Here is a 68529-nt window from a genome sequence, read left to right as displayed (position 1 = left end):
TGCAGCACATCCCTTGTTCTGCTCGCCACTTCCCTGACTCTTAGGCAAAGCCCATCTCAGCTGGCTTGTAGGCGTGCCTCCGTGCTCAGAAGCAGCCCCGAGGCAGGCAGGACACTGCGAGAAGTACTCTGGGCACGCAGCATGCTGCTTCCCATGCCCGGGACAAACTGCGAGCAGGTGCCTGGGTTGCGCTTCTATGTGCCGAGACTTGGAGCTGGCCAGCGCGCACCTTCCCGCTGTGTGTGCTGCTGTCCGCAAACAGCCTCCAAACAAAGCAGGGCACTAAGGCAAGAGAACTAAGAGACCCAGGAGGGAATCTGCCTAAGAGGGAAGCTGTGCAGCACATCCCTTGTTCCGCTCGCCACTTCCCTGACTCTTAGGCAAAGCCCATCTCAGCTGGCTTGTAGGCGTGCCTCCGTGCTCAGAAGCAGCCCCGTGGCAGGCAGGACAGTGCGAGAAGTAATCTGGGCACGCAGCATGCTGCTTCCCATGCCCGGGACAAAGCGCGAGCAGGCGACTCTCTTGCGCTTCTATGTGCCGAGACTTGGAGCTGGCCAGCGCGCACCTTCCCGCTGTGTGTGCTGCTGCCCGCAAACAGCCTCCAAACAAAGCAGGGCACTAAGGCAAGAGAAGTAAGCGCCCCAGGAGGGAATCTGCCTGCGAGGGAAGCTGTGCAGCACATCCCTTGTTCTGCTCGCCACTTCCCTGACTCTTAGGCAAATCCCATCTCAGCTGGCTTGTAGGCGTGCCTCCGTGCTCAGAAGCAGCCCCGTGGCAGGCAGGACAGTGCGGGATGTCTTCTGGGCACGCAGCATGCTGCTTCCCATGCCCGGGACAAACTGCGAGCAGGTGCCTGGCTTGCGCTTCTATGTGCCGAGACTTGGAGATGGCCAGCGCGCACCTTCCCGCTGTGTGTGCTGCTGTCCGCAAACAGCCTCCAAACAAAGCAGGGCACTAAGGCAAGAGAATAAGAGCCCCAGGAGGGAATCTGCCTAAGAGGGAACCTGTGCAGCACATCCCTTGTTCTGCTCGCCACTTCCCTGACTCTTAGGCAAAGCCCATCTCAGCTGGCTTGTAGGCGTGCCTCCGTGCTCAGAAGCAGCCCCGTGGCAGGCAGGACAGTGCGGGATGTCTTCTGGGCACGCAGCATGCTGCTTCCCATGCCCGGGACAAACCGCGAGCAGGTGCCTGGCTTGCGCTTCTATGTGCCGAGACTTGGAGCTGGCCAGCGCGCACCTTCCCGCTGTGTGTGCTGCTGTCCGCAAACAGCCTCCAAACAAAGCAGGGCACTAAGGCAAGAGAAGTAAGCGCCCCAGGAGGGAATCTGCCTGCGAGGGAACCTGTGCAGCACATCCCTTGTTCCGCTCGCCACTTCCCTGACTCTTAGGCAAAGCCCATCTCAGCTGGCTTGTAGGCGTGCCTCCGTGCTCAGAAGCAGCCCCGTGGCAGGCAGGACAGTGCGAGAAGTAATCTGGGCACGCAGCATGCTGCTTCCCATGCCCGGGACAAAGCGCGAGCAGGTGCCTGGCTTGCGCTTCTATGTGCAGAGACTTGGAGCTGGCCAGCGCGCACCTTCCCGCTGTGTGTGCTGCTGCCTGCAAACAGCCTCCAAACAAAGCAGGGCACTAAGGCAAGAGAACTAAGCACCCCAGGAGGGAATCTGCCTGCGAGGGAACCTGTGCAGCACATCCCTTGTTCCGCTCGCCACTTCCCTGACTCTTAGGCAAAGCCCATCTCAGCTGGCTTGTAGGCGTGCCTCCGTGCTCAGAAGCAGCCCCGTGGCAGGCAGGACAGTGCGAGAAGTACTCTGGGCACGCAGCATGCTGCTTCCCATGCCCGGGTCAAACTGCGAGCAGGTGCCTGGGTTGCCCTTCTATGTGCCGAGACTTGGAGCTGGCCAGCGCGCACCTTCCCGCTGTGTGTGCTGCTGTCCGCAAACAGCCTCCAAACAAAGCAGGGCACTAAGGCAAGAGAACAAAGAGCCCCAGGAGGGAATCTGCCTAAGAGGGAAGCTGTGCAGCACATCCCTTGTTCTGCTCGCCACTTCCCTGACTCTTAGGCAAAGCCCATCTCAGCTGGCTTGTAGGCGTGCCTCCGTGCTCAGAAGCAGCCCCGAGGCAGGCAGGACACTGCGAGAAGTACTCTGGGCACGCAGCATGCTGCTTCCCATGCCCGGGACAAACTGCGAGCAGGTGCCTGGGTTGCGCTTCTATGTGCCGAGACTTGGAGCTGGCCAGCGCGCACCTTCCCGCTGTGTGTGCTGCTGTCCGCAAACAGCCTCCAAACAAAGCAGGGCACTAAGGCAAGAGAACTAAGAGACCCAGGAGGGAATCTGCCTAAGAGGGAAGCTGTGCAGCACATCCCTTGTTCCGCTCGCCACTTCCCTGACTCTTAGGCAAAGCCCATCTCAGCTGGCTTGTAGGCGTGCCTCCGTGCTCAGAAGCAGCCCCGTGGCAGGCAGGACAGTGCGAGAAGTAATCTGGGCACGCAGCATGCTGCTTCCCATGCCCGGGACAAAGCGCGAGCAGGCGACTCTCTTGCGCTTCTATGTGCCGAGACTTGGAGCTGGCCAGTGCGCACCTTCCCGCTGTGTGTGCTGCTGCCCGCAAACAGCCTCCAAACAAAGCAGGGCACTAAGGCAAGAGAAGTAAGCGCCCCAGGAGGGAATCTGCCTGCGAGGGAAGCTGTGCAGCACATCCCTTGTTCCGCTCGCCACTTCCCTGACTCTTAGGCAAAGCCCATCTCAGCTGGCTTGTAGGCGTGCCTCCGTGCTCAGAAGCAGCCCCGAGGCAGGCAGGACAGTGCGAGAAGTAATCTGGGCACGCAGCATGCTGCTTCCCATGCCCGGGACAAAGCGCGAGCAGGTGCATCGCTTCCGCTTCTATGTGCCGAGACTTGGAGCTGGCCAGCGCGCACCTTCCCGCTGTGTGTGCTGCTGCCTGCAAACAGCCTCCAAACAAAGCAGGGCACTAAGGCAAGAGAACTAAGCACCCCAGGAGGGAATCTGCCTGCGAGGGAACCTGTGCAGCACATCCCTTGTTCCGCTCGCCACTTCCCTGACTCTTAGGCAAAGCCCATCTCAGCTGGCTTGTAGGCGTGCCTCCGTGCTCAGAAGCAGCCCCGTGGCAGGCAGGACAGTGCGAGAAGTACTCTGGGCACGCAGCATGCTGCTTCCCATGCCCGGGTCAAACTGCGAGCAGGTGCCTGGGTTGCCCTTCTATGTGCCGAGACTTGGAGCTGGCCAGCGCGCACCTTCCCGCTGTGTGTGCTGCTGTCCGCAAACAGCCTCCAAACAAAGCAGGGCACTAAGGCAAGAGAACAAAGAGCCCCAGGAGGGAATCTGCCTGCGAGGGAAGCTGTGCAGCACATCCCTTGTTCCGCTCGCCACTTCCCTGACTCTTAGGCAAAGCCCATCTCAGCTGGCTTGTAGGCGTGCCTCCGTGCTCAGAAGCAGCCCCGTGGCAGGCAGGACAGTGCGGGATGTCTTCTGGGCACGCAGCATGCTGCTTCCCATGCCCGGGACAAAGCGCGAGCAGGTCCCTGGCTTGCGCTTCTATGTGCCGAGACTTGGAGCTGGCCAGCGCGCACCTTCCCGCTGTGTGTGCTGCTGTCCGCAAACAGCCTCCAAACAAAGCAGGGCACTAAGGCAAGAGAAGTAAGCACCCCAGGAGGGAATCTGCCTGCGAGGGAACCTGTGCAGCACATCCCTTGTTCTGCTCGCCACTTCCCTCACTCTTAGGCAAAGCCCATCTCAGCTGGCTTGTAGGCGTGCCTCCGTGCTCAGAAGCAGCCCCGAGGCAGGCAGGACAGTGCGGGATGTCTTCTGGGCACGCAGCATGCTGCTTCCCATGCCCGGGACAAACTGCGAGCAGGTGCCTCGCTTGCGCTTCTATGTGCCGAGACTTGGAGCTGGCCAGCGCGCACCTTCCCGCTGTGTGTGCTGCTGTCCGCAAACAGCCTCCAAACAAAGCAGGGCACTAAGGCAAGAGAAGTAAGCGCCCCAGGAGGGAATCTGCCTGCGAGGGAAGCTGTGCAGCACATCCCTTGTTCCGCTCGCCACTTCCCTGACTCTTAGGCAAAGCCCATCTCAGCTGGCTTGTAGGCGTGCCTCCGTGCTCAGAAGCAGCCCCGTGGCAGGCAGGACAGTGCGAGAAGTACTCTGGGCACGCAGCATGCTGCTTCCCATGCCCGGGTCAAACTGCGAGCAGGTGCCTGGGTTGCCCTTCTATGTGCCGAGACTTGGAGCTGGCCAGCGCGCACCTTCCCGCTGTGTGTGCTGCTGTCCGCAAACAGCCTCCAAACAAAGCAGGGCACTAAGGCAAGAGAACTAAGAGCCCCAGGAAGGAATCTGCCTAAGAGGGAAGCTGTGCAGCACATCCCTTGTTCCGCTCGCCACTTCCCTGACTCTTAGGCAAAGCCCATCTCAGCTGGCTTGTAGGCGTGCCTCCGTGCTCAGAAGCAGCCCCGAGGCAGGCAGGACAGTGCGAGAAGTAATCTGGGCACGCAGCATGCTGCTTCCCATGCCCGGGACAAAGCGCGAGCAGGTGCATCGCTTCCGCTTCTATGTGCAGAGACTTGGAGCTGGCCAGCGCGCACCTTCCCACTGTGTGTGCTGCTGCCTGCAAACAGCCTCCAAACAAAGCAGGGCACTAAGGCAAGAGAAGTAAGCACCCCAGGAGGGAATCTGCCTGCGAGGGAACCTGTGCAGCACATCCCTTGTTCCGCTCGCCACTTCCCTGACTCTTAGGCAAAGCCCATCTCAGCTGGCTTGTAGGCGTGCCTCCGTGCTCAGAAGCAGCCCCGGGGCAGGCAGGACAGTGCGGGATGTCTTCTGGGCACGCAGCATGCTGCTTCCCATGCCCGGGACAAACCGCGAGCAGGTCCCTGGCTTGCGCTTCTATGTGCCGAGACTTGGAGCTGGCCAGCGCGCACCTTCCCGCTGTGTGTGCTGCTGTCCGCAAACAGCCTCCAAACAAAGCAGGGCACTAAGGCAAGAGAAGTAAGCGCCCCAGGAGGGAATCTGCCTAAGAGGGAACCTGTGCAGCACATCCCTTGTTCCGCTCGCCACTTCCCTGACTCTTAGGCAAAGCCCATCTCAGCTGGCTTGTAGGCGTGCCTCCGTGCTCAGAAGCAGCCCCGAGGCAGGCAGGACAGTGCGAGAAGTACTCTGGGCACGCAGCATGCTGCTTCCCATGCCCGGGACAAACTCAGAGCAGGTGCCTGGGTTGCCCTTCTATTTGCCGAGACTTGGAGCTGGCCAGCGCGCACCTTCCCGCTGTGTGTGCTGCTGTCCGCAAACAGCCTCCAAACAAAGCAGGGCACTAAGGCAAGAGAAGTAAGCGCCCCAGGAGGGAATCTGCCTAAGAGGGAACCTGTGCAGCACATCCCTTGTTCCGCTCGCCACTTCCCTGACTCTTAGGCAAAGCCCATCTCAGCTGGCTTGTAGGCGTGCCTCCGTGCTCAGAAGCAGCCCCGTGGCAGGCAGGACAGTGCGAGAAGTACTCTGGGCACGCAGCATGCTGCTTCCCATGCCCGGGACAAACTGCGAGCAGGTGCCTGGGTTGCCCTTCTATGTGCCGAGACTTGGAGCTGGCCAGCGCGCACCTTCCCGCTGTGTGTGCTGCTGTCCGCAAACAGCCTCCAAACAAAGCAGGGCACTAAGGCAAGAGAACTAAGAGCCCCAGGAAGGAATCTGCCTAAGAGGGAAGCTGTGCAGCACATCCCTTGTTCCGCTCGCCACTTCCCTGACTCTTAGGCAAAGCCCATCTCAGCTGGCTTGTAGGCGTGCCTCCGTGCTCAGAAGCAGCCCCGAGGCAGGCAGGACAGTGCGAGAAGTAATCTGGGCACGCAGCATGCTGCTTCCCATGCCCGGGACAAAGCGCGAGCAGGTGCATCGCTTCCGCTTCTATGTGCAGAGACTTGGAGCTGGCCAGCGCGCACCTTCCCGCTGTGTGTGCTGCTGTCCGCAAACAGCCTCCAAACAAAGCAGGGCACTAAGGCAAGAGAAGTAAGCGCCCCAGGAGGGAATCTGCCTGCGAGGGAAGCTGTGCAGCACATCCCTTGTTCTGCTCGCCACTTCCCTGACTCTTAGGCAAAGCCCATCTCAGCTGGCTTGTAGGCGTGCCTCCGTGCTCAGAAGCAGCCCCGTGGCAGGCAGGACAGTGCGGGATGTCTTCTGGGCACGCAGCATGCTGCTTCCCATGCCCGGGACAAACCGCGAGCAGGTGCCTGGCTTGCGCTTCTATGTGCCGAGACTTGGAGATGGCCAGCGCGCACCTTCCCGCTGTGTGTGCTGCTGTCCGCAAACAGCCTCCAAACAAAGCAGGGCACTAAGGCAAGAGAATAAGAGCCCCAGGAGGGAATCTGCCTAAGAGGGAACCTGTGCAGCACATCCCTTGTTCTGCTCGCCACTTCCCTGACTCTTAGGCAAAGCCCATCTCAGCTGGCTTGTAGGCGTGCCTCCGTGCTCAGAAGCAGACCGGAGGCAGGCAGGACACTGCGAGAAGTACTCTGGGCATGCAGCATGCTGCTTCCCATGCCCGGGACAAAGCGCGAGCAGGTGCCTGGGTTGCCCTTCTATTTGCCGAGACTTGGAGCTGGCCAGCGCGCACCTTCCCGCTGTGTGTGCTGCTGCCTGCAAACAGCCTCCAAACAAAGCAGGGCACTAAGGCAAGAGAAGTAAGCGCCCCAGGAGGGAATCTGCCTGCGAGGGAACCTGTGCAGCACATCCCTTGTTCCGCTCGCCACTTCCCTGACTCTTAGGCAAAGCCCATCTCAGCTGGCTTGTAGGCGTGCCTCCGTGCTCAGAAGCAGCCCCGTGGCAGGCAGGACAGTGCGAGAAGTAATCTGGGCACGCAGCATGCTGCTTCCCATGCCCGGGACAAACCGCGAGCAGGTGCCTGGCTTGCGCTTCTATGTGCCGAGACTTGGAGCTGGCCAGTGCGCACCTTCCCGCTGTGTGTGCTGCTGCCCGCAAACAGCCTCCAAACAAAGCAGGGCACTAAGGCAAGAGAAGTAAGCGCCCCAGGAGGGAATCTGCCTGCGAGGGAAGCTGTGCAGCACATCCCTTGTTCCGCTCGCCACTTCCCTGACTCTTAGGCAAAGCCCATCTCAGCTGGCTTGTAGGCGTGCCTCCGTGTTCAGAAGCAGCCCCGTGGCAGGCAGGACAGTGCGGGATGTCTTCTGGGCACGCAGCATGCTGCTTCCCATGCCCGGGACAAACCGCGAGCAGGTCCCTGGCTTGCGCTTCTATGTGCCGAGACTTGGAGCTGGCCAGCGCGCACCTTCCCGCTGTGTGTGCTGCTGTCCGCAAACAGCCTCCAAACAAAGCAGGGCACTAAGGCAAGAGAAGTAAGCGCCCCAGGAGGGAATCTGCCTAAGAGGGAACCTGTGCAGCACATCCCTTGTTCCGCTCGCCACTTCCCTGACTCTTAGGCAAAGCCCATCTCAGCTGGCTTGTAGGCGTGCCTCCGTGCTCAGAAGCAGCCCCGAGGCAGGCAGGACAGTGCGAGAAGTAATCTGGGCACGCAGCATGCTGCTTCCCATGCCCGGGACAAAGCGCGAGCAGGTGCCTGGCTTGCGCTTCTATGTGCCGAGACTTGGAGCTGGCCAGCGCGCACCTTCCCGCTGTGTGTGCTGCTGTCCGCAAACAGCCTCCAAACAAAGCAGGGCACTAAGGCAAGAGAAGTAAGCGCCCCAGGAGGGAATCTGCCTAAGAGGGAACCTGTGCAGCACATCCCTTGTTCTGCTCGCCACTTCCCTGACTCTTAGGCAAAGCCCATCTCAGCTGGCTTGTAGGCGTGCCTCCGTGCTCAGAAGCAGCCCCGTGGCAGGCAGGACAGTGCGGGATGTCTTCTGGGCACGCAGCATGCTGCTTCCCATGCCCGGGACAAACCGCGAGCAGGTGCCTCGCTTGCGCTTCTATGTGCCGAGACTTGGAGCTGGCCAGCGCGCACCTTCCCGCTGTGTGTGCTGCTGTCCGCAAACAGCCTCCAAACAAAGCAGGGCACTAAGGCAAGAGAATAAGAGCCCCAGGAGGGAATCTGCCTAAGAGGGAAGCTGTGCAGCACATCCCTTGTTCTGCTCGCCACTTCCCTGACTCTTAGGCAAAGCCCATCTCAGCTGGCTTGTAGGCGTGCCTCCGTGCTCAGAAGCAGCCCCGAGGAAGGCAGGACACTGCGAGAAGTACTCTGGGCATGCAGCATGCTGCTTCCCATGCCCGGGACAAAGCGCGAGCAGGTGCCTGGGTTGCCCTTCTATTTGCCGAGACTTGGAGCTGGCCAGCGCGCACCTTCCCGCTGTGTGTGCTGCTGTCCGCAAACAGCCTCCAAACAAAGCAGGGCACTAAGGCAAGAGAAGTAAGCGCCCCAGGAGGGAATCTGCCTAAGAGGGAACCTGTGCAGCACATCCCTTGTTCCGCTCGCCACTTCCCTGACTCTTAGGCAAAGCCCATCTCAGCTGGCTTGTAGGCGTGCCTCCGTGCTCAGAAGCAGCCCCGTGGCAGGCAGGACAGTGCGAGAAGTACTCTGGGCACGCAGCATGCTGCTTCCCATGCCCGGGACAAAGCGCGAGCAGGTGCCTGGGTTGCCCTTCTATGTGCCGAGACTTGGAGCTGGCCAGCGCGCACCTTCCCGCTGTGTGTGCTGCTGCCTGCAAACAGCCTCCAAACAAAGCAGGGCACTAAGGCAAGAGAACTAAGCACCCCAGGAGGGAATCTGCCTGCGAGGGAACCTGTGCAGCACATCCCTTGTTCCGCTCGCCACTTCCCTGACTCTTAGGCAAAGCCCATCTCAGCTGGCTTGTAGGCATGCCTCCGTGCTCAGAAGCAGCCCCGTGGCAGGCAGGACAGTGCGGGATGTCTTCTGGGCACGCAGCATGCTGCTTCCCATGCCCAGGACAAACCGCGAGCAGGTCCCTGGCTTGCGCTTCTATGTGCCGAGACTTGGAGCTGGCCAGCGCGCACCTTCCCGCTGTGTGTGCTGCTGTCCGCAAACAGCCTCCAAACAAAGCAGGGCACTAAGGCAAGAGAACTAAGAGCCCCAGGAGGGAATCTGCCTGCGAGGGAAGCTGTGCAGCACATCCCTTGTTCTGCTCGCCACTTCCCTGACTCTTAGGCAAAGCCCATCTCAGCTGGCTTGTAGGCGTGCCTCCGTGCTCAGAAGCAGCCCCGAGGCAGGCAGGACACAGCGAGAAGTACTCTGGGCACGCAGCATGCTGCTTCCCATGCCCGGGACAAACTGCGAGCAGGTGCCTGGGTTGCCCTTCTATGTGCCGAGACTTGGAGCTGGCCAGCGCGCACCTTCCCGCTGTGTGTGCTGCTGTCCGCAAACAGCCTCCAAACAAAGCAGGGCACTAAGGCAAGAGAACTAAGAGCCCCAGGAGGGAATCTGCCTGCGAGGGAAGCTGTGCAGCACATCCCTTGTTCCGCTCGCCACTTCCCTGACTCTTAGGCAAAGCCCATCTCAGCTGGCTTGTAGGCGTGCCTCCGTGCTCAGAAGCAGCCCCGTGGCAGGCAGGACAGTGCGAGAAGTAATCTGGGCACGCAGCATGCTGCTTCCCATGCCCGGGACAAAGCGCGAGCAGGCGACTCGCTTGCGCTTCTATGTGCCGAGACTTGGAGCTGGCCAGTGCGCACCTTCCCGCTGTGTGTGCTGCTGCCCGCAAACAGCCTCCAAACAAAGCAGGGCACTAAGGCAAGAGAAGTAAGCGCCCCAGGAGGGAATCTGCCTGCGAGGGAACCTGTGCAGCACATCCCTTGTTCCGCTCGCCACTTCCCTCACTCTTAGGCAAAGCCCATCTCAGCTGGCTTGTAGGCGTGCCTCCGTGCTCAGAAGCAGCCCCGAGGCAGGCAGGACAGTGCGAGAAGTAATCTGGGCACGCAGCATGCTGCTTCCCATGCCCGGGACAAAGCGCGAGCAGGTGCATCGCTTCCGCTTCTATGTGCCGAGACTTGGAGCTGGCCAGCGCGCACCTTCCCGCTGTGTGTGCTGCTGCCTGCAAACAGCCTCCAAACAAAGCAGGGCACTAAGGCAAGAGAACTAAGCACCCCAGGTGGGAATCTGCCTGCGAGGGAAGCTGTGCAGCACATCCCTTGTTCCGCTCGCCACTTCCCTGACTCTTAGGCAAAGCCCATCTCAGCTGGCTTGTAGGCGTGCCTCCGTGCTCAGAAGCAGCCCCGGGGCAGGCAGGACAGTGCGGGATGTCTTCTGGGCACGCAGCATGCTGCTTCCCATGCCCGGGACAAACCGCGAGCAGGTGCCTGGCTTGCGCTTCTATGTGCCGAGACTTGGAGCTGGCCAGCGCGCACCTTCCGCTGTGTGTGCTGCTGTCCGCAAACAGCCTCCAAACAAAGCAGGGCACTAAGGCAAGAGAACTAAGCACCCCAGGAGGGAATCTGCCTGCGAGGGAACCTGTGCAGCACATCCCTTGTTCCGCTCGCCACTTCCCTACTCTTAGGCAAAGCCCATCTCAGCTGGCTTGTAGGCGTGCCTCCGTGCTCAGAAGCAGCCCCGAGGCAGGCAGGACAGTGCGAGAAGTAATCTGGGCACACAGCATGCTGCTTCCCATGCCCGGGACAAACTGCGAGCAGGTGCCTCGCTTGCGCTTCTATGTGCCGAGACTTGGAGATGGCCAGCGCGCACCTTCCCGCTGTGTGTGCTGCTGTCCGCAAACAGCCTCCAAACAAAGCAGGGCACTAAGGCAAGAGAAGTAAGCGCCCCAGGAGGGAATCTGCCTAAGAGGGAACCTGTGCAGCACATCCCTTGTTCCGCTCGCCACTTCCCTGACTCTTAGGCAAAGCCCATCTCAGCTGGCTTGTAGGCGTGCCTCCGTGCTCAGAAGCAGCCCCGTGGCAGGCAGGACAGTGCGAGAAGTACTCTGGGCACGCAGCATGCTGCTTCCCATGCCCGGGTCAAACTGCGAGCAGGTGCCTGGGTTGCCCTTCTATGTGCCGAGACTTGGAGCTGGCCAGCGCGCACCTTCCCGCTGTGTGTGCTGCTGTCCGCAAACAGCCTCCAAACAAAGCAGGGCACTAAGGCAAGAGAACTAAGAGCCCCAGGAGGGAATCTGCCTGCGAGGGAAGCTGTGCAGCACATCCCTTGTTCCGCTCGCCACTTCCCTGACTCTTAGGCAAAGCCCATCTCAGCTGGCTTGTAGGCGTGCCTCCGTGCTCAGAAGCAGCCCCGAGGCAGGCAGGACAGTGCGAGAAGTAATCTGGGCACGCAGCATGCTGCTTCCCATGCCCGGGACAAACCGCGAGCAGGTGCCTGGCTTGCGCGTCTATGTGCCGAGACTTGGAGCTGGCCAGCGCGCACCTTCCCGCTGTGTGTGCTGCTGTCCGCAAACAGCCTCCAAACAAAGCAGGGCACTAAGGCAAGAGAATAAGAGCCCCAGGAGGGAATCTGCCTGCGAGGGAAGCTGTGCAGCACATCCCTTGTTCCGCTCGCCACTTCCCTGACTCTTAGGCAAAGCCCATCTCAGCTGGCTTGTAGGCGTGCCTCCGTGCTCAGAAGCAGCCCCGAGGCAGGCAGGACAGTGCGGGATGTCTTCTGGGCACGCAGCATGCTGCTTCCCATGCCCGGGACAAACCGCGAGCAGGCGACTCGCTTACGCTTCTATGTGCCGAGACTTGGAGCTGGCCAGCGCGCACCTTCCCGCTGTGTGTGCTGCTGCCTGCAAACAGCCTCCAAACAAAGCAGGGCACTAAGGCAAGAGAAGTAAGCACCCCAGGAGGGAATCTGCCTGCGAGGGAACCTGTGCAGCACATCCCTTGTTCCGCTCGCCACTTCCCTGACTCTTAGGCAAAGCCCATCTCAGCTGGCTTGTAGGCGTGCCTCCGTGCTCAGAAGCAGCCCCGTGGCAGGCAGGACAGTGCGGGATGTCTTCTGGGCACGCAGCATGCTGCTTCCCATGCCCGGGACAAACTGCGAGCAGGTGCCTGGGTTGCGCTTCTATGTGCCGAGACTTGGAGCTGGCCAGCGCGCACCTTCCCGCTGTGTGTGCTGCTGTCCGCAAACAGCCTCCAAACAAAGCAGGGCACTAAGGCAAGAGAAGTAAGCGCCCCAGGAGGGAATCTGCCTAAGAGGGAAGCTGTGCAGCACATCCCTTGTTCCGCTCGCCACTTCCCTCACTCTTAGGCAAAGCCCATCTCAGCTGGCTTGTAGGCGTGCCTCCGTGCTCAGAAGCAGCCCCGAGGCAGGCAGGACAGTGCGAGAAGTAATCTGGGCACGCAGCATGCTGCTTCCCATGCCCGGGACAAAGCGCGAGCAGGTGCATCGCTTCCGCTTCTATGTGCCGAGACTTGGAGCTGGCCAGCGCGCACCTTCCCGCTGTGTGTGCTGCTGCCTGCAAACAGCCTCCAAACAAAGCAGGGCACTAAGGCAAGAGAACTAAGCACCCCAGGTGGGAATCTGCCTGCGAGGGAACCTGTGCAGCACATCCCTTGTTCCGCTCGCCACTTCCCTACTCTTAGGCAAAGCCCATCTCAGCTGGCTTGTAGGCGTGCCTCCGTGCTCAGAAGCAGCCCCGAGGCAGGCAGGACAGTGCGAGAAGTAATCTGGGCACGCAGCATGCTGCTTCCCATGCCCGGGACAAACTGATAGCAGGTGCCTGGCTTGCGCTTCTATGTGCCGAGACTTGGAGATGGCCAGCGCGCACCTTCCCGCTGTGTGTGCTGCTGTCCGCAAACAGCCTCCAAACAAAGCAGGGCACTAAGGCAAGAGAAGTAAGCGCCCCAGGAGGGAATCTGCCTAAGAGGGAACCTGTGCAGCACATCCCTTGTTCCGCTCGCCACTTCCCTGACTCTTAGGCAAAGCCCATCTCAGCTGGCTTGTAGGCGTGCCTCCGTGCTCAGAAGCAGCCCCGTGGCAGGCAGGACAGTGCGAGAAGTACTCTGGGCACGCAGCATGCTGCTTCCCATGCCCGGGTCAAACTGCGAGCAGGTGCCTGGGTTGCCCTTCTATGTGCCGAGACTTGGAGCTGGCCAGCGCGCACCTTCCCGCTGTGTGTGCTGCTGTCCGCAAACAGCCTCCAAACAAAGCAGGGCACTAAGGCAAGAGAACTAAGAGCCCCAGGAGGGAATCTGCCTGCGAGGGAAGCTGTGCAGCACATCCCTTGTTCCGCTCGCCACTTCCCTGACTCTTAGGCAAAGCCCATCTCAGCTGGCTTGTAGGCGTGCCTCCGTGCTCAGAAGCAGCCCCGAGGCAGGCAGGACAGTGCGAGAAGTAATCTGGGCACGCAGCATGCTGCTTCCCATGCCCGGGACAAACTGCGAGCAGGTGCCTGGCTTGCGCGTCTATGTGCCGAGACTTGGAGCTGGCCAGCGCGCACCTTCCCGCTGTGTGTGCTGCTGCCTGCAAACAGCCTCCAAACAAAGCAGGGCACTAAGGCAAGAGAAGTAAGCACCCCAGGAGGGAATCTGCCTGCGAGGGAACCTGTGCAGCACATCCCTTGTTCCGCTCGCCACTTCCCTGACTCTTAGGCAAAGCCCATCTCAGCTGGCTTGTAGGCGTGCCTCCGTGCTCAGAAGCAGCCCCGTGGCAGGCAGGACAGTGCGGGATGTCTTCTGGGCACGCAGCATGCTGCTTCCCATGCCCGGGACAAACCGCGAGCAGGTGCCTGGCTTGCGCTTCTATGTGCCGAGACTTGGAGCTGGCCAGCGCGCACCTTCCCGCTGTGTGTGCTGCTGTCCGCAAACAGCCTCCAAACAAAGCAGGGCACTAAGGCAAGAGAAGTAAGCGCCCCAGGAGGGAATCTGCCTGCGAGGGAACCTGTGCAGCACATCCCTTGTTCCGCTCGCCACTTCCCTGACTCTTAGGCAAAGCCCATCTCAGCTGGCTTGTAGGCGTGCCTCCGTGCTCAGAAGCAGCCCCGTGGCAGGCAGGACAGTGCGAGAAGTAATCTGGGCACGCAGCATGCTGCTTCCCATGCCCGGGACAAAGCGCGAGCAGGTGCCTGGCTTGCGCTTCTATGTGCAGAGACTTGGACCTGGCCAGCGCGCACCTTCCCGCTGTGTGTGCTGCTGTCCGCAAACAGCCTCCAAACAAAGCAGGGCACTAAGGCAAGAGAACTAAGCACCCCAGGAGGGAATCTGCCTGCGAGGGAACCTGTGCAGCACATCCCTTGTTCCGCTCGCCACTTCCCTGACTCTTAGGCAAAGCCCATCTCAGCTGGCTTGTAGGCGTGCCTCCGTGCTCAGAAGCAGCCCCGTGGCAGGCAGGACAGTGCGGGATGTCTTCTGGGCACGCAGCATGCTGCTTCCCATGCCCGGGACAAACCGCGAGCAGGTGCCTGGCTTGCGCTTCTATGTGCCGAGACTTGGAGCTGGCCAGCGCGCACCTTCCCGCTGTGTGTGCTGCTGTCCGCAAACAGCCTCCAAACAAAGCAGGGCACTAAGGCAAGAGAACTAAGCACCCCAGGAGGGAATCTGCCTGCGAGGGAACCTGTGCAGCACATCCCTTGTTCCGCTCGCCACTTCCCTACTCTTAGGCAAAGCCCATCTCAGCTGGCTTGTAGGCGTGCCTCCGTGCTCAGAAGCAGCCCCGAGGCAGGCAGGACAGTGCGAGAAGTAATCTGGGCACGCAGCATGCTGCTTCCGATGCCCGGGACAAACTGCGAGCAGGTGCCTCGCTTGCGCTTCTATGTGCCGAGACTTGGAGCTGGCCAGCGCGCACCTTCCCGCTGTGTGTGCTGCTGTCCGCAAACAGCCTCCAAACAAAGCAGGGCACTAAGGCAAGAGAAGTAAGCGCCCCAGGAGGGAATCTGCCTAAGAGGGAACCTGTGCAGCACATCCCTTGTTCCGCTCGCCACTTCCCTGACTCTTAGGCAAAGCCCATCTCAGCTGGCTTGTAGGCGTGCCTCCGTGCTCAGAAGCAGCCCCGTGGCAGGCAGGACAGTGCGAGAAGTACTCTGGGCACGCAGCATGCTGCTTCCCATGCCCGGGTCAAACTGCGAGCAGGTGCCTGGGTTGCCCTTCTATGTGCCGAGACTTGGAGCTGGCCAGCGCGCACCTTCCCGCTGTGTGTGCTGCTGTCCGCAAACAGCCTCCAAACAAAGCAGGGCACTAAGGCAAGAGAACTAAGAGCCCCAGGAGGGAATCTGCCTGCGAGGGAAGCTGTGCAGCACATCCCTTGTTCCGCTCGCCACTTCCCTGACTCTTAGGCAAAGCCCATCTCAGCTGGCTTGTAGGCGTGCCTCCGTGCTCAGAAGCAGCCCCGAGGCAGGCAGGACAGTGCGAGAAGTAATCTGGGCACGCAGCATGCTGCTTCCCATGCCCGGGACAAACCGCGAGCAGGTGCCTGGCTTGCGCGTCTATGTGCCGAGACTTGGAGCTGGCCAGCGCGCACCTCCCGCTGTGTGTGCTGCTGTCCGCAAACAGCCTCCAAACAAAGCAGGGCACTAAGGCAAGAGAATAAGAGCCCCAGGAGGGAATCTGCCTGCGAGGGAAGCTGTGCAGCACATCCCTTGTTCCGCTCGCCACTTCCCTGACTCTTAGGCAAAGCCCATCTCAGCTGGCTTGTAGGCGTGCCTCCGTGCTCAGAAGCAGCCCCGAGGCAGGCAGGACAGTGCGGGATGTCTTCTGGGCACGCAGCATGCTGCTTCCCATGCCCGGGACAAACCGCGAGCAGGCGACTCGCTTGCGCTTCTATGTGCCGAGACTTGGAGCTGGCCAGCGCGCACCTTCCCGCTGTGTGTGCTGCTGCCTGCAAACAGCCTCCAAACAAAGCAGGGCACTAAGGCAAGAGAAGTAAGCACCCCAGGAGGGAATCTGCCTGCGAGGGAACCTGTGCAGCACATCCCTTGTTCCGCTCGCCACTTCCCTGACTCTTAGGCAAAGCCCATCTCAGCTGGCTTGTAGGCGTGCCTCCGTGCTCAGAAGCAGCCCCGTGGCAGGCAGGACAGTGCGAGAAGTACTCTGGGCACGCAGCATGCTGCTTCCCATGCCCGGGTCAAACTGCGAGCAGGTGCCTGGGTTGCCCTTCTATGTGCCGAGACTTGGAGCTGGCCAGCGCGCACCTTCCCGCTGTGTGTGCTGCTGTCCGCAAACAGCCTCCAAACAAAGCAGGGCACTAAGGCAAGAGAACTAAGAGCCCCAGGAAGGAATCTGCCTAAGAGGGAAGCTGTGCAGCACATCCCTTGTTCCGCTCGCCACTTCCCTGACTCTTAGGCAAAGCCCATCTCAGCTGGCTTGTAGGCGTGCCTCCGTGCTCAGAAGCAGCCCCGAGGCAGGCAGGACAGTGCGAGAAGTAATCTGGGCACGCAGCATGCTGCTTCCCATGCCCGGGACAAAGCGCGAGCAGGTGCATCGCTTCCGCTTCTATGTGCAGAGACTTGCAGCTGGCCAGCGCGCACCTTCCCGCTGTGTGTGCTGCTGCCTGCAAACAGCCTCCAAACAAAGCAGGGCACTAAGGCAAGAGAAGTAAGCACCCCAGGTGGGAATCTGCCTAAGAGGGAACCTGTGCAGCACATCCCTTGTTCCGCTCGCCACTTCCCTGACTCTTAGGCAAAGCCCATCTCAGCTGGCTTGTAGGCGTGCCTCCGTGCTCAGAAGCAGCCCCGTGGCAGGCAGGACAGTGCGGGATGTCTTCTGGGCACGCAGCATGCTGCTTCCCATGCCCGGGACAAAGCGCGAGCAGGTGCCTGGGTTGCGCTTCTATGTGCCGAGACTTGGAGCTGGCCAGCGTGCACCTTCCCGCTGTGTGTGCTGCTGTCCGCAAACAGCCTCCAAAGCAGGGCACTAAGGCAAGAGAAGTAAGCGCCCCAGGAGGGAATCTGCCTGCGAGGGAAGCTGTGCAGCACATCCCTTGTTCCGCTCGCCACTTCCCTGACTCTTAGGCAAAGCCCATCTCAGCTGGCTTGTAGGCGTGCCTCCGTGCTCAGAAGCAGCCCCGAGGCAGGCAGGACACTGCGAGAAGTACTCTGGGCACGCAGCATGCTGCTTCCCATGCCCGGGACAAACTGCGAGCAGGTGCCTGGGTTGCCCTTCTATGTGCCGAGACTTGGAGCTGGCCAGCGCGCACCTTCCCGCTGTGTGTGCTGCTGTCCGCAAACAGCCTCCAAACAAAGCAGGGCACTAAGGCAAGAAAACTAAGAGCCCCAGGAGGGAATCTGCCTAAGAGGGAACCTGTGCAGCACATCCCTTGTTCCGCTCGCCACTTCCCTGACTCTTAGGCAAAGCCCATCTCAGCTGGCTTGTAGGCGTGCCTCCGTGCTCAGAAGCAGCCCCGTGGCAGGCAGGACAGTGCGAGAAGTAATCTGGGCACGCAGCATGCTGCTTCCCATGCCTGGGACAAAGCGTGAGCAGGCGACTCGCTTGCGCTTCTATGTGCCGAGACTTGGAGCTGGCCAGTGCGCACCTTCCCGCTGTGTGTGGTGCTGCCCGCAAACAGCCTCCAAACAAAGCAGGGCACTAAGGCAAGAGAAGTAAGCGCCCCAGGAGGGAATCTGCCTGCGAGGGAACCTGTGCAGCACATCCCTTGTTCCGCTCGCCACTTCCCTGACTCTTAGGCAAAGCCCATCTCAGCTGGCTTGTAGGCGTGCCTCCGTGCTCAGAAGCAGCCCCGAGGCAGGCAGGACAGTGCGAGAAGTAATCTGGGCACGCAGCATGCTGCTTCCCATGCCCGGGACAAAGCGCGAGCAGGTGCATCGCTTCCGCTTCTATGTGCAGAGACTTGGAGCTGGCCAGCGCGCACCTTCCCGCTGTGTGTGCTGCTGCCTGCAAACAGCCTCCAAACAAAGCAGGGCACTAAGGCAAGAGAAGTAAGCACCCCAGGTGGGAATCTGCCTGCGAGGGAACCTGTGCAGCACATCCCTTGTTCCGCTCGCCACTTCCCTGACTCTTAGGCAAAGCCCATCTCAGCTGGCTTGTAGGCGTGCCTCCGTGCTCAGAAGCAGCCCCGTGGCAGGCAGGACATCTCGGGATGTCTTCTGGGCACGCAGCATGCTGCTTCCCATGCCCGGGACAAACCGCGAGCAGGTCCCTGGCTTGCGCTTCTATGTGCCGAGACTTGGAGCTGGCCAGAGCGCACCTTCCCGCTGTGTGTGCTGCTGTCCGCAAACAGCCTCCAAACAAAGCAAGGCACTAAGGCAAGAGAACTAAGAGCCCCAGGAGGGAATCTGCCTGCGAGGGAACCTGTGCAGCACATCCCTTGTTCTGCTCGCCACTTCCCTGACTCTTAGGCAAAGCCCATCTCAGCTGGCTTGTAGGCGTGCCTCCGTGCTCAGAAGCAGCCCCGAGGCTGGCAGGACACAGCGAGAAGTACTCTGGGCACGCAGCATGCTGCTTCCCATGCCCGGGACAAACTGCGAGCAGGTGCCTGGCTTGCCCTTCTATGTGCCGAGACTTGGAGCTGGCCAGCGCGCACCTTCCCGCTGTGTGTGCTGCTGTCCGCAAACAGCCTCCAAACAAAGCAGGGCACTAAGGCAAGAGAACTAAGAGCCCCAGGAGGGAATCTGCCTAAGAGGGAAGCTGTGCAGCACATCCCTTGTTCCGCTCGCCACTTCCCTGACTCTTAGGCAAAGCCCATCTCAGCTGGCTTGTAGGCGTGCCTCCGTGCTCAGAAGCAGCCCCGTGGCAGGCAGGACAGTGCGAGAAGTAATCTGGGCACGCAGCATGCTGCTTCCCATGCCCGGGACAAAGCGCGAGCAGGTGCATCGCTTCCGCTTCTATGTGCAGAGACTTGGAGCTGGCCAGCGCGCACCTTCCCGCTGTGTGTGCTGCTGCCTGCAAACAGCCTCCAAACAAAGCAGGGCACTAAGGCAAGAGAAGCAAGCGCCCCAGGAGGGAATCTGCCTAAGAGGGAAGCTGTGCAGCACATCCTCTGTTCCGCTCGCCACTTCCCTGACTCTTAGGCAAAGCCCATCTCAGCTGGCTTGTAGGCGTGCCTCCGTGCTCAGAAGCAGCCCCGTGGCAGGCAGGACAGTGCGAGAAGTACTCTGGGCACGCAGCATGCTGCTTCCCATGCCCGGGACAAAGCGCGAGCAGGTGCCTGGGTTGCCCTTCTATGTGCCGAGACTTGGAGCTGGCCAGCGCGCACCTTCCCGCTGTGTGTGCTGCTGCCCGCAAACAGCCTCCAAACAAAGCAGGGCACTAAGGCAAGAGAAGCAAGCGCCCCAGGAGGGAATCTGCCTAAGAGGGAACCTGTGCAGCACATCCTTTGTTCCGCTCGCCACTTCCCTGACTCTTAGGCAAAGCCCATCTCAGCTGGCTTGTAGGCGTGCCTCCGTGCTCAGAAGCAGCCCCGTGGCAGGCAGGACAGTGCGGGATGTCTTCTGGGCACGCAGCATGCTGCTTCCCATGCCCGGGACAAACTGCGAGCAGGTGCCTGGGTTGCGCTTCTATGTGCCGAGACTTGGAGCTGGCCAGCGCGCACCTTCCCGCTGTGTGTGCTGCTGTCCGCAAACAGCCTCCAAACAAAGCAGGGCACTAAGGCAAGAGAACTAAGAGCCCCAGGAGGGAATCTGCCTAAGAGGGAACCTGTGCAGCACATCCCTTGTTCTGCTCGCCACTTCCCTGACTCTTAGGCAAAGCCCATCTCAGCTGGCTTGTAGGCGTGCCTCCGTGCTCAGAAGCAGCCCCGAGGCAGGCAGGACACTGCGAGAAGTACTCTGGGCACGCAGCATGCTGCTTCCCATGCCCGGGACAAACTGCGAGCAGGTGCCTGGGTTGCCCTTCTATGTGCCGAGACTTGGAGCTGGCCAGCGCGCACCTTCCCGCTGTGTGTGCTGCTGTCCGCAAACAGCCTCCAAACAAAGCAGGGCACTAAGGCAAGAAAACTAAGAGCCCCAGGAGGGAATCTGCCTAAGAGGGAAGCTGTGCAGCACATCCCTTGTTCCGCTCGCCACTTCCCTGACTCTTAGGCAAAGCCCATCTCAGCTGGCTTGTAGGCGTGCCTCCGTGCTCAGAAGCAGCCCCGTGGCAGGCAGGACAGTGCGAGAAGTAATCTGGGCACGCAGCATGCTGCTTCCCATGCCTGGGACAAAGCGTGAGCAGGCGACTCGCTTGCGCTTTTATGTGCCGAGACTTGGAGCTGGCCAGTGCGCACCTTCCCGCTGTGTGTGGTGCTGCCCGCAAACAGCCTCCAAACAAAGCAGGGCACTAAGGCAAGAGAAGTAAGCGCCCCAGGAGGGAATCTGCCTAAGAGGGAAGCTGTGCAGCACATCCCTTGTTCCGCTCGCCACTTCCCTGACTCTTAGGCAAAGCCCATCTCAGCTGGCTTGTAGGCGTGCCTCCGTGCTCAGAAGCAGCCCCGAGGCAGGCAGGACAGTGCGAGAAGTAATCTGGGCACGCAGCATGCTGCTTCCCATGCCCGGGACAAAGCGCGAGCAGGTGCATCGCTTCCGCTTCTATGTGCAGAGACTTGGAGCTGGCCAGCGCGCACCTTCCCGCTGTGTGTGCTGCTGCCTGCAAACAGCCTCCAAACAAAGCAGGGCACTAAGGCAAGAGAAGTAAGCACCCCAGGTGGGAATCTGCCTGCGAGGGAACCTGTGCAGCACATCCCTTGTTCCGCTCGCCACTTCCCTGACTCTTAGGCAAAGCCCATCTCAGCTGGCTTGTAGGCGTGCCTCCGTGCTCAGAAGCAGCCCCGTGGCAGGCAGGACATCTCGGGATGTCTTCTGGGCACGCAGCATGCTGCTTCCCATGCCCGGGACAAACCGCGAGCAGGTCCCTGGCTTGCGCTTCTATGTGCCGAGACTTGGAGCTGGCCAGCGCGCACCTTCCCGCTGTGTGTGCTGCTGCCTGCAAACAGCCTCCAAACAAAGCAGGGCACTAAGGCAAGAGAAGCAAGCGCCCCAGGAGGGAATCTGCCTAAGAGGGAAGCTGTGCAGCACATCCTCTGTTCCGCTCGCCACTTCCCTGACTCTTAGGCAAAGCCCATCTCAGCTGGCTTGTAGGCGTGCCTCCGTGCTCAGAAGCAGCCCCGTGGCAGGCAGGACAGTGCGGGATGTCTTCTGGGCACGCAGCATGCTGCTTCCCATGCCCGGGACAAACTGCGAGCAGGTGCCTGGGTTGCCCTTCTATGTGCCGAGACTTGGAGCTGGCCAGCGCGCACCTTCCCGCTGTGTGTGCTGCTGTCCGCAAACAGCCTCCAAACAAAGCAGGGCACTAAGGCAAGAGAACTAAGAGCCCCAGGAGGGAATCTGCCTAAGAGGGAACCTGTGCAGCACATCCCTTGTTCTGCTCGCCACTTCCCTGACTCTTAGGCAAAGCCCATCTCAGCTGGCTTGTAGGCGTGCCTCCGTGCTCAGAAGCAGCCCCGAGGCAGGCAGGACAGTGCGAGAAGTACTCTGGGCACACAGCATGCTGCTTCCCATGCCCGGGACAAAGCGCGAGCAGGTGCCTGGGTTGCCCTTCTATGTGCCAAGACTTGGAGCTGGCCAGTGCGCACCTTCCCGCTGTGTGTGCTGCTGCCCGCAAACAGCCTCCAAACAAAGCAGGGCACTAAGGCAAGAGAAGCAAGCGCCCCAGGAGGGAATCTGCCTGCGAGGGAACCTGTGCAGCACATCCTTTGTTCCGCTCGCCACTTCCCTGACTCTTAGGCAAAGCCCATCTCAGCTGGCTTGTAGGCGTGCCTCCGTGCTCAGAAGCAGCCCCGAGGCAGGCAGGACAGTGCGAGAAGTACTCTGGGCACGCAGCATGCTGCTTCCCATGCCCGGGACAAACTGATAGCAGGTGCCTGGCTTGCGCTTCTATGTGCCGAGACTTGGAGCTGGCCAGCGCGCACCTTCCCGCTGTGTGTGCTGCTGCCTGCAAACAGCCTCCAAACAAAGCAGGACACTAAGGCAAGAGAACTAAGCACCCCAGGAGGGAATCTGCCTAAGAGGGAAGCTGTGCAGCACATCCCTTGTTCCGCTCGCCACTTCCCTGACTCTTAGGCAAAGCCCATCTCAGCTGGCTTGTAGGCGTGCCTCCGTGCTCAGAAGCAGCCCCGTGGCAGGCAGGACAGTGCGAGAAGTAATCTGGGCACGCAGCATGCTGCTTCCCATGCCCGGGACAAAGCGCGAGCAGGCGACTCGCTTGCGCTTCTATGTGCCGAGACTTGGAGCTGGCCAGTGCGCACCTTCCCGCTGTGTGTGCTGCTGCCCGCAAACAGCCTCCAAACAAAGCAGGGCACTAAGGCAAGAGAAGTAAGCGCCCCAGGAGGGAATCTGCCTGCGAGGGAAGCTGTGCAGCACATCCCTTGTTCCGCTCGCCACTTCCCTGACTCTTAGGCAAAGCCCATCTCAGCTGGCTTGTAGGCGTGCCTCCGTGCTCAGAAGCAGCCCCGAGGCAGGCAGGACAGTGCGAGAAGTAATCTGGGCACGCAGCATGCTGCTTCCCATGCCCGGGACAAAGCGCGAGCAGGTGCCTGGGTTGCGCTTCTATGTGCAGAGACTTGGAGCTGGCCAGCGCGCACCTTCCCGCTGTGTGTGCTGCTGCCTGCAAACAGCCTCCAAACAAAGCAGGGCACTAAGGCAAGAGAAGCAAGCGCCCCAGGAGGGAATCTGCCTAAGAGGGAAGCTGTGCAGCACATCCTCTGTTCCGCTCGCCACTTCCCTGACTCTTAGGCAAAGCCCATCTCAGCTGGCTTGTAGGCGTGCCTCCGTGCTCAGAAGCAGCCCCGTGGCAGGCAGGACAGTGCGAGAAGTACTCTGGGCACGCAGCATGCTGCTTCCCATGCCCGGGACAAAGCGCGAGCAGGTGCCTGGATTGCCCTTCTATGTGCCGAGACTTGGAGCTGGCCAGCGCGCACCTTCCCGCTGTGTGTGCTGCTGCCCGCAAACAGCCTCCAAACAAAGCAGGGCACTAAGGCAAGAGAAGCAAGCGCCCCAGGAGGGAATCTGCCTGCGAGGGAACCTGTGCAGCACATCCTTTGTTCCGCTCGCCACTTCCCTGACTCTTAGGCAAAGCCCATCTCAGCTGGCTTGTAGGCGTGCCTCCGTGCTCAGAAGCAGCCCCGTGGCAGGCAGGACAGTGCGAGAAGTAATCTGGGCACGCAGCATGCTGCTTCCCATGCCCGGGACAAAGCCCGAGCAGGTGCATCGCTTCCGCTTCTATGTGCAGAGACTTGGAGCTGGCCAGCGCGCACCTTCCCGCTGTGTGTGCTGCTGCCTGCAAACAGCCTCCAAACAAAGCAGGGCACTAAGGCAAGAGAACTAAGCACCCCAGGTGGGAATCTGCCTGCGAGGGAAGCTGTGCAGCACATCCCTTGTTCCGCTCGCCACTTCCCTCACTCTTAGGCAAAGCCCATCTCAGCTGGCTTGTAGGCGTGCCTCCGTGCTCAGAAGCAGCCCCGTGGCAGGCAGGACAGTGCGGGATGTCTTCTGGGCACGCAGCATGCTGCTTCCCATGCCCGGGACAAACCGCGAGCAGGTGCCTGGCTTGCGCTTCTATGTGCCGAGACTTGGAGCTGGCCAGCGCGCACCTTCCCGCTGTGTGTGCTGCTGTCCGCAAACAGCCTCCAAACAAAGCAGGGCACTAAGGCAAGAGAAGTAAGTGCCCCAGGAGGGAATCTGCCTAAGAGGGAAGCTGTGCAGCACATCCCTTGTTCCGCTCGCCACTTCCCTGACTCTTAGGCAAAGCCCATCTCAGCTGGCTTGTAGGCGTGCCTCCGTGCTCAGAAGCAGCCCCGTGGCAGGCAGGACAGTGCGGGATGTCTTCTGGGCACGCAGCATGCTGCTTCCCATGCCCGGAACAAAGCGCGAGCAGGCGACTCGCTTGCGCTTCTATGTGCCGAGACTTGGAGCTGGCCAGCGCGCACCTTCCCGCTGTGTGTGCTGCTGTCCGCAAACAGCCTCCAAACAAAGCAGGGCACTAAGGCAAGAGAACTAAGCACCCCAGGAGGGAATCTGCCTAAGAGGGAACCTGTGCAGCACATCCCTTGTTCCGCTCGCCACTTCCCTGACTCTTAGGCAAAGCCCATCTCAGCTGGCTTGTAGGCGTGCCTCCGTGCTCAGAAGCAGCCCCGAGGCAGGCAGGACACAGCGAGAAGTAATCTGGGCACGCAGCATGCTGCTTCCCATGCCCGGGACAAACTGCGAGCAGGTGCCTGGGTTGCCCTTCTATGTGCCGAGACTTGGAGCTGGCCAGCGCGCACCTTCCCGCTGTGTGTGCTGCTGTCCGCAAACAGCCTCCAAACAAAGCAGGGCACTAAGGCAAGAGAACTAAGAGCCCCAGGAGGGAATCTGCCTAAGAGGGAAGCTGTGCAGCACATCCCTTGTTCCGCTCGCCACTTCCCTGACTCTTAGGCAAAGCCCATCTCAGCTGGCTTGTAGGCGTGCCTCCGTGCTCAGAAGCAGCCCCGTGGCAGGCAGGACAGTGCGAGAAGTAATCTGGGCACGCAGCATGCTGCTTCCCATGCCCGGGACAAAGCGCGAGCAGGTGCATCGCTTCCGCTTCTATGTGCAGAGACTTGGAGCTGGCCAGCGCGCACCTTCCCGCTGTGTGTGCTGCTGCCTGCAAACAGCCTCCAAACAAAGCAGGGCACTAAGGCAAGAGAAGCAAGCGCCCCAGGAGGGAATCTGCCTAAGAGGGAAGCTGTGCAGCACATCCTCTGTTCCGCTCGCCACTTCCCTGACTCTTAGGCAAAGCCCATCTCAGCTGGCTTGTAGGCGTGCCTCCGTGCTCAGAAGCAGCCCCGTGGCAGGCAGGACAGTGCGAGAAGTACTCTGGGCACGCAGCATGCTGCTTCCCATGCCCGGGACAAAGCGCGAGCAGGTGCCTGGGTTGCCCTTCTATGTGCCGAGACTTGGAGCTGGCCAGCGCGCACCTTCCCGCTGTGTGTGCTGCTGTCCGCAAACAGCCTCCAAACAAAGCAGGGCACTAAGGCAAGAGAACTAAGAGCCCCAGGAGGGAATCTGCCTAAGAGGGAAGCTGTGCAGCACATCCCTTGTTCCGCTCGCCACTTCCCTGACTCTTAGGCAAAGCCCATCTCAGCTGGCTTGTAGGCGTGCCTCCGTGCTCAGAAGCAGCCCCGTGGCAGGCAGGACAGTGCGAGAAGTAATCTGGGCACGCAGCATGCTGCTTCCCATGCCCGGGACAAAGCGCGAGCAGGCGACTCGCTTGCGCTTCTATGTGCCGAGACTTGGAGCTGGCCAGCGCGCACCTTCCCGCTGTGTGTGCTGCTGCCTGCAAACAGCCTCCAAACAAAGCAGGGCACTAAGGCAAGAGAAGCAAGCGCCCCAGGAGGGAATCTGCCTAAGAGGGAACCTGTGCAGCACATCCTTTGTTCCGCTCGCCACTTCCCTGACTCTTAGGCAAAGCCCATCTCAGCTGGCTTGTAGGCGTGCCTCCGTGCTCAGAAGCAGCCCCGTGGCAGGCAGGACAGTGCGGGATGTCTTCTGGGCACGCAGCATGCTGCTTCCCATGCCCGGGACAAACTGCGAGCAGGTGCCTGGGTTGCCCTTCTATGTGCCGAGACTTGGAGCTGGCCAGCGCGCACCTTCCCGCTGTGTGTGCTGCTGTCCGCAAACAGCCTCCAAACAAAGCAGGGCACTAAGGCAAGAGAACTAAGAGCCCCAGGAGGGAATCTGCCTGCGAGGGAACCTGTGCAGCACATCCCTTGTTCTGCTCGCCACTTCCCTCACTCTTAGGCAAAGCCCATCTCAGCTGGCTTGTAGGCGTGCCTCCGTGCTCAGAAGCAGCCCCGAGGCAGGCAGGACACTGCGAGAAGTACTCTGGGCACGCAGCATGCTGCTTCCCATGCCCGGGACAAAGCGCGAGCAGGTGCCTGGGTTGCCCTTCTATGTGCCAAGACTTGGAGCTGGCCAGCGCGCACCTTCCCGCTGTGTGTGCTGCTGCCCGCAAACAGCCTCCAAACAAAGCAGGGCACTAAGGCAAGAGAAGCAAGCGCCCCAGGAGGGAATCTGCCTGCGAGGGAACCTGTGCAGCACATCCTTTGTTCCGCTCGCCACTTCCCTGACTCTTAGGCAAAGCCCATCTCAGCTGGCTTGTAGGCGTGCCTCCGTGCTCAGAAGCAGCCCCGAGGCAGGCAGGACAGTGCGAGAAGTACTCTGGGCACGCAGCATGCTGCTTCCCATGCCCGGGACAAGCTGATAGCAGGTGCCTGGCTTGCGCTTCTATGTGCCGAGACTTGGAGCTGGCCAGCGCGCACCTTCCCGCTGTGTGTGCTGCTGCCTGCAAACAGCCTCCAAACAAAGCAGGACACTAAGGCAAGAGAACTAAGCACCCCAGGAGGGAATCTGCCTAAGAGGGAAGCTGTGCAGCACATCCCTTTTTCCGCTCGCCACTTCCCTGACTCTTAGGCAAAGCCCATCTCAGCTGGCTTGTAGGCGTGCCTCCGTGCTCAGAAGCAGCCCCGTGGCAGGCAGGACAGTGCGAGAAGTAATCTGGGCACGCAGCATGCTGCTTCCCATGCCCGGGACAAAGCGCGAGCAGGCGACTCGCTTGCGCTTCTATGTGCCGAGACTTGGAGCTGGCCAGCGCGCACCTTCCCGCTGTGTGTGCTGCTGCCCGCAAACAGCCTCCAAACAAAGCAGGGCACTAAGGCAAGAGAAGTAAGCGCCCCAGGAGGGAATCTGCCTGCGAGGGAAGCTGTGCAGCACATCCCTTGTTCCGCTCGCCACTTCCCTGACTCTTAGGCAAAGCCCATCTCAGCTGGCTTGTAGGCGTGCCTCCGTGCTCAGAAGCAGCCCCGAGGCAGGCAGGACAGTGCGAGAAGTAATCTGGGCACGCAGCATGCTGCTTCCCATGCCCGGGACAAAGCGCGAGCAGGTGCATCGCTTCCGCTTCTATGTGCCGAGACTTGGAGCTGGCCAGCGCGCTCCTTCCCGCTGTGTGTGCTGCTGCCTGCAAACAGCCTCCAAACAAAGCAGGGCACTAAGGCAAGAGAAGCAAGCGCCCCAGGAGGGAATCTGCCTAAGAGGGAAGCTGTGCAGCACATCCTCTGTTCCGCTCGCCACTTCCCTGACTCTTAGGCAAAGCCCATCTCAGCTGGCTTGTAGGCGTGCCTCCGTGCTCAGAAGCAGCCCCGTGGCAGGCAGGACAGTGCGAGAAGTACTCTGGGCACGCAGCATGCTGCTTCCCATGCCCGGGACAAAGCGCGAGCAGGTGCCTGGGTTGCCCTTCTATGTGCCGAGACTTGGAGCTGGCCAGCGCGCACCTTCCCGCTGTGTGTGCTGCTGTCCGCAAACAGCCTCCAAACAAAGCAGGGCACTAAGGCAAGAGAAGCAAGCGCCCCAGGAGGGAATCTGCCTGCGAGGGAAGCTGTGCAGCACATCCTTTGTTCCGCTCGCCACTTCCCTGACTCTTAGGCAAAGCCCATCTCAGCTGGCTTGTAGGCGTGCCTCCGTGCTCAGAAGCAGCCCCGTGGCAGGCAGGACAGTGCGAGAAGTAATCTGGGCACGCAGCATGCTGCTTCCCATGCCCGGGACAAAGCGCGAGCAGGCGACTCGCTTGCGCTTCTATGTGCCGAGACTTGGAGCTGGCCAGCGCGCACCTTCCCGCTGTGTGTGCTGCTGCCTGCAAACAGCCTCCAAACAAAGCAGGGCACTAAGGCAAGAGAAGCAAGCGCCCCAGGAGGGAATCTGCCTAAGAGGGAACCTGTGCAGCACATCCTTTGTTCCGCTCGCCACTTCCCTGACTCTTAGGCAAAGCCCATCTCAGCTGGCTTGTAGGCGTGCCTCCGTGCTCAGAAGCAGCCCCGTGGCAGGCAGGACAGTGCGGGATGTCTTCTGGGCACGCAGCATGCTGCTTCCCATGCCCGGGACAAACTGCGAGCAGGTGCCTGGGTTGCCCTTCTATGTGCCGAGACTTGGAGCTGGCCAGCGCGCACCTTCCCGCTGTGTGTGCTGCTGTCCGCAAACAGCCTCCAAACAAAGCAGGGCACTAAGGCAAGAGAAGTAAGCGCCCCAGGAGGGAATCTGCCTAAGAGGGAACCTGTGCAGCACATCCCTTGTTCTGCTCGCCACTTCCCTGACTCTTAGGCAAAGCCCATCTCAGCTGGCTTGTAGGCGTGCCTCCGTGCTCAGAAGCAGCCCCGAGGCAGGCAGGACACTGCGAGAAGTACTCTGGGCACGCAGCATGCTGCTTCCCATGCCCGGGACAAAGCGCGAGCAGGTGCCTGGCTTGCCCTTCTATGTGCCAAGACTTGGAGCTGGCCAGCGCGCACCTTCCCGCTGTGTGTGCTGCTGCCCGCAAACAGCCTCCAAGCAAAGCAGGGCACTAAGGCAAGAGAAGCAAGCGCCCCAGGAGGGAATCTGCCTGCGAGGGAACCTGTGCAGCACATCCTTTGTTCCGCTCGCCACTTCCCTGACTCTTAGGCAAAGCCCATCTCAGCTGGCTTGTAGGCGTGCCTCCGTGCTCAGAAGCAGCCCCGAGGCAGGCAGGACAGTGCGAGAAGTACTCTGGGCACGCAGCATGCTGCTTCCCATGCCCGGGACAAACTGATAGCAGGTGCCTGGCTTGCGCTTCTATGTGCCGAGACTTGGAGCTGGCCAGCGCGCACCTTCCCGCTGTGTGTGCTGCTGCCTGCAAACAGCCTCCAAACAAAGCAGGACACTAAGGCAAGAGAACTAAGCACCCCAGGAGGGAATCTGCCTAAGAGGGAAGCTGTGCAGCACATCCCTTTTTCCGCTCGCCACTTCCCTGACTCTTAGGCAAAGCCCATCTCAGCTGGCTTGTAGGCGTGCCTCCGTGCTCAGAAGCAGCCCCGTGGCAGGCAGGACAGTGCGAGAAGTAATCTGGGCACGCAGCATGCTGCTTCCCATGCCCGGGACAAAGCGCGAGCAGGCGACTCGCTTGCGCTTCTATGTGCCGAGACTTGGAGCTGGCCAGTGCGCACCTTCCCGCTGTGTGTGCTGCTGCCCGCAAACAGCCTCCAAACAAAGCAGGGCACTAAGGCAAGAGAAGTAAGCGCCCCAGGAGGGAATCTGCCTGCGAGGGAAGCTGTGCAGCACATCCCTTGTTCCGCTCGCCACTTCCCTGACTCTTAGGCAAAGCCCATCTCAGCTGGCTTGTAGGCGTGCCTCCGTGCTCAGAAGCAGCCCCGAGGCAGGCAGGACAGTGCGAGAAGTAATCTGGGCACGCAGCATGCTGCTTCCCATGCCCGGGACAAAGCGCGAGCAGGTGCATCGCTTCCGCTTCTATGTGCAGAGACTTGGAGCTGGCCAGCGCGCACCTTCCCGCTGTGTGTGCTGCTGCCTGCAAACAGCCTCCAAACAAAGCAGGGCACTAAGGCAAGAGAAGCAAGCGCCCCAGGAGGGAATCTGCCTAAGAGGGAAGCTGTGCAGCACATCCTCTGTTCCGCTCGCCACTTCCCTGACTCTTAGGCAAAGCCCATCTCAGCTGGCTTGTAGGCGTGCCTCCGTGCTCAGAAGCAGCCCCGTGGCAGGCAGGACAGTGCGAGAAGTACTCTGGGCACGCAGCATGCTGCTTCCCATGCCCGGGACAAAGCGCGAGCAGGTGCCTGGATTGCCCTTCTATGTGCCGAGACTTGGAGCTGGCCAGCGCGCACCTTCCCGCTGTGTGTGCTGCTGTCCGCAAACAGCCTCCAAACAAAGCAGGGCACTAAGGCAAGAGAAGCAAGCGCCCCAGGAGGGAATCTGCCTGCGAGGGAACCTGTGCAGCACATCCTTTGTTCCGCTCGCCACTTCCCTGACTCTTAGGCAAAGCCCATCTCAGCTGGCTTGTAGGCGTGCCTCCGTGCTCAGAAGCAGCCCCGTGGCAGGCAGGACAGTGCGGGATGTCTTCTGGGCACGCAGCATGCTGCTTCCCATGCCCGGGACAAACTGCGAGCAGGTGCCTGGCTTGCCCTTCTATGTGCCGAGACTTGGAGCTGGCCAGCGCGCACCTTCCCGCTGTGTGTGCTGCTGTCCGCAAACAGCCTCCAAACAAAGCAGGGCACTAAGGCAAGAGAAGTAAGCACCCCAGGAGGGAATCTGCCTAAGAGGGAACCTGTGCAGCACATCCCTTGTTCTGCTCGCCACTTCCCTCACTCTTAGGCAAAGCCCATCTCAGCTGGCTTGTAGGCGTGCCTCCGTGCTCAGAAGCAGCCCCGAGGCAGGCAGGACAGTGCGAGAAGTACTCTGGGCACGCAGCATGCTGCTTCCCATGCCCGGGACAAACTGATAGCAGGTGCCTGGCTTGCGCTTCTATGTGCCGAGACTTGGAGCTGGCCAGCGCGCACCTTCCCGCTGTGTGTGCTGCTGTCCGCAAACAGCCTCCAAACAAAGCAGGGCACTAAGGCAAGAGAAGTAAGCGCCCCAGGAGGGAATCTGCCTGCGAGGGAAGCTGTGCAGCACATCCCTTGTTCCGCTCGCCACTTCCCTGACTCTTAGGCAAAGCCCATCTCAGCTGGCTTGTAGGCGTGCCTCCGTGCTCAGAAGCAGCCCCGAGGCAGGCAGGACAGTGCGAGAAGTAATCTGGGCACGCAGCATGCTGCTTCCCATGCCCGGGACAAAGCGCGAGCAGGTGCATCGCTTCCGCTTCTATGTGCCGAGACTTGGAGCTGGCCAGCGCGCACCTTCCCGCTGTGTGTGCTGCTGCCTGCAAACAGCCTCCAAACAAAGCAGGGCACTAAGGCAAGAGAACTAAGCACCCCAGGTGGGAATCTGCCTGCGAGGGAAGCTGTGCAGCACATCCCTTGTTCCGCTCGCCACTTCCCTCACTCTTAGGCAAAGCCCATCTCAGCTGGCTTGTAGGCGTGCCTCCGTGCTCAGAAGCAGCCCCGTGGCAGGCAGGACAGTGCGGGATGTCTTCTGGGCACGCAGCATGCTGCTTCCCATGCCCGGGACAAACCGCGAGCAGGTGCCTGGCTTGCGCTTCTATGTGCCGAGACTTGGAGCTGGCCAGCGCGCACCTTCCCGCTGTGTGTGCTGCTGTCCGCAAACAGCCTCCAAACAAAGCAGGGCACTAAGGCAAGAGAAGTAAGCGCCCCAGGAGGGAATCTGCCTGCGAGGGAAGCTGTGCAGCACATCCCTTGTTCCGCTCGCCACTTCCCTGACTCTTAGGCAAAGCCCATCTCAGCTGGCTTGTAGGCGTGCCTCCGTGCTCAGAAGCAGCCCCGTGGCAGGCAGGACAGTGCGGGATGTCTTCTGGGCACGCAGCATGCTGCTTCCCATGCCCGGAACAAAGCGCGAGCAGGCGACTCGCTTGCGCTTCTATGTGCCGAGACTTGGAGCTGGCCAGCGCGCACCTTCCCGCTGTGTGTGCTGCTGTCCGCAAACAGCCTCCAAACAAAGCAGGACACTAAGGCAAGAGAACTAAGCACCCCAGGAGGGAATCTGCCTAAGAGGGAACCTGTGCAGCACATCCCTTGTTCCGCTCGCCACTTCCCTGACTCTTAGGCAAAGCCCATCTCAGCTGGCTTGTAGGTGTGCCTCCGTGCTCAGAAGCAGCCCCGTGGCAGGCAGGACAGTGCGAGAAGTACTCTGGGCACGCAGCATGCTGCTTCCCATGCCCGGGTCAAACTGCGAGCAGGTGCCTGGGTTGCGCTTCTATGTGCCGAGACTTGGAGCTGGCCAGCGCGCACCTTCCCGCTGTGTGTGCTGCTGCCCGCAAACAGCCTCCAAACAAAGCAGGGCACTAAGGCAAGAGAAGCAAGCGCCCCAGGAGGGAATCTGCCTAAGAGGGAAGCTGTGCAGCACATCCTCTGTTCTGCTCGCCACTTCCCTGACTCTTAGGCAAAGCCCATCTCAGCTGGCTTGTAGGCGTGCCTCCGTGCTCAGAAGCAGCCCCGTGGCAGGCAGGACAGTGCGAGAAGTAATCTGGGCACGCAGCATGCTGCTTCCCATGCCCGGGACAAACCGCGAGCAGGTGCCTGGGTTGCCCTTCTATTTGCCGAGACTTGGAGCTGGCCAGCGCGCACCTTCCCGCTGTGTGTGCTGCTGCCCGCAAACAGCCTCCAAACAAAGCAGGGCACTAAGGCAAGAGAAGCAAGCGCCCCAGGAGGGAATCTGCCTAAGAGGGAAGCTGTGCAGCACATCCTCTGTTCTGCTCGCCACTTCCCTGACTCTTAGGCAAAGCCCATCTCAGCTGGCTTGTAGGCGTGCCTCCGTGCTCAGAAGCAGCCCCGAGGCAGGCAGGACAGTGCGAGAAGTACTCTGGGCACGCAGCATGCTGCTTCCCATGCCCGGGACAAACCGCGAGCAGGTGCCTGGGTTGCCCTTCTATTTGCCGAGACTTGGAGCTGGCCAGCGCGCACCTTCCCGCTGTGTGTGCTGCTGTCCGCAAACAGCCTCCAAACAAAGCAGGGCACTAAGGCAAGAGAAGTAAGCACCCCAGGAGGGAATCTGCCTGCGAGGGAACCTGTGCAGCACATCCCTTCTTCCGCTCTCCACTTCCCTGACTCTTAGGCAAAGCCCATCTCAGCTGGCTTGTAGGCGTGCCTCCGTGCTCAGAAGCAGCCCCGAGGCAGGCAGGACAGTGCGAGAAGCACTCTGGGCACGCAGCATGCTGCTTCCCATGCCCGGGACAAAGCGCGAGCAGGTGCCTGGGTTGCGCTTCTATGTGCCGAGACTTGGAGCTGGCCAGCGCGCACCTTCCCGCTGTGTGTGCTGCTGCCTGCAAACAGCCTCCAAACAAAGCAGGACACTAAGGCAAGAGAACTAAGCACCCCAGGAGGGAATCTGCCTAAGAGGGAAGCTGTGCAGCACATCCCTTTTTCCGCTCGCCACTTCCCTGACTCTTAGGCAAAGCCCATCTCAGCTGGCTTGTAGGCGTGCCTCCGTGCTCAGAAGCAGCCCCGTGGCAGGCAGGACAGTGCGAGAAGTAATCTGGGCACGCAGCATGCTGCTTCCCATGCCCGGGACAAAGCGCGAGCAGGCGACTCGCTTGCGCTTCTATGTGCCGAGACTTGGAGCTGGCCAGTGCGCACCTTCCCGCTGTGTGTGCTGCTGTCCGCAAACAGCCTCCAAACAAAGCAGGGCACTAAGGCAAGAGAAGTAAGCGCCCCAGGAGGGAATCTGCCTGCGAGGGAAGCTGTGCAGCACATCCCTTGTTCCGCTCGCCACTTCCCTGACTCTTAGGCAAAGCCCATCTCAGCTGGCTTGTAGGCGTGCCTCCGTGCTCAGAAGCAGCCCCGAGGCAGGCAGGACAGTGCGAGAAGTAATCTGGGCACGCAGCATGCTGCTTCCCATGCCCGGGACAAGGCGCGAGCAGGTGCATCGCTTCCGCTTCTATGTGCAGAGACTTGGAGCTGGCCAGCGCGCACCTTCCCGCTGTGTGTGCTGCTGCCTGCAAACAGCCTCCAAACAAAGCAGGGCACTAAGGCAAGAGAAGCAAGCGCCCCAGGAGGGAATCTGCCTAAGAGGGAAGCTGTGCAGCACATCCTCTGTTCCGCTCGCCACTTCCCTGACTCTTAGGCAAAGCCCATCTCAGCTGGCTTGTAGGCGTGCCTCCGTGCTCAGAAGCAGCCCCGTGGCAGGCAGGACACTGCGAGAAGTACTCTGGGCACGCAGCATGCTGCTTCCCATGCCCGGGACAAAGCGCGAGCAGGTGCATCGCTTCCGCTTCTATGTGCCGAGACTTGGAGCTGGCCAGCGCGCACCTTCCCGCTGTGTGTGCTGCTGTCCGCAAACAGCCTCCAAACAAAGCAGGGCACTAAGGCAAGAGAACTAAGAGCCCCAGGAGGGAATCTGCCTGCGAGGGAAGCTGTGCAGCACATCCCTTGTTCCGCTCGCCACTTCCCTCACTCTTAGGCAAAGCCCATCTCAGCTGGCTTGTAGGCGTGCCTCCGTGCTCAGAAGCAGCCCCGTGGCAGGCAGGACAGTGCGGGATGTCTTCTGGGCACGCAGCATGCTGCTTCCCATGCCCGGGACAAACCGCGAGCAGTTGCCTGGCTTGCGCTTCTATGTGCCGAGACTTGGAGCTGGCCAGCGCGCACCTTCCCGCTGTGTGTGCTGCTGTCCGCAAACAGCCTCCAAACAAAGCAGGGCACTAAGGCAAGAGAACTAAGAGCCCCAGGAGGGAATCTGCCTAAGAGGGAACCTGTGCAGCACATCCCTTGTTCCGCTCGCCACTTCCCTCACTCTTAGGCAAAGCCCATCTCAGCTGGCTTGTAGGCGTGCCTCCGTGCTCAGAAGCAGCCCCGTGGCAGGCAGGACAGTGCGAGAAGTACTCTGGGCACGCAGCATGCTGCTTCCCATGCCCGGGTCAAACTGCGAGCAGGTGCCTGGCTTGCCCTTCTATGTGCCGAGACTTGGAGCTGGCCAGCGCGCACCTTCCCGCTGTGTGTGCTGCTGCCTGCAAACAGCCTCCAAACAAAGCAGGGCACTAAGGCAAGAGAACTAAGAGCCCCAGGAGGGAATCTGCCTGCGAGGGAAGCTGTGCAGCACATCCCTTGTTCCGCTCGCCACTTCCCTGACTCTTAGGCAAAGCCCATCTCAGCTTGCTTGTAGGTGTGCCTCCGTGCTCAGAAGCAGCCCCGTGGCAGGCAGGACAGTGCGAGAAGTAATCTGGTCACGCAGCATGCTGCTTCCCATGCCCGGGACAAAGCGCGAGCAGGCGACTCGCTTGCGCTTCTATGTGCCGAGACTTGGAGCTGGCCAGCGCGCACCTTCCCGCTGTGTGTGCTGCTGTCCGCAAACAGCCTCCAAACAAAGCAGGACACTAAGGCAAGAGAACTAAGCACCCCAGGAGGGAATCTGCCTAAGAGGGAACCTGTGCAGCACATCCCTTGTTCCGCTCGCCACTTCCCTGACTCTTAGGCAAAGCCCATCTCAGCTGGCTTGTAGGTGTGCCTCCGTGCTCAGAAGCAGCCCCGTGGCAGGCAGGACAGTGCGAGAAGTACTCTGGGCACGCAGCATGCTGCTTCCCATGCCCGGGTCAAACTGCGAGCAGGTGCCTGGGTTGCGCTTCTATGTGCCGAGACTTGGAGCTGGCCAGCGCGCACCTTCCCGCTGTGTGTGCTGCTGCCCGCAAACAGCCTCCAAACAAAGCAGGGCACTAAGGCAAGAGAAGCAAGCGCCCCAGGAGGGAATCTGCCTAAGAGGGAACCTGTGCAGCACATCCCTTGTTCTGCTCGCCACTTCCCTGACTCTTAGGCAAAGCCCATCTCAGCTGGCTTGTAGGCGTGCCTCCGTGCTCAGAAGCAGCCCCGAGGCAGGCAGGACACTGCGAGAAGTACTCTGGGCACGCAGCATGCTGCTTCCCATGCCCGGGACAAAGCGCGAGCAGGTGCCTGGCTTGCCCTTCTATGTGCCGAGACTTGGAGCTGGCCAGCGCGCACCTTCCCGCTGTGTGTGCTGCTGTCCGCAAACAGCCTCCAAACAAAGCAGGGCACTAAGGCAAGAGAAGCAAGCGCCCCAGGAGGGAATCTGCCTAAGAGGGAACCTGTGCAGCACATCCCTTGTTCCGCTCGCCACTTCCCTGACTCTTAGGCAAAGCCCATCTCAGCTGGCTTGTAGGCGTGCCTCCGTGCTCAGAAGCAGCCCCGTGGCAGGCAGGACAGTGCGAGAAGTACTCTGGGCACGCAGCATGCTGCTTCCCATGCCCGGGACAAATTGCGAGCAGGTGCCTGGGTTGCCCTTCTATTTGCCGAGACTTGGAGCTGGCCAGCGCGCACCTTCCCACTGTCTGTGCTGCTGCCTGCAAACAGCCTCCAAACAAAGCAGGGCACTAAGGCAAGAGAACTAAGCGCCCCAGGAGGGAATCTGCCTAAGAGGGAAGCTGTGCAGCACATCCCTTGTTCCGCTCGCCACTTCCCTGACTCTTAGGCAAAGCCCATCTCAGCTGGCTTGTAGGCGTGCCTCCGTGCTCAGAAGCAGCCCCGTGGCAGGCAGGACAGTGCGGGATGTCTTCTGGGCACGCAGCATGCTGCTTCCCATGCCCGGGACAAACCGCGAGCAGGTGCCTGGCTTGCGCTTCTATGTGCCGAGACTTGGAGCTGGCCAGCGCGCACCTTCCCGCTGTGTGTGCTGCTGTCCGCAAACAGCCTCCAAACAAAGCAGGGCACTAAGGCAAGAGAAGTAAGCGCCCCAGGAGGGAATCTGCCTAAGAGGGAAGCTGTGCAGCACATCCCTTGTTCCGCTCGCCACTTCCCTCACTCTTAGGCAAAGCCCATCTCAGCTGGCTTGTAGGCGTGCCTCCATGCTCAGAAGCAGCCCCGTGGCAGGCAGGACAGTGCGGGATGTCTTCTGGGCACGCAGCATGCTGCTTCCCATGCCCGGGACAAACCGCGAGCAGTTGCCTGGCTTGCGCTTCTATGTGCCGAGACTTGGAGCTGGCCAGCGCGCACCTTCCCGCTGTGTGTGCTGCTGTCCGCAAACAGCCTCCAAACAAAGCAGGGCACTAAGGCAAGAGAAGTAAGCGCCCCAGGAGGGAATCTGCCTAAGAGGGAACCTGTGCAGCACATCCCTTGTTCCGCTCGCCACTTCCCTGACTCTTAGGCAAAGCCCATCTCAGCTGGCTTGTAGGCGTGCCTCCGTGTTCAGAAGCAGCCCCGTGGCAGGCAGGACAGTGCGAGAAGTACTCTGGGCACGCAGCATGCTGCTTCCCATGCCCGGGTCAAACTGCTAGCAGGTGCCTGGCTTGCCCTTCTATGTGCCGAGACTTGGAGCTGGCCAGCGCGCACCTTCCCGCTGTGTGTGCTGCTGCCCGCAAACAGCCTCCAAACAAAGCAGGGCACTAAGGCAAGAGAAGCAAGCGCCCCAGGAGGGAATCTGCCTAAGAGGGAAGCTGTGCAGCACATCCTCTGTTCTGCTCGCCACTTCCCTGACTCTTAGGCAAAGCCCATCTCAGCTGGCTTGTAGGTGTGCCTCCGTGCTCAGAAGCAGCCCCGAGGAAGGCAGGACACTGCGAGAAGTACTCTGGGCACGCAGCATGCTGCTTCCCATGCCCGGGACAAACCGCGAGCAGGTGCCTGGGTTGCCCTTCTATTTGCCGAGACTTGGAGCTGGCCAGCGCGCACCTTCCCGCTGTGTGTGCTGCTGCCCGCAAACAGCCTCCAAACAAAGCAGGGCACTAAGGCAAGAGAAGCAAGCGCCCCAGGAGGGAATCTGCCTGCGAGGGAACCTGTGCAGCACATCCTTTGTTCCGCTCGCCACTTCCCTGACTCTTAGGCAAAGCCCATCTCAGCTGGCTTGTAGGCGTGCCTCCGTGCTCAGAAGCAGCCCCGTGGCAGGCAGGACAGTGCGGGATGTCTTCTGGGCACGCAGCATGCTGCTTCCCATGCCCGGGACAAAGCGCGAGCAGGTGCCTCGCTTGCGCTTCTATGTGCCGAGACTTGGAGCTGGCCAGCGCGCACCTTCCCGCTGTGTGTGCTGCTGTCCGCAAACAGCCTCCAAACAAAGCAGGGCACTAAGGCAAGAGAACTAAGCACCCCAGGAGGGAATCTGCCTGCGAGGGAACCTGTGCAGCACATCCCTTGTTCCGCTCACCACTTCCCTGACTCTTAGGCAAAGCCCATCTCAGCTGGCTTGTAGGCGTGCCTCCGTGCTCAGAAGCAGCCCCGTGGCAGGCAGGACAGTGCGGAATGTCTTCTGGGCACGCAGCATGCTGCTTCCCATGCCCGGGACAAACCGCGAGCAGGTGCCTGGGTTGCGCTTCTATGTGCCGAGACTTGGAGCTGGCCAGCGCGCACCTTCCCGCTGTGTGTGCTGCTGTCCGCAAACAGCCTCCAAACAAAGCAGGGCACTAAGGCAAGAGAACTAGGAGCCCCAGGAGGGAATCTGCCTAAGAGGGAAGCTGTGCAGCACATCCCTTGTTCTGCTCGCCACTTCCCTCACTCTTAGGCAAAGCCCATCTCAGCTGGCTTGTAGGCGTGCCTCCGTGCTCAGAAGCAGCCCCGAGGCAGGCAGGACAGTGCGAGAAGTACTCTGGGCACGCAGCATGCTGCTTCCCATGCCCGGGACAAAGCGCGAGCAGGTGCATCGCTTCCGCTTCTATGTGCCGAGACTTGGAGCTGGCCAGCGCGCACCTTCCCGCTGTGTGTGCTGCTGTCCGCAAACAGCCTCCAAACAAAGCAGGGCACTAAGGCAAGAGAACTAAGAGCCCCAGGAGGGAATCTGCCTGCGAGGGAAGCTGTGCAGCACATCCCTTGTTCCGCTCGCCACTTCCCTGACTCTTAGGCAAAGCCCATCTCAGCTGGCTTGTAGGCGTGCCTCCGTGCTCAGAAGCAGCCCCGTGGCAGGCAGGACAGTGCGAGAAGTACTCTGGGCACGCAGCATGCTGCTTCCCATGCCCGGGTCAAACTGCGAGCAGGTGCCTGGGTTGCGCTTCTATGTGCCGAGACTTGGAGCTGGCCAGCGCGCACCTTCCCGCTGTGTGTGCTGCTGCCCGCAAACAGCCTCCAAACAAAGCAGGGCACTAAGGCAAGAGAAGCAAGCGCCCCAGGAGGGAATCTGCCTGCGAGGGAACCTGTGCAGCACATCCCTTGTTCCGCTCGCCACTTCCCTGACTCTTAGGCAAAGCCCATCTCAGCTGGCTTGTAGGCGTGCCTCCGTGCTCAGAAGCAGCCCCGTGGCAGGCAGGACAGTGCGAGAAGTACTCTGGGCACGCAGCATGCTGCTTCCCATGCCCGGGACAAATTGCGAGCAGGTGCCTGGGTTGCCCTTCTATTTGCCGAGACTTGGAGCTGGCCAGCGCGCACCTTCCCACTGTCTGTGCTGCTGCCTGCAAACAGCCTCCAAACAAAGCAGGGCACTAAGGCAAGAGAACTAAGCGCCCCAGGAGGGAATCTGCCTAAGAGGGAAGCTGTGCAGCACATCCCTTGTTCCGCTCGCCACTTCCCTGACTCTTAGGCAAAGCCCATCTCAGCTGGCTTGTAGGCGTGCCTCCGTGCTCAGAAGCAGCCCCGTGGCAGGCAGGACAGTGCGAGAAGTACTCTGGGCACGCAGCATGCTGCTTCCCATGCCCGGGACAAATTGCGAGCAGGTGCCTGGGTTGCCCTTCTATTTGCCGAGACTTGGAGCTGGCCAGCGCGCACCTTCCCACTGTCTGTGCTGCTGCCTGCAAACAGCCTCCAAACAAAGCAGGGCACTAAGGCAAGAGAACTAAGCGCCCCAGGAGGGAATCTGCCTAAGAGGGAAGCTGTGCAGCACATCCCTTGTTCCGCTCGCCACTTCCCTGACTCTTAGGCAAAGCCCATCTCAGCTGGCTTGTAGGCGTGCCTCCGTGCTCAGAAGCAGCCCCGTGGCAGGCAGGACAGTGCGAGAAGTACTCTGGGCACGCAGCATGCTGCTTCCCATGCCCGGGACAAATTGCGAGCAGGTGCCTGGGTTGCCCTTCTATTTGCCGAGACTTGGAGCTGGCCAGCGCGCACCTTCCCACTGTCTGTGCTGCTGCCTGCAAACAGCCTCCAAACAAAGCAGGGCACTAAGGCAAGAGAACTAAGCGCCCCAGGAGGGAATCTGCCTAAGAGGGAAGCTGTGCAGCACATCCCTTGTTCCGCTCGCCACTTCCCTGACTCTTAGGCAAAGCCCATCTCAGCTGGCTTGTAGGCGTGCCTCCGTGCTCAGAAGCAGCCCCGTGGCAGGCAGGACAGTGCGGGATGTCTTCTGGGCACGCAGCATGCTGCTTCCCATGCCCGGGACAAACCGCGAGCAGGTGCCTGGCTTGCGCTTCTATGTGCCGAGACTTGGAGCTGGCCAGCGCGCACCTTCCCGCTGTGTGTGCTGCTGTCCGCAAACAGCCTCCAAACAAAGCAGGGCACTAAGGCAAGAGAAGTAAGCGCCCCAGGAGGGAATCTGCCTAAGAGGGAAGCTGTGCAGCACATCCCTTGTTCCGCTCGCCACTTCCCTCACTCTTAGGCAAAGCCCATCTCAGCTGGCTTGTAGGCGTGCCTCCATGCTCAGAAGCAGCTCCGTGGCAGGCAGGACAGTGCGGGATGTCTTCTGGGCACGCAGCATGCTGCTTCCCATGCCCGGGACAAACCGCGAGCAGTTGCCTGGCTTGCGCTTCTATGTGCCGAGACTTGGAGCTGGCCAGCGCGCACCTTCCCGCTGTGTGTGCTGCTGCCCGCAAACAGCCTCCAAACAAAGCAGGGCACTAAGGCAGGAGAAGCAAGCGCCCCAGGAGGGAATCTGCCTAAGAGGGAAGCTGTGCAGCACATCCTCTGTTCTGCTCGCCACTTCCCTGACTCTTAGGCAAAGCCCATCTCAGCTGGCTTGTAGGTGTGCCTCCGTGCTCAGAAGCAGCCCCGAGGCAGGCAGGACAGTGCGAGAAGTAATCTGGGCACGCAGCATGCTGCTTCCCATGCCCGGGACAAACCGCGAGCAGGTGCCTGGGTTGCCCTTCTATTTGCCGAGACTTGGAGCTGGCCAGCGCGCACCTTCCCGCTGTGTGTGCTGCTGTCCGCAAACAGCCTCCAAACAAAGCAGGGCACTAAGGCAAGAGAAGTAAGCACCCCAGGAGGGAATCTGCCTGCGAGGGAACCTGTGCAGCACATCCCTTGTTCCGCTCGCCACTTCCCTGACTCTTAGGCAAAGCCCATCTCAGCTGGCTTGTAGGCGTGCCTCCGTGCTCAGAAGCAGCCCCGTGGCAGGCAGGACAGTGCGAGAAGTACTCTGGGCACGCAGCATGCTGCTTCCCATGCCCAGGACAAAGCGCGAGCAGGTGCCTGGGTTGCCCTTCTATGTGCCGAGACTTGGAGCTGGCCAGCGCGCACCTTCCCGCTGTGTGTGCTGCTGCCCGCAAACAGCCTCCAAACAAAGCAGGGCACTAAGGCAAGAGAAGCAAGCGCCCCAGGAGGGAATCTGCCTGCGAGGGAAGCTGTGCAGCACATCCTTTGTTCCGCTCGCCACTTCCCTGACTCTTAGGCAAAGCCCATCTCAGCTGGCTTGTAGGCGTGCCTCCGTGCTCAGAAGCAGCCCCGTGGCAGGCAGGACAGTGCGGGATGTCTTCTGGGCACGCAGCATGCTGCTTCCCATGCCCGGGACAAAGCGCGAGCAGGTGCCTCGCTTGCGCTTCTATGTGCCGAGACTTGGAGCTGGCCAGCGCGCACCTTCCCGCTGTGTGTGCTGCTGCCTGCAAACAGCCTCCAAACAAAGCAGGGCACTAAGGCAAGAGAACTAAGCACCCCATTAGGGAATCTGCCTAAGAGGGAACCTGTGCAGCACATCCCTTGTTCCGCTCGCCACTTCCCTGACTCTTAGGCAAAGCCCATCTCAGCTGGCTTGTAGGCGTGCCTCCGTGCTCAGAAGCAGCCCCGTGGCAGGCAGGACAGTGCGAGAAGTAATCTGGGCACGCAGCATGCTGCTTCCCATGCCCGGGACAAAGCGCGAGCAGGCGACTCGCTTGCGCTTCTATGTGCCGAGACTTGGAGCTGGCCAGTGCGCACCTTCCCGCTGTGTGTGCTGCTGCCTGCAAACAGCCTCCAAACAAAGCAGGGCACTAAGGCAAGAGAAGTAAGCGCCCCAGGAGGGAATCTGCCTAAGAGGGAAGCTGTGCAGCACATCCCTTGTTCCGCTCGCAACTTCCCTGACTCTTAGGCAAAGCCCATCTCAGCTGGCTTGTAGGCGTGCCTCCGTGCTCAGAAGCAGCCCCGTGGCAGGCAGGACAGTGCGAGAAGTAATCTGGGCACACAGCATGCTGCTTCCCATGCCCGGGACAAAGCGCGAGCAGGTGCCTCGCTTGCGCTTCTATGTGCAGAGACTTGGAGCTGGCCAGCACGCACCTTCCCGCTGTGTGTGCTGCTGCCTGCAAACAGCCTCCAAACAAAGCAGGGCACTAAGGCAAGAGAACTAAGCACCCCAGGAGGGAATCTGCCTAAGAGGGAACCTGTGCAGCACATCCCTTGTTCCGCTCGCCACTTCCCTGACTCTTAGGCAAAGCCCATCTCAGCTGGCTTGTAGGCGTGCCTCCGTGCTCAGAAGCAGCCCCGTGGCAGGCAGGACACTGCGAGAAGTACTCTGGGCACGCAGCATGCTGCTTCCCATGCCCGGGACAAAGCGCGAGCAGGTGCCTGGGTTGCCCTTCTATGTGCCGAGACTTGGAGCTGGCCAGCGCGCACCTTCCCGCTGTGTGTGCTGCTGCCCGCAAACAGCCTCCAAACAAAGCAGGGCACTAAGGCAAGAGAAGTAAGCGCCCCAGGAGGGAATCTGTCTGCGAGGGAACCTGTGCAGCACATCCTTTGTTCCGCTCGCCACTTCCCTCACTCTTAGGCAAAGCCCATCTCAGCTGGCTTGTAGGCGTGCCTCCGTGCTCAGAAGCAGCCCCGTGGCAGGCAGGACAGTGCGAGAAGTAATCTGGGCACGCAGCATGCTGCTTCCCATGCCCGGGACAAAGCGCGAGCAGGCGACTCGCTTGCGCTTCTATGTGCCGAGACTTGGAGCTGGCCAGCGCGCACCTTCCCGCTGTGTGTGCTGCTGCCTGCAAACAGCCTCCAAACAAAGCAGGGCACTAAGGCAAGAGAACTAAGCACCCCAGGAGGGAATCTGCCTAAGAGGGAACCTGTGCAGCACATCCCTTGTTCCGCTCGCCACTTCCCTGACTCTTAGGCAAAGCCCATCTCAGCTGGCTTGTAGGCGTGCCTCCGTGCTCAGAAGCAGCCCCGTGGCAGGCAGGACAGTGCGGGATGTCTTCTGGGCACGCAGCATGCTGCTTCCCATGCCCGGGTCAAACTGCGAGCAGGTGCCTGGGTTGCCCTTCTATGTGCCGAGACTTGGAGCTGGCCAGCGCGCACCTTCCCGCTGTGTGTGCTGCTGCCTGTAAACAGCCTCCAAACAAAGCAGGGCACTAAGGCAAGAGAACTAAGCACCCCAGGAGGGAATCTGCCTGCGAGGGAAGCTGTGCAGCACATCCCTTGTTCCGCTCGCCACTTCCCTCACTCTTAGGCAAAGCCCATCTCAGCTTGCTTGTAGGCGTGCCTCCGTGCTCAGAAGCAGCCCCGAGGCAGGCAGGACAGTGCGAGAAGTACTCTGGGCACGCAGCATGCTGCTTCCCATGCCCGGGACAAAGCGCGAGCAGGTGCCTGGCTTGCGCTTCTATGTGCCGAGACTTGGAGCTGGCCAGCGCGCACCTTCCCGCTGTGTGTGCTGCTGTCCGCAAACAGCCTCCAAACAAAGCAGGGCACTAAGGCAAGAGAAGTAAGCGCCCCAGGAGGGAATCTGCCTGCGAGGGAAGCTGTGCAGCACATCCCTTGTTCCGCTCGCCACTTCCCTGACTCTTAGGCAAAGCCCATCTCAGCTGGCTTGTAGGCGTGCCTCCGTGCTCAGAAGCAGCCCCGTGGCAGGCAGGACAGTGCGAGAAGTAATCTGGGCACGCAGCATGCTGCTTCCCATGCCCGGGACAAAGCGCAAGCAGGCGACTCGCTTGCGCTTCTATGTGCCGAGACTTGGAGCTGGCCAGCGCGCACCTTCCCGCTGTGTGTACTGCTGTCCGCAAACAGCCTCCAAACAAAGCAGGGCACTAAGGCAAGAGAAGCAAGCGCCCCAGGAGGGAATCTGCCTAAGAGGGAACCTGTGCAGCACATCCTTTGTTCCGCTCGCCACTTCCCTGACTCTTAGGCAAAGCCCATCTCAGCTGGCTTGTAGGCGTGCCTCCGTGCTCAGAAGCAGCCCCGTGGCAGGCAGGACAGTGCGGGATGTCTTCTGGGCACGCAGCATGCTGCTTCCCATGCCCGGGACAAAGCGCGAGCAGGTGCCTCGCTTGCGCTTCTATGTGCCGAGACTTGGAGCTGGCCAGCGCGCACCTTCCCGCTGTGTGTGCTGCTGCCTGCAAACAGCCTCCAAACAAAGCAGGGCACTAAGGCAAGAGAACTAAGCACCCCATTAGGGAATCTGCCTAAGAGGGAACCTGTGCAGCACATCCCTTGTTCCGCTCGCCACTTCCCTGACTCTTAGGCAAAGCCCATCTCAGCTGGCTTGTAGGCGTGCCTCCGTGCTCAGAAGCAGCCCCGTGGCAGGCAGGACAGTGCGAGAAGTAATCTGGGCACGCAGCATGCTGCTTCCCATGCCCGGGACAAAGCGCGAGCAGGCGACTCGCTTGCGCTTCTATGTGCCGAGACTTGGAGCTGGCCAGTGCGCACCTTCCCGCTGTGTGTGCTGCTGCCTGCAAACAGCCTCCAAACAAAGCAGGGCACTAAGGCAAGAGAAGTAAGCGCCCCAGGAGGGAATCTGCCTGCGAGGGAAGCTGTGCAGCACATCCCTTGTTCCGCTCGCAACTTCCCTGACTCTTAGGCAAAGCCCATCTCAGCTGGCTTGTAGGCGTGCCTCCGTGCTCAGAAGCAGCCCCGTGGCAGGCAGGACAGTGCGAGAAGTAATCTGGGCACACAGCATGCTGCTTCCCATGCCCGGGACAAAGCGCGAGCAGGTGCCTCGCTTGCGCTTCTATGTGCAGAGACTTGGAGCTGGCCAGCACGCACCTTCCCGCTGTGTGTGCTGCTGCCTGCAAACAGCCTCCAAACAAAGCAGGGCACTAAGGCAAGAGAACTAAGCACCCCAGGAGGGAATCTGCCTAAGAGGGAACCTGTGCAGCACATCCCTTGTTCCGCTCGCCACTTCCCTGACTCTTAGGCAAAGCCCATCTCAGCTGGCTTGTAGGCGTGCCTCCGTGCTCAGAAGCAGCCCCGAGGCAGGCAGGACACTGCGAGAAGTACTCTGGGCACGCAGCATGCTGCTTCCCATGCCCGGGACAAAGCGCGAGCAGGTGCCTGGGTTGCCCTTCTATGTGCCGAGACTTGGAGCTGGCCAGCGCGCACCTTCCCACTGTCTGTGCTGCTGCCCGCAAACAGCCTCCAAACAAAGCAGGGCACTAAGGCAAGAGAAGTAAGCGCCCCAGGAGGGAATCTGTCTGCGAGGGAACCTGTGCAGCACATCCTTTGTTCCGCTCGCCACTTCCCTGACTCTTAGGCAAAGCCCATCTCAGCTGGCTTGTAGGCGTGCCTCCGTGCTCAGAAGCAGCCCCGTGGCAGGCAGGACAGTGCGAGAAGTAATCTGGGCACGCAGCATGCTGCTTCCCATGCCCGGGACAAAGCGCGAGCAGGCGACTCGCTTGCGCTTCTATGTGCCGAGACTTGGAGCTGGCCAGCGCGCACCTTCCCGCTGTGTGTGCTGCTGCCTGCAAACAGCCTCCAAACAAAGCAGGGCACTAAGGCAAGAGAACTAAGCACCCCAGGAGGGAATCTGCCTAAGAGGGAACCTGTGCAGCACATCCCTTGTTCCGCTCGCCACTTCCCTGACTCTTAGGCAAAGCCCATCTCAGCTGGCTTGTAGGCGTGCCTCCGTGCTCAGAAGCAGCCCCGTGGCAGGCAGGACAGTGCGGGATGTCTTCTGGGCACGCAGCATGCTGCTTCCCATGCCCGGGTCAAACTGCGAGCAGGTGCCTGTGTTGCCCTTCTATGTGCCGAGACTTGGAGCTGGCCAGCGCGCACCTTCCCGCTGTGTGTGCTGCTGCCTGTAAACAGCCTCCAAACAAAGCAGGGCACTAAGGCAAGAGAACTAAGCACCCCAGGAGGGAATCTGCCTGCGAGGGAAGCTGTGCAGCACATCCCTTGTTCCGCTCGCCACTTCCCTGACTCTTAGGCAAAGCCCATCTCAGCTTGCTTGTAGGCGTGCCTCCGTGCTCAGAAGCAGCCCCGAGGCAGGCAGGACAGTGCGAGAAGTACTCTGGGCACGCAGCATGCTGCTTCCCATGCCCGGGACAAAGCGCGAGCAGGCGCCTGGCTTGCGCTTCTATGTGCCGAGACTTGGAGCTGGCCAGCGCGCACCTTCCCGCTGTGTGTGCTGCTGTCCGCAAACAGCCTCCAAACAAAGCAGGGCACTAAGGCAAGAGAAGTAAGCGCCCCAGGAGGGAATCTGCCTAAGAGGGAAGCTGTGCAGCACATCCCTTGTTCCGCTCGCCACTTCCCTGACTCTTAGGCAAAGCCCATCTCAGCTGGCTTGTAGGCGTGCCTCCGTGCTCAGAAGCAGCCCCGTGGCAGGCAGGACAGTGCGAGAAGTAATCTGGGCACGCAGCATGCTGCTTCCCATGCCCGGGACAAAGCGCAAGCAGGCGACTCGCTTGCGCTTCTATGTGCCGAGACTTGGAGCTGGCCAGCGCGCACCTTCCCGCTGTGTGTACTGCTGTCCGCAAACAGCCTCCAAACAAAGCAGGGCACTAAGGCAAGAGAAGCAAGCGCCCCAGGAGGGAATCTGCCTAAGAGGGAACCTGTGCAGCACATCCTTTGTTCCGCTCGCCACTTCCCTGACTCTTAGGCAAAGCCCATCTCAGCTGGCTTGTAGGCGTGCCTCCGTGCTCAGAAGCAGCCCCGTGGCAGGCAGGACAGTGCGGGATGTCTTCTGGGCACGCAGCATGCTGCTTCCCATGCCCGGGACAAAGCGCGAGCAGGTGCCTCGCTTGCGCTTCTATGTGCAGAGACTTGGAGCTGGCCAGCGCGCACCTTCCCGCTGTGTGTGCTGCTGCCTGCAAACAGCCTCCAAACAAAGCAGGGCACTAAGGCAAGAGAACTAAGCACCCCAGGAGGGAATCTGCCTAAGAGGGAACCTGTGCAGCACATCCCTTGTTCCGCTCGCCACTTCCCTGACTCTTAGGCAAAGCCCATCTCAGCTGGCTTGTAGGCGTGCCTCCGTGCTCAGAAGCAGCCCCGAGGCAGGCAGGACACTGCGAGAAGTACTCTGGGCACGCAGCATGCTGCTTCCCATGCCCGGGACAAACTGCGAGCAGGTGCCTGGGTTGCCCTTCTATGTGCCGAGACTTGGAGCTGGCCAGCGCGCACCTTCCCACTGTCTGTGCTGCTGCCCGCAAACAGCCTCCAAACAAAGCAGGGCACTAAGGCAAGAGAAGTAAGCGCCCCAGGAGGGAATCTGTCTGCGAGGGAACCTGTGCAGCACATCCTTTGTTCCGCTCGCCACTTCCCTCACTCTTAGGCAAAGCCCATCTCAGCTGGCTTGTAGGCGTGCCTCCGTGCTCAGAAGCAGCCCCGTGGCAGGCAGGACAGTGCGAGAAGTAATCTGGGCACGCAGCATGCTGCTTCCCAAGCCCGGGACAAAGCGCGAGCAGGCGACTCGCTTGCGCTTCTATGTGCCGAGACTTGGAGCTGGCCAGCGCGCACCTTCCCGCTGTGTGTGCTGCTGCCTGCAAACAGCCTCCAAACAAAGCAGGGCACTAAGGCAAGAGAACTAAGCACCCCAGGAGGGAATCTGCCTGCGAGGGAAGCTGTGCAGCACATCCCTTGTTCCGCTCGCCACTTCCCTGACTCTTAGGCAAAGCCCATCTCAGCTGGCTTGTAGGCGTGCCTCCGTGCTCAGAAGCAGCCCCGTGGCAGGCAGGACAGTGCGGGATGTCTTCTGGGCACGCAGCATGCTGCTTCCCATGCCCGGGTCAAACTGCGAGCAGGTGCCTGGGTTGCCCTTCTATGTGCCGAGACTTGGAGCTGGCCAGCGCGCACCTTCCCGCTGTGTGTGCTGCTGCCTGTAAACAGCCTCCAAACAAAGCAGGGCACTAAGGCAAGAGAACTAAGCACCCCAGGAGGGAATCTGCCTGCGAGGGAAGCTGTGCAGCACATCCCTTGTTCCGCTCGCCACTTCCCTGACTCTTAGGCAAAGCCCATCTCAGCTTGCTTGTAGGCGTGCCTCCGTGCTCAGAAGCAGCCCCGAGGCAGGCAGGACAGTGCGAGAAGTACTCTGGGCACGCAGCATGCTGCTTCCCATGCCCGGGACAAAGCGCGAGCAGGTGCCTGGCTTGCGCTTCTATGTGCCGAGACTTGGAGCTGGCCAGCGCGCACCTTCCCGCTGTGTGTGCTGCTGTCCGCAAACAGCCTCCAAACAAAGCAGGGCACTAAGGCAAGAGAAGTAAGCGCCCCAGGAGGGAATCTGCCTAAGAGGGAACCTGTGCAGCACATCCCTTGTTCCGCTCGCCACTTCCCTGACTCTTAGGCAAAGCCCATCTCAGCTGGCTTGTAGGCGTGCCTCCGTGCTCAGAAGCAGCCCCGTGGCAGGCAGGACAGTGCGAGAAGTAATCTGGGCACGCAGCATGCTGCTTCCCATGCCCGGGACAAACCGCGAGCAGGCGCATCGCTTCCGCTTCTATGTGCAGAGACTTGGAGCTGGCCAGCGCGCACCTTCCCGCTGTGTGTGCTGCTGTCCGCAAACAGCCTCCAAACAAAGCAGGGCACTAAGGCAAGAGAACTAAGCACCCCAGGAGGGAATCTGCCTAAGAGGGAACCTGTGCAGCACATCCCTTGTTCCGCTCGCCACTTCCCTCACTCTTAGGCAAAGCCCATCTCAGCTGGCTTGTAGGCGTGCCTCCGTGCTCAGAAGCAGCCCCGTGGCAGGCAGGACAGTGCGGGATGTCTTCTGGGCACGCAGCATGCTGCTTCCCATGCCCGGGACAAAGCGCGAGCAGGTGCCTGGCTTGCGCTTCTATGTGCCGAGACTTGGAGCTGGCCAGCGCGCACCTTCCCGCTGTGTGTGCTGCTGTCCGCAAACAGCCTCCAAACAAAGCAGGGCACTAAGGCAAGACAAGTAAGCGCCCCAGGAGGGAATCTGCCTAAGAGGGAACCTGTGCAGCACATCCCTTGTTCCGCTCGCCACTTCCCTGACTCTTAGGCAAAGCCCATCTCAGCTGGCTTGTAGGCGTGCCTCCGTGCTCAGAAGCAGCCCCGAGGCAGGCAGGACACTGCGAGAAGTACTCTGGGCACGCAGCATGCTGCTTCCCATGCCCGGGACAAAGCGCGAGCAGGTGCATCGCTTCCGCTTCTATGTGCCGAGACTTGGAGCTGGCCAGCGCGCACCTTCCCGCTGTGTGTGCTGCTGTCCGCAAACAGCCTCCAAACAAAGCAGGGCACTAAGGCAAGAGAACTAAGAGCCCCAGGAGGGAATCTGCCTGCGAGGGAAGCTGTGCAGCACATCCCTTGTTCCGCTCGCCACTTCCCTGACTCTTAGGCAAAGCCCATCTCAGCTGGCTTGTAGGCGTGCCTCCGTGCTCAGAAGCAGCCCCGTGGCAGGCAGGACAGTGCGGGATGTCTTCTGGGCACGCAGCATGCTGCTTCCCATGCCCGGGACAAACCGCGAGCAGGTGCCTGGCTTGCGCTTCTATGTGCCGAGACTTGGAGCTGGCCAGCGCGCACCTTCCCGCTGTGTGTGCTGCTGTCCGCAAACAGCCTCCAAACAAAGCAGGGCACTAAGGCAAGAGAACTAAGAGCCCCAGGAGGGAATCTGCCTAAGAGGGAAGCTGTGCAGCACATCCCTTGTTCCGCTCGCCACTTCCCTCACTCTTAGGCAAAGCCCATCTCAGCTGGCTTGTAGGCGTGCCTCCGTGCTCAGAAGCAGCCCCGTGGCAGGCAGGACAGTGCGAGAAGTACTCTGGGCACGCAGCATGCTGCTTCCCATGCCCGGGTCAAACTGCGAGCAGGTGCCTGGCTTGCCCTTCTATGTGCCGAGACTTGGAGCTGGCCAGCGCGCACCTTCCCGCTGTGTGTGCTGCTGCCTGCAAACAGCCTCCAAACAAAGCAGGGCACTAAGGCAAGAGAACTAAGAGCCCCAGGAGGGAATCTGCCTGCGAGGGAACCTGTGCAGCACATCCCTTGTTCCGCTCGCCACTTCCCTGACTCTTAGGCAAAGCCCATCTCAGCTTGCTTGTAGGTGTGCCTCCGTGCTCAGAAGCAGCCCCGTGGCAGGCAGGACAGTGCGAGAAGTAATCTGGTCACGCAGCATGCTGCTTCCCATGCCCGGGACAAAGCGCGAGCAGGCGACTCGCTTGCGCTTCTATGTGCCGAGACTTGGAGCTGGCCAGCGCGCACCTTCCCGCTGTGTGTGCTGCTGTCCGCAAACAGCCTCCAAACAAAGCAGGGCACTAAGGCAAGAGAACTAAGCACCCCAGGAGGGAATCTGCCTAAGAGGGAACCTGTGCAGCACATCCCTTGTTCCGCTCGCCACTTCCCTCACTCTTAGGCAAAGCCCATCTCAGCTGGCTTGTAGGCGTGCCTCCGTGCTCAGAAGCAGCCCCGTGGCAGGCAGGACAGTGCGAGAAGTAATCTGGGCACGCAGCATGCTGCTTCCCATGCCCGGGACAAAGCGCGAGCAGGCGACTCGCTTGCGCTTCTATGTGCCGAGACTTGGAGCTGGCCAGCGCGCACCTTCCCGCTGTGTGTGCTGCTGCCTGCAAACAGCCTCCAAACAAAGCAGGGCACTAAGGCAAGAGAAGTAAGCGCCCCAGGAGGGAATCTGCCTGCGAGGGAAGCTGTGCAGCACATCCCTTGTTCCGCTCGCCACTTCCCTGACTCTTAGGCAAAGCCCATCTCAGCTGGCTTGTAGGCGTGCCTCCGTGCTCAGAAGCAGCCCCGTGGCAGGCAGGACAGTGCGAGAAGTAATCTGGGCACACAGCATGCTGCTTCCCATGCCCGGGACAAAGCGCGAGCAGGTGCCTCGCTTGCGCTTCTATGTGCAGAGACTTGGAGCTGGCCAGCACGCACCTTCCCGCTGTGTGTGCTGCTGTCCGCAAACAGCCTCCAAACAAAGCAGGGCACTAAGGCAAGAGAACTAAGCACCCCAGGAGGGAATCTGCCTAAGAGGGAACCTGTGCAGCACATCCCTTGTTCCGCTCGCCACTTCCCTGACTCTTAGGCAAAGCCCATCTCAGCTGGCTTGTAGGCGTGCCTCCGTGCTCAGAAGCAGCCCCGAGGCAGGCAGGACACTGCGAGAAGTACTCTGGGCACGCAGCATGCTGCTTCCCATGCCCGGGACAAAGCGCGAGCAGGTGCCTGGGTTGCCCTTCTATGTGCCGAGACTTGGAGCTGGCCAGCGCGCACCTTCCCACTGTCTGTGCTGCTGCCCGCAAACAGCCTCCAAACAAAGCAGGGCACTAAGGCAAGAGAAGTAAGCGCCCCAGGAGGGAATCTGCCTGCGAGGGAACCTGTGCAGCACATCCTTTGTTCCGCTCGCCACTTCCCTGACTCTTAGGCAAAGCCCATCTCAGCTGGCTTGTAGGCGTGCCTCCGTGCTCAGAAGCAGCCCCGTGGCAGGCAGGACAGTGCGAGAAGTAATCTGGGCACGCAGCATGCTGCTTCCCATGCCCGGGACAAAGCGCGAGCAGGCGACTCGCTTGCGCTTCTATGTGCCGAGACTTGGAGCTGGCCAGCGCGCACCTTCCCGCTGTGTGTGCTGCTGCCTGCAAACAGCCTCCAAACAAAGCAGGGCACTAAGGCAAGAGAACTAAGCACCCCAGGAGGGAATCTGCCTGCGAGGGAAGCTGTGCAGCACATCCCTTGTTCCGCTCGCCACTTCCCTGACTCTTAGGCAAAGCCCATCTCAGCTGGCTTGTAGGCGTGCCTCCGTGCTCAGAAGCAGCCCCGTGGCAGGCAGGACAGTGCGGGATGTCTTCTGGGCACGCAGCATGCTGCTTCCCATGCCCGGGTTCAAACTGCGAGCAGGTGCCTGGGTTGCCCTTCTATGTGCCGAGACTTGGAGCTGGCCAGCGCGCACCTTCCCGCTGTGTGTGCTGCTGCCTGTAAAGAGCCTCCAAACAAAGCAGGGCACTAAGGCAAGAGAACTAAGCACCCCAGGAGGGAATCTGCCTGCGAGGGAAGCTGTGCAGCACATCCCTTGTTCCGCTCGCCACTTCCCTGACTCTTAGGCAAAGCCCATCTCAGCTTGCTTGTAGGCGTGCCTCCGTGCTCAGAAGCAGCCCCGAGGCAGGCAGGACAGTGCGAGAAGTAATCTGGGCACGCAGCATGCTGCTTCCCATGCCCGGGACAAAGCGCGAGCAGGCGACTCGCTTGCGCTTCTATGTGCCGAGACTTGGAGCTGGCCAGCACGCACCTTCCCGCTGTGTGTACTGCTGTCCGCAAACAGCCTCCAAACAAAGCAGGGCACTAAGGCAAGAGAAGCAAGCGCCCCAGGAGGGAATCTGCCTGCGAGGGAAGCTGTGCAGCACATCCCTTGTTCCGCTCGCCACTTCCCTGACTCTTAGGCAAAGCCCATCTCAGCTGGCTTGTAGGCGTGCCTCCGTGCTCAGAAGCAGCCCCGTGGCAGGCAGGACAGTGCGGGATGTCTTCTGGGCACGCAGCATGCTGCTTCCCATGCCCGGGACAAAGCGCGAGCAGGTGCCTGGCTTGCGCTTCTATGTGCCGAGACTTGGAGCTGGCCAGCGCGCACCTTCCCGCTGTGTGTGCTGCTGTCCGCAAACAGCCTCCAAACAAAGCAGGGCACTAAGGCAAGAGAAGTAAGCGCCCCAGGAGGGAATCTGCCTGCGAGGGAAGCTGTGCAGCACATCCCTTGTTCCGCTCGCCACTTCCCTGACTCTTAGGCAAAGCCCATCTCAGCTGGCTTGTAGGCGTGCCTCCGTGCTCAGAAGCAGCCCCGTGGCAGGCAGGACAGTGCGGGATGTCTTCTGGGCACACAGCATGCTGCTTCCCATGCCCGGGACAAAGCGCGAGCAGGTGCCTCGCTTGCGCTTCTATGTGCAGAGACTTGGAGCTGGCCAGCGCGCACCTTCCCGCTGTGTGTGCTGCTGCCTGCAAACAGCCTCCAAACAAAGCAGGGCACTAAGGCAAGAGAACTAAGCACCCCAGGAGGGAATCTGCCTAAGAGGGAACCTGTGCAGCACATCCCTTGTTCCGCTCGCCACTTCCCTGACTCTTAGGCAAAGCCCATCTCAGCTGGCTTGTAGGCGTGCCTCCGTGCTCAGAAGCAGCCCCGAGGCAGGCAGGACACTGCGAGAAGTACTCTGGGCACGCAGCATGCTGTTTCCCATGCCCGGGACAAAGCGCGAGCAGGTGCCTGGGTTGCCCTTCTATGTGCCGAGACTTGGAGCTGGCCAGCGCGCACCTTCCCGCTGTCTGTGCTGCTGCCCGCAAACAGCCTCCAAACAAAGCAGGGCACTAAGGCAAGAGAAGTAAGCGCCCCAGGAGGGAATCTGCCTGCGAGGGAAGCTGTGCAGCACATCCTTTGTTCCGCTCGCCACTTCCCTGACTCTTAGGCAAAGCCCATCTCAGCTGGCTTGTAGGCGTGCCTCCGTGCTCAGAAGCAGCCCCGTGGCAGGCAGGACAGTGCGAGAAGTAATCTGGGCACGCAGCATGCTGCTTCCCATGCCCGGGACAAAGCGCGAGCAGGCGACTCGCTTGCGCTTCTATGTGCCGAGACTTGGAGCTGGCCAGCGCGCACCTTCCCGCTGTGTGTGCTGCTGCCTGCAAACAGCCTCCAAACAAAGCAGGGCACTAAGGCAAGAGAAGTAAGCGCCCCAGGAGGGAATCTGCCTGCGAGGGAAGCTGTGCAGCACATCCCTTGTTCCGCTCGCCACTTCCCTGACTCTTAGGCAAAGCCCATCTCAGCTGGCTTGTAGGCGTGCCTCCGTGCTCAGAAGCAGCCCCGTGGCAGGCAGGACAGTGCGGGATGTCTTCTGGGCACGCAGCATGCTGCTTCCCATGCCCGGGTCAAACTGCGAGCAGGTGCCTGGGTTGCCCTTCTATGTGCCGAGACTTGGAGCTGGCCAGCGCGCACCTTCCCGCTGTGTGTGCTGCTGTCCGCAAACAGCCTCCAAACAAAGCAGGGCACTATGGCAAGAGAAGTAAGCGCCCCAGGAGGGAATCTGCCTGCGAGGGAAGCTGTGCAGCACATCCCTTGTTCCGCTCGCCACTTCCCTGACTCTTAGGCAAAGCCCATCTCAGCTGGCTTGTAGGCGTGCCTCCATGCTCAGAAGCAGCCCCGTGGCAGGCAGGACAGTGCGGGATGTCTTCTGGGCACGCAGCATGCTGCTTCCCATGCCCGGGACAAAGCGCGAGCAGGTGCCTGGCTTGCGCTTCTATGTGCCGAGACTTGGAGCTGGCCAGCGCGCACCTTCCCGCTGTGTGTGCTGCTGTCCGCAAACAGCCTCCAAACAAAGCAGGGCACTAAGGCAAGAGAAGTAAGCGCCCCAGGAGGGAATCTGCCTGCGAGGGAAGCTGTGCAGCACATCCCTTGTTCCGCTCGCCACTTCCCTCACTCTTAGGCAAAGCCCATCTCAGCTGGCTTGTAGGCGTGCCTCCGTGCTCAGAAGCAGCCCCGTGGCAGGCAGGACAGTGCGAGAAGTACTCTGGGCACGCAGCATGCTGCTTCCCATGCCCGGGTCAAACTGCGAGCAGGTGCCTGAGTTGCCCTTCTATGTGCCGAGACTTGGAGCTGGCCAGCGCGCACCTTCCCGCTGTGTGTGCTGCTGTCCGCAAACAGCCTCCAAACAAAGCAGGGCACTAAGGCAAGAGAAGTAAGCGCCCCAGGAGGGAATCTGCCTAAGAGGGAAGCTGTGCAGCACATCCCTTGTTCCGCTCGCCACTTCCCTGACTCTTAGGCAAAGCCCATCTCAGCTGGCTTGTAGGCGTGCCTCCGTGCTCAGAAGCAGCCCCGTGGCAGGCAGGACAGTGCGAGAAGTAATCTGGGCACGCAGCATGCTGCTTCCCATGCCCGGGACAAAGCGCAAGCAGGCGACTCGCTTGCGCTTCTATGTGCCGAGACTTGGAGCTGGCCAGCGCGCACCTTCCCGCTGTGTGTACTGCTGTCCGCAAACAGCCTCCAAACAAAGCAGGGCACTAAGGCAAGAGAAGCAAGCGCCCCAGGAGGGAATCTGCCTAAGAGGGAACCTGTGCAGCACATCCTTTGTTCCGCTCGCCACTTCCCTGACTCTTAGGCAAAGCCCATCTCAGCTGGCTTGTAGGCGTGCCTCCGTGCTCAGAAGCAGCCCCGTGGCAGGCAGGACAGTGCAGGATGTCTTCTGGGCACGCAGCATGCTGCTTCCCATGCCCGGGACAAAGCGCGAGCAGGTGCCTGGCTTGCGCTTCTATGTGCCGAGACTTGGAGCTGGCCAGCGCGCACCTTCCCGCTGTGTGTGCTGCTGTCCGCAAACAGCCTCCAAACAAAGCAGGGCACTAAGGCAAGAGAAGTAAGCGCCCCAGGAGGGAATCTGCCTAAGAGGGAACCTGTGCAGCACATCCCTTGTTCCGCTCGCCACTTCCCTGACTCTTAGGCAAAGCCCATCTCAGCTGGCTTGTAGGCGTGCCTCCGTGCTCAGAAGCAGCTCCGTGGCAGGCAGGACAGTGCGAGAAGTAATCTGGGCACGCAGCATGCTGCTTCCCATGCCCGGGTTCAAACTGCGAGCAGGTGCCTGGGTTGCCCTTCTATGTGCCGAGACTTGGAGCTGGCCAGCGCGCACCTTCCCGCTGTGTGTGCTGCTGTCCGCAAACAGCCTCCAAACAAAGCAGGGCACTAAGGCAAGAGAAGTAAGCGCCCCAGGAGGGAATCTGCCTAAGAGGGAAGCTGTGCAGCACATCCCTTGTTCCGCTCGCCACTTCCCTGACTCTTAGGCAAAGCCAATCTCAGCTGGCTTGTAGGCGTGCCTCCGTGCTCAGAAGCAGCCCCGTGGCAGGCAGGACAGTGCGAGAAGTAATCTGGGCACACAGCATGCTGCTTCCCATGCCCGGGACAAAGCGCGAGCAGGCGACTCGCTTGCGCTTCTATGTGCCGAGACTTGGAGCTGGCCAGCACGCACCTTCCCGCTGTGTGTGCTGCTGCCTGTAAACAGCCTCCAAACAAAGCAGGGCACTAAGGCAAGAGAAGTAAGCGCCCCAGGAGGGAATCTGCCTGCGAGGGAAGCTGTGCAGCACATCCCTTGTTCCGCTCGCCACTTCCCTGACTCTTAGGCAAAGCCCATCTCAGCTGGCTTGTAGGCGTGCCTCCGTGCTCAGAAGCAGCCCCGAGGCAGGCAGGACAGTGCGAGAAGTACTCTGGGCACGCAGCATGCTGCTTCCCATGCCCGGGACAAAGCGCGAGCAGGTGCCTGGGTTGCCCTTCTATGTGCCGAGACTTGGAGCTGGCCAGCGCGCACCTTCCCGCTGTGTGTGCTGCTGCCTGCAAACAGCCTCCAAACAAAGCAGGGCACTAAGGCAAGAGAACTAAGTGCCCCAGGAGGGAATCTGCCTGCGAGGGAACCTGTGCAGCACATCCTTTGTTCCGCTCGCCACTTCCCTGACTCTTAGGCAAAGCCCATCTCAGCTGGCTTGTAGGCGTGCCTCCGTGCTCAGAAGCAGCCCCGTGGCAGGCAGGACAGTGCGGGATGTCTTCTGGGCACGCAGCATGCTGCTTCCCATGCCCGGGACAAAGCGCGAACAGGTGCCTCGCTTGCGCTTCTATGTGCCGAGACTTGGAGCTGGCCAGCGCGCACCTTCCCGCTGTGTGTGCTGCTGTCCGCAAACAGCCTCCAAACAAAGCAGGGCACTAAGGCAAGAGAACTAAGCACCCCAGGAGGGAATCTGCCTGCGAGGAAACCTGTGCAGCACATCCCTTGTTCCGCTCGCCACTTCCCTGACTCTTAGGCAAAGCCCATCTCAGCTGGCTTGTAGGCGTGCCTCCGTGCTCAGAAGCAGCTCCGTGGCAGGCAGGACAGTGCGGGATGTCTTCTGGGCACGCAGCATGCTGCTTCCCATGCCCGGGTCGAACTGCGAGCAGGTGCCTGGGTTGCCCTTCTATGTGCCGAGACTTGGAGCTGGCCAGCGCGCACCTTCCCGCTGTGTGTGCTGCTGCCCGCAAACAGCCTCCAAACAAAGCAGGGCACTAAGGCAAGAGAACTAAGCACCCCAGGAGGGAATCTGCCTAAGAGGGAAGCTGTGCAGCACATCCTTTGTTCCGCTCGCCACTTCCCTGACTCTTAGGCAAAGCCCATCTCAGCTGGCTTGTAGGCGTGCCTCCGTGCTCAGAAGCAGCCCCGTGGCAGGCAGGACAGTGCGAGAAGTACTCTGGGCACGCAGCATGCTGCTTCCCATGCCCGGGACAAAGCGCGAACAGGTGCCTGAGTTGCCCTTCTATTTGCCGAGACTTGGAGCTGGCCAGCGCGCACCTTCCCGCTGTGTGTGCTGCTGCCCGCAAACAGCCTCCAAACAAAGCAGGGCACTAAGGCAAGAGAAGTAAGCGCCCCAGGAGGGAATCTGCCTGCGAGGGAAGCTGTGCAGCACATCCCTTGTTCCGCTCGCCACTTCCCTGACTCTTAGGCAAAGCCCATCTCAGCTGGCTTGTAGGCGTGCCTCCGTGCTCAGAAGCAGCCCCGAGCAAGGCAGGACAGTGCGAGAAGTAATCTGGGCACGCAGCATGCTGCTTCCCATGCCCGGGACAAAGCGCGAACAGGTGCCTGAGTTGCCCTTCTATTTGCCGAGACTTGGAGCTGGCCAGCGCGCACCTTCCCGCTGTGTGTGCTGCTGCCCGCAAACAGCCTCCAAACAAAGCAGGGCACTAAGGCAAGAGAAGTAAGCGCCCCAGGAGGGAATCTGCCTGCGAGGGAAGCTGTGCAGCACATCCCTTGTTCCGCTCGCCACTTCCCTCACTCTTAGGCAAAGCCCATCTCAGCTGGCTTGTAGGCATGCCTCCGTGCTCAGAAGCAGCCCCGTGGCAGGCAGGACAGTGCGGGATGCCTTCTGGGCACGCAGCATGCTGCTTCCCATCCCCGGGTCAAACTGCGAGCAGGTGCCTGGGTTGCGCTTCTATGTGCCGAGACTTGGAGCTGGCCAGTGCGCACCTTCCCGCTGTGTGTGCTGCTGTCCGCAAACAGCCTCCAAACAAAGCAGGGCACTAAGGCAAGAGAAGTAAGCACCCCAGGAGGGAATCTGCCTGCGAGGGAAGCTGTGCAGCACATCCCTTGTTCCGCTCGCCACTTCCCTGACTCTTAGGCAAAGCCCATCTCAGCTGGCTTGTAGGCGTGCCTCCGTGCTCAGAAGCAGCCCCGTGGCAGGCAGGACAGTGCGAGAAGTAATCTGGGCACACAGCATGCTGCTTCCCATGCCCGGGACAAAGCGCGAGCAGGCGACTCGCTTGCGCTTCTATGTGCAGAGACTTGGAGCTGGCCAGCACGCACCTTCCCGCTGTGTGTGCTGCTGCCTGCAAACAGCCTCCAAACAAAGCAGGGCACTAAGGCAAGAGAACTAAGCACCCCAGGAGGGAATCTGCCTAAGAGGGAACCTGTGCAGCACATCCCTTGTTCCGCTCGCCACTTCCCTGACTCTTAGGCAAAGCCCATCTCAGCTGGCTTGTAGGCGTGCCTCCGTGCTCAGAAGCAGCCCCGTGGCAGGCAGGACAGTGCGGGATGTCTTCTGGGCACGCAGCATGCTGCTTCCCATGCCCGGGACAAACCACGAGCAGGTGCCTGGCTTGCGCTTCTATGTGCCGAGACTTGGAGCTGGCCAGCGCGCACCTTCCCGCTGTGTGTGCTGCTGTCCGCAAACAGCCTCCAAACAAAGCAGGGCACTAAGGCAAGAGAACTAAGAGCCCCAGGAGGGAATCTGCCTAAGAGGGAACCTGTGCAGCACATCCCTTGTTCTGCTCGCCACTTCCCTGACTCTTAGGCAAAGCCCATCTCAGCTGGCTTGTAGGCGTGCCTCCGTGCTCAGAAGCAGCCCCGAGGCAGGCAGGACAGTGCGAGAAGTACTCTGGGCACGCAGCATGCTGCTTCCCATGCCCGGGTCAAACTGCGAGCAGGTGCCTGGGTTGCCCTTCTATTTGCCGAGACTTGGAGCTGGCCAGCGCGCACCTTCCCGCTGTGTGTGCTGCTGCCCGCAAACAGCCTCCAAACAAAGCAGGGCACTAAGGCAAGAGAAGTAAGCGCCCCAGGAGGGAATCTGCCTAACAGGGAACCTGTGCAGCACATCCCTTGTTCCGCTCGCCACTTCCCTCACTCTTAGGCAAAGCCCATCTCAGCTGGCTTGTAGGCGTGCCTCCGTGCTCAGAAGCAGCCCCGAGGCAGGCAGGACAGTGCGGGATGTCTTCTGGGCACGCAGCATGCTGCTTCCCATGCCCGGGACAAACCGCGAGCAGGTGCCTGGCTTGCGCTTCTATGTGCCGAGACTTGGAGCTGGCCAGCGCGCACCTTCCCGCTGTGTGTGCTGCTGTCCGCAAACAGCCTCCAAACAAAGCAGGGCACTAAGGCAAGAGAACTAAGAGCCCCAGGAGGGAATCTGCCTAAGAGGGAACCTGTGCAGCACATCCCTTGTTCTGCTCGCCACTTCCCTGACTCTTAGGCAAAGCCCATCTCAGCTGGCTTGTAGGCGTGCCTCCGTGCTCAGAAGCAGCCCCGTGGCAGGCAGGACAGTGCGAGAAGTACTCTGGGCACGCAGCATGCTGCTTCCCATGCCCGGGACAAAGCGCGAGCAGGCGACTCGCTTGCGCTTCTATTTGCCGAGACTTGGAGCTGGCCAGCGCGCACCTTCCCGCTGTGTGTGCTGCTGCCCGCAAACAGCCTCCAAACAAAGCAGGGCACTAAGGCAAGAGAAGTAAGCGCCCCAGGAGGGAATCTGCCTAAGAGGGAAGCTGTGCAGCACATCCCTTGTTCCGCTCGCCACTTCCCTCACTCTTAGGCAAAGCCCATCTCAGCTGGCTTGTAGGCGTGCCTCCGTGCTCAGAAGCAGCCCCGTGGCAGGCAGGACAGTGCGAGAAGTACTCTGGGCACGCAGCATGCTGCTTCCCATGCCCGGGACAAACTGCGAGCAGGTGCCTGGCTTGCGCTTCTATGTGCCGAGACTTGGAGCTGGCCAGCGCGCACCTTCCCGCTGTGTGTGCTGCTGTCCGCAAACAGCCTCCAAACAAAGCAGGGCACTAAGGCAAGAGAACTAAGAGCCCCAGGAGGGAATCTGCCTAAGAGGGAAGCTGTGCAGCACATCCCTTGTTCCGCTCGCCACTTCCCTGACTCTTAGGCAAAGCCCATCTCAGCTGGCTTGTAGGCGTGCCTCCGTGCTCAGAAGCAGCCCCGAGGCAGGCAGGACAGTGCGGGATGTCTTCTGGGCACGCAGCATGCTGCTTCCCACGCCCGGGACAAACTGCGAGCAGGTGCCTGGCTTGCGCTTCTATGTGCCGAGACTTGGAGCTGGCCAGCGCGCACCTTCCCGCTGTGTGTGCTGCTGCCTGCAAAAAGCCTCCAAACAAAGCAGGGCACTAAGGCAAGAGAACTAAGAGCCCCAGGAGGGAATCTGCATAAGAGGGAACCTGTGCAGCACATCCTTTGTTCCGCTCGCCACTTCCCTGACTCTTAGGCAAAGCCCATCTCAGCTGGCTTGTAGGTGTGCCTCCGTGCTCAGAAGCAGCCCCGTGGCAGGCAGGACAGTGCGGGATGTCTTCTGGGCACGCAGCATGCTGCTTCCCATGCCCGGGACAAAGCGCGAGCAGGTGCCTGGGTTGCCCTTCTATGTGCCGAGACTTGGAGCTGGCCAGCGCGCACCTTCCCGCTGTGTGTGCTGCTGCCCGCAAACAGCCTCCAAACAAAGCAGGGCACTAAGGCAAGAGAACTAAGAGCCCCAGGAGGGAATCTGCCTGCGAGGGAACCTGTGCAGCACATCCCTTGTTCCGCTCGCCACTTCCCTGACTCTTAGGCAAAGCCCATCTCAGCTGGCTTGTAGGCGTGCCTCCGTGCTCAGAAGCAGCCCCGTGGCAGGCAGGACAGTGCAGGATGTCTTCTGGGCACGCAGCATGCTGCTTCCCATGCCCGGGACAAACCGCGAGCAGGTGCCTGGCTTGCGCTTCTATGTGCCGAGACTTGGAGCTGGCCAGCGCGCACCTTCCCGCTGTGTGTGCTGCTGTCCGCAAACAGCCTCCAAACAAAGCAGGGCACTAAGGCAAGAGAAGTAAGCGCCCCAGGAGGGAATCTGCCTAAGAGGGAACCTGTGCAGCACATCCCTTGTTCCGCTCGCCACTTCCCTCACTCTTAGGCAAAGCCCATCTCAGCTGGCTTGTAGGCGTGCCTCCGTGCTCAGAAGCAGCTCCGTGGCAGGCAGGACAGTGCGAGAAGTAATCTGGGCACGCAGCATGCTGCTTCCCATGCCCGGGTCAAACTGCGAGCAGGTGCCTGGGTTGCCCTTCTATGTGCCGAGACTTGGAGCTGGCCAGCGCGCACCTTCCCGCTGTGTGTGCTGCTGTCCGCAAACAGCCTCCAAACAAAGCAGGGCACTAAGGCAAGAGAAGTAAGCGCCCCAGGAGGGAATCTGCCTAAGAGGGAAGCTGTGCAGCACATCCCTTGTTCCGCTCGCCACTTCCCTGACTCTTAGGCAAAGCCAATCTCAGCTGGCTTGTAGGCGTGCCTCCGTGCTCAGAAGCAGCCCCGTGGCAGGCAGGACAGTGCGAGAAGTAATCTGGGCACACAGCATGCTGCTTCCCATGCCCGGGACAAAGCGCGAGCAGGCGACTCGCTTGCGCTTCTATGTGCCGAGACTTGGAGCTGGCCAGCACGCACCTTCCCGCTGTGTGTGCTGCTGCCTGTAAACAGCCTCCAAACAAAGCAGGGCACTAAGGCAAGAGAAGTAAGCGCCCCAGGAGGGAATCTGCCTGCGAGGGAAGCTGTGCAGCACATCCCTTGTTCCGCTCGCCACTTCCCTGACTCTTAGGCAAAGCCCATCTCAGCTGGCTTGTAGGCGTGCCTCCGTGCTCAGAAGCAGCCCCGAGGCAGGCAGGACAGTGCGAGAAGTACTCTGGGCACGCAGCATGCTGCTTCCCATGCCCGGGACAAAGCGCGAGCAGGTGCCTGGGTTGCCCTTCTATGTGCCGAGACTTGGAGCTGGCCAGCGCGCACCTTCCCGCTGTGTGTGCTGCTGCCTGCAAACAGCCTCCAAACAAAGCAGGGCACTAAGGCAAGAGAACTAAGTGCCCCAGGAGGGAATCTGCCTGCGAGGGAACCTGTGCAGCACATCCTTTGTTCCGCTCGCCACTTCCCTGACTCTTAGGCAAAGCCCATCTCAGCTGGCTTGTAGGCGTGCCTCCGTGCTCAGAAGCAGCCCCGTGGCAGGCAGGACAGTGCGGGATGTCTTCTGGGCACGCAGCATGCTGCTTCCCATGCCCGGGACAAAGCGCGAGCAGGTGCCTCGCTTGCGCTTCTATGTGCCGAGACTTGGAGCTGGCCAGCGCGCACCTTCCCGCTGTGTGTGCTGCTGTCCGCAAACAGCCTCCAAACAAAGCAGGGCACTAAGGCAAGAGAACTAAGCACCCCAGGAGGGAATCTGCCTAAGAGGGAACCTGTGCAGCACATCCCTTGTTCCGCTCGCCACTTCCCTCACTCTTAGGCAAAGCCCATCTCAGCTGGCTTGTAGGCGTGCCTCCGTGCTCAGAAGCAGCTCCGTGGCAGGCAGGACAGTGCGGGATGTCTTCTGGGCACGCAGCATGCTGCTTCCCATGCCCGGGTCGAACTGCGAGCAGGTGCCTGGGTTGCCCTTCTATGTGCCGAGACTTGGAGCTGGCCAGCGCGCACCTTCCCGCTGTGTGTGCTGCTGCCCGCAAACAGCCTCCAAACAAAGCAGGGCACTAAGGCAAGAGAACTAAGCACCCCAGGAGGGAATCTGCCTAAGAGGGAAGCTGTGCAGCACATCCTTTGTTCCGCTCGCCACTTCCCTGACTCTTAGGCAAAGCCCATCTCAGCTGGCTTGTAGGCGTGCCTCCGTGCTCAGAAGCAGCCCCGTGGCAGGCAGGACAGTGCGAGAAGTACTCTGGGCACGCAGCATGCTGCTTCCCATGCCCGGGACAAAGCGCGAACAGGTGCCTGAGTTGCCCTTCTATTTGCCGAGACTTGGAGCTGGCCAGCGCGCACCTTCCCGCTGTGTGTGCTGCTGCCCGCAAACAGCCTCCAAACAAAGCAGGGCACTAAGGCAAGAGAAGTAAGCGCCCCAGGAGGGAATCTGCCTGCGAGGGAAGCTGTGCAGCACATCCCTTGTTCCGCTCGCCACTTCCCTGACTCTTAGGCAAAGCCCATCTCAGCTGGCTTGTAGGCGTGCCTCCGTGCTCAGAAGCAGCCCCGAGCAAGGCAGGACAGTGCGAGAAGTAATCTGGGCACGCAGCATGCTGCTTCCCATGCCCGGGACAAAGCGCGAGCAGGTGCCTGGCTTGCGCTTCTATGTGCCGAGACTTGGAGCTGGCCAGTGCGCACCTTCCCGCTGTGTGTGCTGCTGTCCGCAAACAGCCTCCAAACAAAGCAGGGCACTAAGGCAAGAGAAGTAAGCACCCCAGGAGGGAATCTGCCTAAGAGGGAACCTGTGCAGCACATCCCTTGTTCCGCTCGCCACTTCCCTGACTCTTAGGCAAAGCCCATCTCAGCTGGCTTGTAGGCGTGCCTCCGTGCTCAGAAGCAGCCCCGTGGCAGGCAGGACAGTGCGGGATGTCTTCTGGGCACGCAGCATGCTGCTTCCCATGCCCGGGACAAACCACGAGCAGGTGCCTGGCTTGCGCTTCTATGTGCCGAGACTTGGAGCTGGCCAGCGCGCACCTTCCCGCTGTGTGTGCTGCTGTCCGCAAACAGCCTCCAAACAAAGCAGGGCACTAAGGCAAGAGAACTAAGAGCCCCAGGAGGGAATCTGCCTAAGAGGGAAGCTGTGCAGCACATCCCTTGTTCTGCTCGCCACTTCCCTGACTCTTAGGCAAAGCCCATCTCAGCTGGCTTGTAGGCGTGCCTCCGTGCTCAGAAGCAGCCCCGAGGCAGGCAGGACAGTGCGGGATGTCTTCTGGGCACGCAGCATGCTGCTTCCCATGCCCGGGACAAACCGCGAGCAGGTGCCTGGCTTGCGCTTCTATGTGCCGAGACTTGGAGCTGGCCAGCGCGCACCTTCCCGCTGTGTGTGCTGCTGTCCGCAAACAGCCTCCAAACAAAGCAGGGCACTAAGGCAAGAGAACTAAGAGCCCCAGGAGGGAATCTGCCTAAGAGGGAACCTGTGCAGCACATCCCTTGTTCTGCTCGCCACTTCCCTGACTCTTAGGCAAAGCCCATCTCAGCTGGCTTGTAGGCGTGCCTCCGTGCTCAGAAGCAGCCCCGTGGCAGGCAGGACAGTGCGAGAAGTACTCTGGGCACGCAGCATGCTGCTTCCCATGCCCGGGACAAAGCGCGAGCAGGCGACTCGCTTGCGCTTCTATTTGCCGAGACTTGGAGCTGGCCAGCGCGCACCTTCCCGCTGTGTGTGCTGCTGCCCGCAAACAGCCTCCAAACAAAGCAGGGCACTAAGGCAAGAGAAGTAAGCGCCCCAGGAGGGAATCTGCCTAAGAGGGAACCTGTGCAGCACATCCCTTGTTCCGCTCGCCACTTCCCTGACTCTTAGGCAAAGCCCATCTCAGCTGGCTTGTAGGCGTGCCTCCGTGCTCAGAAGCAGCCCCGTGGCAGGCAGGACAGTGCTAGAAGTACTCTGGGCACGCAGCATGCTGCTTCCCATGCCCGGGACAAACTGCGAGCAGGTGCCTGGCTTGCGCTTCTATGTGCCGAGACTTGGAGCTGGCCAGCGCGCACCTTCCCGCTGTGTGTGCTGCTGTCCGCAAACAGCCTCCAAACAAAGCAGGGCACTAAGGCAAGAGAAGTAAGCGCCCCAGGAGGGAATCTGCCTAAGAGGGAAGCTGTGCAGCACATCCCTTGTTCCGCTCGCCACTTCCCTGACTCTTAGGCAAAGCCCATCTCAGCTGGCTTGTAGGCGTGCCTCCGTGCTCAGAAGCAGCCCCGAGGCAGGCAGGACAGTGCGGGATGTCTTCTGGGCACGCAGCATGCTGCTTCCCACGCCCGGGACAAACTGCGAGCAGGTGCCTGGCTTGCGCTTCTATGTGCCGAGACTTGGAGCTGGCCAGCGCGCACCTTCCCGCTGTGTGTGCTGCTGCCTGCAAACAGCCTCCAAACAAAGCAGGGCACTAAGGCAAGAGAACTAAGAGCCCCAGGAGGGAATCTGCATAAGAGGGAACCTGTGCAGCACATCCTTTGTTCCGCTCGCCACTTCCCTGACTCTTAGGCAAAGCCCATCTCAGCTGGCTTGTAGGGGTGCCTCCGTGCTCAGAAGCAGCCCCGTGGCAGGCAGGACAGTGCGGGATGTCTTCTGGGCACGCAGCATGCTGCTTCCCATGCCCGGGACAAAGCGCGAGCAGGTGCCTGGGTTGCCCTTCTATGTGCCGAGACTTGGAGCTGGCCAGCGCGCACCTTCCCGCTGTGTGTGCTGCTGCCCGCAAACAGCCTCCAAACAAAGCAGGGCACTAAGGCAAGAGAACTAAGAGCCCCAGGAGGGAATCTGCCTGCGAGGGAACCTGTGCAGCACATCCCTTGTTCCGCTCGCCACTTCCCTGACTCTTAGGCAAAGCCCATCTCAGCTGGCTTGTAGGCGTGCCTCCGTGCTCAGAAGCAGCCCCGTGGCAGGCAGGACAGTGCGGGATGTCTTCTGGGCACGCAGCATGCTGCTTCCCATGCCCGGGACAAACCGCGAGCAGGTGCCTGGCTTGCGCTTCTATGTGCCGAGACTTGGAGCTGGCCAGCGCGCACCTTCCCGCTGTGTGTGCTGCTGTACGCAAACAGCCTCCAAACAAAGCAGGGCACTAAGGCAAGAGAACTAAGAGCCCCAGGAGGGAATCTGCCTAAGAGGGAACCTGTGCAGCACATCCCTTGTTCTGCTCGCCACTTCCCTGACTCTTAGGCAAAGCCCATCTCAGCTGGCTTGTAGGCGTGCCTCCGAGCTCAGAAGCAGCCCCGAGGCAGGCAGGACAGTGCGAGAAGTACTCTGGGCACGCAGCATGCTGCTTCCCATGCCCGGGACAAAGCGCGAGCAGGCGACTCGCTTGCGCTTCTATGTGCCGAGACTTGGAGCTGGCCAGCGCGCACCTTCCCGCTGTGTGTGCTGCTGCCCGCAAACAGCCTCCAAACAAAGCAGGGCACTAAGGCAAGAGAAGCAAGAGCCCCAGGAGGGAATCTGCCTGCGAGGGAACCTGTGCAGCACATCCTTTGTTCCGCTCGCCACTTCCCTGACTCTTAGGCAAAGCCCATCTCAGCTGGCTTGTAGGCGTGCCTCCGTGCTCAGAAGCAGCCCCGTGGCAGGCAGGACAGTGCGGGATGTCTTCTGGGCACGCAGCATGCTGCTTCCCATGCCCGGGACAAAGCGCGAGCAGGTGCCTGGCTTGCGCTTCTATGTGCCGAGACTTGGAGCTGGCCAGCGCGCACCTTCCCGCTGTGTGTGCTGCTGTCCGCAAACAGCCTCCAAACAAAGCAGGGCACTAAGGCAAGAGAACTAAGAGCCCCAGGAGGGAATCTGCCTAAGAGGGAACCTGTGCAGCACATCCCTTGTTCTGCTCGCCACTTCCCTGACTCTTAGGCAAAGCCCATCTCAGCTGGCTTGTAGGCGTGCCTCCGTGCTCAGAAGCAGCCCCGAGGTAGGCAGGACAGTGCGAGAAGTACTCTGGGCACGCAGCATGCTGCTTCCCATGCCCGGGACAAACCGCGAGCAGGTGCCTGGCTTGCGCTTCTATGTGCAGAGACTTGGAGCTGGCCAGCGCGCACCTTCCCGCTGTGTGTGCTGCTGTCCGCAAACAGCCTCCAAACAAAGCAGGGCACTAGGGCAGGAGAACTAAGCACCCCAGGAGGGAATCTGCCTAAGAGGGAACCTGTGCAGCACATCCCTTGTTCTGCTCGCCACTTCCCTGACTCTTAGGCAAAGCCCATCTCAGCTGGCTTGTAGGCGTGCCTCCGTGCTCAGAAGCAGCCCCGAGGCAGGCAGGACAGTGCGAGAAGTACTCTGGGCACGCAGCATGCTGCTTCCCATGCCCGGGACAAACTGCGAGCAGGTGCCTGGGTTGCCTTCTATTTGCCGAGACTTGGAGCTGGCCAGCGCGCACCTTCCCGCTGTGTGTGCTGCTGTCCGCAAACAGCCTCCAAACAAAGCAGGGCACTAAGGCAAGAGAAGTAAGCGCCCCAGGAGGGAATCTGCCTGCGAGGGAAGCTGTGCAGCACATCCCTTGTTCCGCTCGCCACTTCCCTGACTCTTAGGCAAAGCCCATCTCAGCTGGCTTGTAGGCGTGCCTCCGTGCTCAGAAGCAGCCCCGTGGCAGGCAGGACAGTGCGAGAAGTACTCTGGGCACGCAGCATGCTGCTTCCCATGCCCGGGTCAAACTGCGAGCAGGTGCCTGGGTTGCCCTTCTATGTGCCGAGACTTGGAGCTGGCCAGCGCGCACCTTCCCGCTGTGTGTGCTGCTGTCCGCAAACAGCCTCCAAACAAAGCAGGGCACTAAGGCAAGAGAAGTAAGCGCCCCAGGAGGGAATCTGCCTAAGAGGGAAGCTGTGCAGCACATCCCTTGTTCCGCTCGCCACTTCCCTGACTCTTAGGCAAAGCCCATCTCAGCTGGCTTGTAGGCGTGCCTCCGTGCTCAGAAGCAGCTCCGTGGCAGGCAGGACAGTGCGGGATGTCTTCTGGGCACGCAGCATGCTGCTTCCCATGCCCGGGTCAAACTGCGAGCAGGTACCTGGGTTGCCCTTCTATGTGCCGAGACTTGGAGCTGGCCAGCGCGCACCTTCCCGCTGTGTGTGCTGCTGCCCGCAAACAGCCTCCAAACAAAGCAGGGCACTAAGGCAAGAGAACTAAGCACCCCAGGAGGGAATCTGCCTAAGAGGGAAGCTGTGCAGCACATCCTTTGTTCCGGTCGCCACTTCCCTGACTCTTAGGCAAAGCCCATCTCAGCTGGCTTGTAGGCGTGCCTCCGTGCTCAGAAGCAGCCCCGTGGCAGGCAGGACAGTGCGAGAAGTAATCTGGGCACACAGCATGCTGCTTCCCATGCCCGGGACAAAGCGCGAGCAGGTGCCTGAGTTGCCCTTCTATTTGCCGAGACTTGGAGCTGGCCAGCGCGCACCTTCCCGCTGTGTGTGCTGCTGTCCGCAAACAGCCTCCAAACAAAGCAGGGCACTAAGGCAAGAGAAGTAAGCGCCCCAGGAGGGAATCTGCCTAAGAGGGAAGCTGTGCAGCACATCCCTTGTTCCGCTCGCCACTTCCCTGACTCTTAGGCAAAGCCCATCTCAGCTGGCTTGTAGGCGTGCCTCCGTGCTCAGAAGCAGCCCCGAGGCAGGCAGGACAGTGCGAGAAGTACTCTGGGCACGCAGCATGCTGCTTCCCATCCCCGGGTCAAACTGCGAGCAGGTGCCTGGCTTGCGCTTCTATGTGCCGAGACTTGGAGCTGGCCAGCGCGCACCTTCCCGCTGTGTGTGCTGCTGTCCGCAAACAGCCTCCAAACAAAGCAGGGCACTAAGGCAAGAGAAGCAAGCGCCCCAGGAGGGAATCTGCCTGCGAGGGAACCTGTGCAGCACATCCTTTGTTCCGCTCGCCACTTCCCTGACTCTTAGGCAAAGCCCATCTCAGCTGGCTTGTAGGCGTGCCTCCGTGCTCAGAAGCAGCCCCGTGGCAGGCAGGACAGTGCGGGATGCCTTCTGGGCACGCAGCATGCTGCTTCCCATGCCCGAGTCAAACTGCGAGCAGGTGCCTGGGTTGCCCTTCTATGTGCCGAGACTTGGAGCTGGCCAGCGCGCACCTTCCCGCTGTGTGTGCTGCTGTCCGCAAACAGCCTCCAAACAAAGCAGGGCACTAAGGCAAGAGAAGTAAGCGCCCCAGGAGGGAATCTGCCTAAGAGGGAACCTGTGCAGCACATCCCTTGTTCCGCTCGCCACTTCCCTGACTCTTAGGCAAAGCCCATCTCAGCTGGCTTGTAGGCGTGCCTCCGTGCTCAGAAGCAGCCCCGTGGCAGGCAGGACAGTGCGAGAAGTAATCTGGGCACGCAGCATGCTGCTTCCCATGCCCGGGACAAAGCGCGAGCAGGCGACTCGCTTGCGCTTCTATGTGCAGAGACTTGGAGCTGGCCAGCACGCACCTTCCCGCTGTGTGTGCTGCTGCCTGCAAACAGCCTCCAAACAAAGCAGGGCACTAAGGCAAGAGAAGTAAGCGCCCCAGGAGGGAATCTGCCTGCGAGGGAAGC

Source organism: Rhea pennata, chromosome 23, assembly GCF_028389875.1.
Source record: "Rhea pennata isolate bPtePen1 chromosome 23, bPtePen1.pri, whole genome shotgun sequence".
In the NCBI taxonomy this organism is placed as follows: Eukaryota; Metazoa; Chordata; class Aves; order Rheiformes; family Rheidae; genus Rhea; species Rhea pennata.
The sequence above is the reverse complement of the archived record's forward strand: the minus strand, read 5'-3'. Positions refer to the sequence as shown.